We start from the raw sequence: 69,754 nt of genomic DNA, 5'->3' as shown, positions 1-69,754 counted from the left end.
TGATGTTAGATCCCGGGATCCCTACCAGAACAGAGCAGGAACCAACAGGTTCGATGGCGTAGACTTCGCTGTGGTTGTGCACCCTTCCGTTCTGACGGAGGACCGCTCGGGCCAAATGCCCAGGTGCCGGCTACCACGGTCATCCTGCCAGACAGTCAGGGATCACACAGCCTCAGCGAAGACGGTTGCCATCTCGGTGGAACCTCCAAATTGTCAAAGTCAGACAGGACTCACAGATTTGGCAGACTGCTCTGTTTATTTCAGCAAAGCTTTGCTAAAATGCATTCAGAAAATGTGAGTGCCATACAAGGTTCAAACCTCTTGATTTATACAGTCAAAAGAAAGCCAAAATTAACAGGATTAAAAGGGGGACAAAACTTCACATAATTAGTGTGAGGCTACTCAAGTACTCTTCATTTCAATATTAAGCACACAGCAATCTCCTGGCTATATCTCCCTGATTATCTGGAATTGTTTCCTGTCTAACACCTAATGTTTCTTTTCCTGTTAAACTCAGGCCCAAATTGGCTAGCACCTTGATCTGCATACCTACAATCAACATTAACATACTTTTCTTCTTCCTCTTAAAAAGACAAACAGAATTCCTTCAACTTATTCAATTATTACAGCACAATTCATCTTTTTCTTACAGTATAATTCTTTCTACTTTCACACCCAGGACAGGGCTCCTGGTGATTAGCACGAGTCATTAGGGATTGTGGTTTCCATGGAGCCAGGCAGGGGCCGTATCTCGCTGAGGGTCTCACTGGGACCCATCCTGCGATCCCAGGGACACTGATCCAGCCCCAGTCCCTGTGTCCCATCCTCACTCCAGGGAATTGGCTCAGCCCATGGTGTATAGACACCCTGTATAACTAGCCACAGATTCCGGCTTTCTCATACCCTCCCTGCCCCTGAGTGTCTTTGTTCCACAGATGCCCTCGTGGGCCAAGGGAAACTGCAAGATGTCTTTGTAAGTGCCCCCCAAAACTCCCCAGCTCTGTGCCTTGCCTCACCCCACACCAATGCACCATGCACCCCCTCACTGCATATGAATACCCCCTGCTGTCTGGGATCAGGACTGTCTGGTGTGTGGCTGTGTGTGTTTGTGTGCTGGTTTTGACTCATACACATAGTGACTCTCTTCCCTCCCTACCCCAGGAGCCCAACCCCAGCGCTGAGGGACTCACCTATGCCGAACTGGACCCCCCAGCGCTGCAGACTAAGCGGGGGGCCCTGTCCCCAAACCCATCCTGTATGCCGCAGTCAGCACCTGTCCTCTGCCCCCATAGAGGAAGTCACTAGATCAATGGGGCAGGGAGGATGGTCCCCAGAGAGTGATGCAGTGACCCCCCCCCCAGAGAACAGGCTCAGCTTATGGTCTCTCCTGAATCCCTTCCCCCGCCCGCATCTGGTACTGCCCCACCCAGTCACATGCCTCACCCTCAGTCCCATGGGTACATGTGCTGGTCTCAGATTCCCTCCCCTCTCCCTGTGGGCACACACCCTGGTCTCAGACCCACCCCCATGGGCCCACCCCCTGGTCTCAGACCCACCCCAATGGGCCCACCCCCTGGTCTCAGATCCACCCTGTCCACTCCTGTCTGTCTGCAAACCTCACTGAGGAAGACGATGGTGAGAGCAGATGCCATAATGGGCCAGTGAGGGGCACCAGCCACACCCCTTTTCCCAGCTCCACCCAGCCTCAGATAAGGAGTTCCACTGCATCCACCACCCCTTGTTTCTCATCTGCAGGCAAAATCTCATGTGGTCACAGTTACCAGAGTTCTCTGAAAACCGAGGAAACCCTGAAATCATCAGCCTAGCCAAATGTCCAGCAGCACCAGCTTGTCCATGTCTCTGTGGGGAGGGAGGGAGGGAGGTCGTCTTCTTTGGGGAGGGTACACTAGGCTGGGAGCCGGGTTGTCATAATCAGGAGTGCTGACCAGTGTCTGGTGACTAAGGGGTTAACCCTGTAGCTAGCCAAGTATCAGATGGTAAGTCAATAACAATGCAGGTAGAAAATTCAAACTGAAAAACAGGGGTTTTCTCTCTCTCTTCTGTGTTTGAGAGGTAGAGTAGTCTCTTCCAAGACTGAGGGAAATGGGAGAATGGGAAGCGACTGTCTAGGAAGGAGTATGGCAGAAAGGGATCTAGGGATTATAGTGGACCACCAGCTGAATATGAGTCAGCAGCGTGATGCTCTTGCAAAGAAAGCAAACATGATTCTGAGATGCTTTAACAGGTGTGTTGTGAGCAAGACATGACAAATCATTCTTCTGCTCTACTCTGCGCTGGTTAGGCCTCAGTTGGAGTATTGTGTCCTGTTCTGGGCACCGCATTTCAAGAAAGATGTGGTGAAATTGGAGAGGGTCCAGAGAAGAGCAACAAGACTCATTAAAGGTCTAGAGAACATGACCTATGAAGGAAGGCTGAAAGAATTGGGTTTGTTTAGTTTAGAAAAGAGAAGATTGAGAGGAGACATGATAGTCGTTTTCAGGTATCTAAAAGGGTGTCATAAGGGGGAGGGAGAAAACTTGTTCATCTTGGCCTCTGGGGATAGAACAAGAAGCAATGGGCTTAAACTGCAGCAAGGGAGGTGTAGGTTGGACATTAGGAAAAAGTTCCTAACTGTCAGGGTTGTCAAACACTGGAATAAATTGCCCAGGGAGGTTGTGGAATCCCCATCTCCGGAGATATTTAAGAGTAGGTTAGATAAATGTCTATCAGGGATGGTCTAGACAGTATTTGGTCCTGTCATAGGGGCAGGGGACTGGACTCGATGACCTCTCGAGGTCCTTCCAGCCCTAGTATTCTATGATTCTATGATTCTCTCTCCAAGAATGGATTTCTTAGAATGTGTAAGTAGGGAAAACTTTAGCTAGTCCGTCAGGATTTGTTGTTTTCCTTGTTTGGGGATTTGGAAATAATGTCTAAGCTGTTAATTATGTTTTTCTTTTTTCTTTGTAACCAAGTTTTAGCCAATGGGGTTTCCGTGAGTATCTTTATCAATTTGGTGGCTCTTTCCATCTAACCACTTTACTGTGCTTGCTACTGTAGTTTTATTTTGATAATAAAGAATTGTTGTATCTTGTAATTAACCGGGATTGGTTGATTGTTGTGTCCTTAGGACTCAGTGCCTACTTACAGGGGCAGAGTTCATTGTTGTCTGTGAATCTCCTGTTTTCCCAACATGAGCCCTGGCACCATGAGAAGAACAGGTGTGATGGGGAGAAAAGCAGGTGTAATGGGTTTGCTGCTCTTTACTGCATAGCTGAGTGGGGATGGCAACTTTGCAGCTTTACACTCTTGCGCAATGCCGTTATTCCTGAAAATAATCGGCGTAACAGCATCGCGCAAGAGGGTTTTTCTTGCACAAAAAGGGGCAGTGCAGACAGCTCCTTCTGGCACAAGAGCCTCTTCTGCAAAAATGGTGGCTCATTAGGCGATATTCCACGCTTAGCCTCATTTGCATATTTCTCAGGCAAGAAGCCGCGAGTGCAGACATAGCCTGACTCAGCCAGCCGCGAGTGCAACAGGGCCTCATTTATCCCATCAAATGCAGAGGGGCCAGATCAGATCAGCACAAATCCAGATTCTCTGGGGAATGAGGCAGTGCAAGGCTGCAGCGCCACCTGCGGCCACAGGAGGAATTGCCGGCCCTTGTCCCTGTGTGTGCTGGTTGGGAGGTTCCCATGGAAAGCAGCACAGTAGAAGGTTGGAAATAAAGGGCTCTAGTGCCCCCCCAGGAGTGTGTGGCCCCAAGGACCATACGAGAAGGGGCTGTCGCCCTGAAGCGGGTTCCCCCAGGGCCAACGGGCCAAGTGTGGATGTGACCTGTGGGCCCATGAGAAGGGGAATGATGTTGGTCTCCAAGGGAGGGGAACACCTGGCCTGGGGCAAGTCCCTTCAGCTGAGCTTGCCCAGAGATGCTCTCAGCATCTGTATCGTTCTGCAGCTGGCGGGGGGAGGAGGGGAGGGGGAGGGAAGGGGCTGTCTGTGTCCCTTTCTCCCCACAGAGATACGGACAAGCTGGAGCTGCAGGACACTGAGCCAGGCTGATCATTTCCTCGGTTTTGCAAAGACCTCTAATTAACTGTGATTGCATGAGATGTCGCCTGCCGATAAGAGGCAAGGGATACCAGAAGAGATGAAATATTGTTGACTTCCTGTAGCTGCAACCACCAGCTGAGCACCTTATTTGAGGAGGGGTAGAGCTGCGCATTAGGGGATCGGTGGTACCCTTCACTGCCCCATTATGGGATCTGCTCTCACCATCCTTTTCCTCGGTGAGTATTGCAGAGAGCCAGGGGCATGCGCCTGTGGGGAGATCTGAGACCAGGACATGTGCCCATTGGAGGGAAACTGAGGCATGTTTCCAATGGGGAGGGTATGGGTCTGAGCGGCTGGATGCGGCAGAACCAGCTGCAGGAGGGTTATGGGGAGACCATAAGCCGAGCCTATTCTCCCATGACAACTTGCTTTACTTAAGAACCTTGGGTGAGGGACCTTGTCAGAGGCTTTCTGGAAATCTAAATGCACTATCTCCACTGGATCCCCCTTGACCACATGATAGTTGACTCCCTCAAAGAACTCTGGCTATTAGTAAGGCATGATTTCCCTTTACAGACACCATGTTGACTTTCCCCAACAAATTATGTTCATCCATATGTCTGACAATTTTATAATTGTCACAGACTGGCCTGACTGCATCCAAGCACACCGAGGTGGGGCAGAGTCCCTGGTCCCATGGTGCAGTGGGGGGAAACTGAGGCACAGAACAAGGCAGGGTCACCCAAAAGGTGCAGAGTGAGCCAAGGGTGCACCCCAGATTAACATGCCCATCCCAGGACCCCGCTCCTCTACCCTCTCCTCTGCTCCCAGTGGACATGCCTAACGTACACATTGCGGCTGCAGTGCGGGCATTTTGCTCAAGAACAACTGTTCTTGTGCAAAAACTTGTGGCACGTCTACACTGCACATGAATTTTTGCGCAAGTAAATTTGCAGTGAAGCATCAGAAAAGAGGGCTTCTTGCACAAGAGTTATTCCTCTCCCCACGAGGAATAAGCCCCTTTTGTGCAAGAGCTGTTGTGCAAGAAGGCAGCGTGGACAGGCTCCAGGGGCTTCTTGAGCAAGACACTTTTATGGCTAATATGGCCATCAGAGCTTTCTTGTGCAGGAGAGCATTCAACTGCCATGGACACTCTTGTACAAAAGCACATGGCAGGGTGGAGGCGGTCTTGCACGAGACCTTTTGCTCAAGAACTCCTGCGTGAAACAGTTCTCGTTCAAGAAGCCTGCAGTGTAGGGCAGGGAGCAGCCTGTGGGGCTACTGGAGCTGCTGGCCGCAGGATGCCCAGTCAGGGAGTGGGGGGGACCCCTAGGAATGGCTCAAACTTCCCAGAGGGATGGCTAGAGGAAGGACATTTGCCTGGCAGGGTGAGGTGGGGGGGCAGTGACCTCACAGTGACTTTGGGCAGCCCTCAGCATATAAGGCAAAGGGCAGGTGGGGAGGTGGTGACCTCACAGAGGGACCCACATCTCAGGCTGATAAAGGGGGGGGGCGGGCCCAGGGGACTTTGGAGACCCCCGGTTGCTTTAGCTCTGGTGCGTCTCCTCCTCACGGTTCCTTTGTGCTCTGTGAGTTCCACATCCCGACACCTTTGTGCAGAAGGTAAGAGCCCCCAGGGGTTTGGATCCCGCCCGGGGCCGGCTGGGTTCCTCCATCCCGCCCGCATTTCTGCTCTGTTCTTACCTCTTCTGTGCCCTTTCCCTGCTGCCCTCCCACCCCCCAGCTTGTGACACAACAGACAAGCTGAGGGATGGGGTGAGATTTGCAGGAGCCCGTGGGGCGGGGGATGCAGCCCCCGTTGTGGGGACTGGTGAGGTGGGGCTGGAACAGGTCTATGCCGGTGTCTTTCAGAAGAAAGCTCCACCCCCCACAGCTTAGACTCGCCCCTGATTGGCTGAGCAGGGGCTGTTGATGGGTAGGAGATTCAGGGTATGTCTACACTACAGAGTTAGTTCGAACTAACTTAGTTCGAATTAGTTAATTCGAACTAAGCGAATTCGAACTAACGCGTCTAGAACTAAAAACTAGTTCGAATTAGCGTTTTGCTAATTCGAACTAGCATGTCCACATTGAGTCGATCCTGAACCGGGCTTAAGGATGGCCGGAAGCAGTGCCAGCAGGGCATGAGAGGAGGACTTAGAGCGTGGAGATGCTATCTCAGGCTAGCCGAGGGCTGCGCTTAAAGGGTCCCGAGCTCCACCCCGGACAGACAGTTCTCAGGGGTGCCCCGCTTGAAAACCAGTCCTGGCTTGGAGTGCCCTGAGTGCCCACACTGGGGACACCACAGCACTCGGCCATCAGCCCGGCTGCACTTGCCGCAGGCTGCCATCTGGGGAGAGGGGGCAATTGGGGGGCTGCAGGAGAGCTTCCACCCCCAGAAGCCCGCAGAGCCAGCCCAGTCCTCCCCATCGGGGCCTCGTACCCCATTCCTCCCTCACCTCCTTCCACTTACCCTTCCCTAGCCCCCCTTCCTGATGTACAAAATAAAGATAACGTTTCTTCCAACATTGACTCTGTCTTTATTGAACAAAACTGGGGGAGACTGGGAAAAGGAGGTGGGAGAGGGGAAGAGAAAGGCTGGGAGAGGGGAGGGCAACTAACATGATCAGGGGTTGGGAACAGGTCCCAGATGAAGAGAGGCTACAGAGACTGGGACTGTTCAGCTTAGAAAAGAGGAGATGGAGCAGGGACAGGATAGAGGTCTCTAAAAGCAGGGGTTGGATGGAGAGGGTGCATTCAGAAAAGTTCTTCTTGAGTTCCCATAAAGAAGGACTAGAGGACACCAGAGGAAAGGAATGGGTAGCAGGCTTCAAACTAGTAAGAGAAAGTTAAGTATCAGAGGGGTAGCCGTGTTAGTCTGAATCTGCAAAAGCAACGAGGAGTCCTGTGGCATCTTATAGACTAACTGAAGTGTAGGAGCATAAGCTTTCGTGGGCAAAGACCCACTTCGTCAGATGCATGTAGTGTAAATTTCCAGAGGCAGGAATAAATATGCAGGCCAGGATCAGGCTGGAGATGAGGAGGTGGATCCAATCAAGGAGGATGAGGCCCACTTCTAGCAGCTGATCTGGAGGTGTGAATTCCAAGAGAGCAGAAGCTGCTTTTGTAGTTAGCAAGCCATTGACAGTCTTTGTTTAATCCAGAGTTGATTGTGTGAAACTTAAAGATGAACTGTAGCTCCGCAGTTTCTCTTTGAAGTCTGGTCCTGAAGTTTTTTTGCTGCAGGATGGCTACTTTTAGATCTGCAATTGTGTGTCCAGGAAGATTGAAGTGTTCCCCTACAGGTTTTTGTATGTTGCCGTTCCTAATATCAGATTTGTGTCCATTGATTCTTTTACGTAGGGACTGTCCTGTTTGGCCGATGTATATAGCAGTGGGTCATTGTTGGCACATGATGGCCTATATTACGTTGGTGGATGTGCAGGAGAATGTACCAGTGACAGTATGACTGATCTGGTTAGGTCCTGTGATGGTGTTGCTGGTGTATATATGTGGGCAGAGTTGGCAGCGAGGTTTGTTGCAAGGATTGGTTCCTGAGTTCGAGTGATAATGGTGCGTTGTGTAGTTGCTGGTGAGAATCTGCTTCAGGTTGGCGGGTTGTGTGTGGGCAAGGGCCGGCCTATCTCCCAAGGCAAATAGTTAACCTGTGGAACTCCTTGATGCAGGAGCCTGTGAAGGCTACAACTGGAACAGAGTTTAAAGGGAAGTGAGATCAAGTCATGGAGGTTGGGTCCATGGAGTAGTCTTAGCCAGAGGGTAGGAGTGGTGTCCCTGCCCAAGGTTTGTGGAAGGCTGGAGAGGGATGGCACGAGACAAATGGCTTGGTCACTGTCTTCCGTCCATCCCCTCCAGGGTCCCTAGGGTTGGCCGCTGTCGGCAGACAGGCTACTGGGCTAGATATACTTTTGGTCTGACCCAGGACGGCCATTGTAAGCTCAGGTCTCAGGGTCGGGGGTCTCAGTGGACCCCCTTGATTTTCATGCACACCTGCTCCTGGGTGGCCAGGCTGGCAGCTCTACTGCCCTAGCCGGCCACTTTCCTGTGACCTAGTGCGGAGGTCGTGGACGAGGTCCACGATGTCCGCACTAGCCCAGGTGGGTACCCGCCTCTTGCGGTCCCGGGCAAGCTCCCGGGAGCCTCCAGTCTGGTCCCGGGAAGAGGGGGTGGGCTGGGGGACATCGGGTGGGTGGCTCTGTGCCGTGCCAGGTGCAGGGTCTGCTAGCTGGGTGCTGGCAGGCTTGCACCTGGCACGGGCACCGTAGCCAGCCCGTGCCCCTTTAAGGGGTCTGGGGCCTGGAGGGGGGCAATAGAGTTTCTCTGGTGTTGGCCAGAGTGACCACCAGGGAAACCTGGGGAGGGCTAGCCTCCCACTAGTTCGAATTAAGGGGCTACACACCCCTTAATTCGAACTAGTAAGTTCGAACTAGGCTTAATCCTCGTAAAATGAGGTTTTCCTAGTTCGAACTAAGTGCTCCGCTAGTTCGATTTAAATTCGAACTAGCGGAGCGCTAGTGTAGCGCCTAGGAATGTTAGTTCAAACTCACGTCCGTTAGTTCGAACTAACATTGTAGTGTAGACATACCCTCAGGTCCTTGCAGTGCCTGTGCAAGACCGAACCGATAATCAAGGGGCCATTTGGGGGCTGGGGGCAGTCGCTCTGGGGAGTTGGAACCCCTGGACTTCGCTCTTCAGGCTGCGCCCCCAGCTCCTCTTTGCTCCTCTCATTTGCAGAATGGCCAAGCGCTTCAGACAATTCTTCAAGAACACCCTGAAGATGGCCCCAGGGCCGGTGGGGAGCAGCTCCTCCGTCCCCATGGGCGGGGATGCTGAATCCCACCAGCTCGGGGCGACTCGCCCACCGGCCAGGCCCACCCGGACCTGGCTCCAGAGGCGGCTGGGAAGGCGGGACCCAGCCCAGCGGGGGAGCCGGGTAGGGTGGCTCTGGGGCCTCCTCCTCTGTGGAGAGAAACATCTGCCCCGGGAGCCCAGCCCCCATTACCACCAGGGGGCATCGCCCTGCCCGGCCCCCGGGGACCGGCCAGTCTCCGGGAGCCCCCAGCCCGTCACTCCCCGCACCAGCCCCTGTAGCTGTGGGTCCAGGTCCGTCAGCAGCAGCGCCTGGGCCTCCAGCTGCAGCCGGGCCACCTCCCGCAGCCGCTCAGACCCAGGTGAGGGGCCGTGAACACGCTGGGCCCAGAGGCTCACCCAGTACCCGGGGGGCGGGGGGCGGGGAGGGGCAGCCCCAGTGTCTGCCCTGCAGCCAGGGCAATGGATGGGGGCGGGGGCTGCTGCTTGGCTCGCTTGTTCCTGGCGGGGGCTCTGCCGAGGGCGTTGGCTGATGTGAGGGTGGAAGGGGGATGGGTCCCTGCGAGGGGCGTGTGGGGCCCAACCTGCCCTGGGTCCCTGACATGGGGGCGCGTGACCCCTGCTGGCCACTGGAGTCACCCTGGTCCCTTCCCTCCCGCACAGAGTCCCCCTGCGCCTCACCGGAGCGCTGCCGGGAGCGGGTGGACTCCTGGGTGGAGGACGTGTCCATTTTTGATATCGAAGAGCAGCTCCACACCCGGGACACGGTAGGAACCTTCTCCACACGGGGGGGACCCGAGTGTGTCCGGCCCCTTCCCAGCACGTCCCCCCCCCCGGGAGGGGCTTGTCCCTGGGGATCTCCCTGAGGCTCCTTCTCCTGCATGACATGGGTCCCCCAAGCTGGGGTTTCTTGTCATGCACCAGCTGGGCCCCCACAAGCCTGAGGCAGCAGTTGGGGGGGGAGTGTGGGTGCTTGGACAACCAGCAGCTCCCACCTCCACTCCTGGGAGACCTGAGCCCTGCCGCTGCCCGGGGGCGGGGGGGGGGGCAGGCCCCAGGCTCACAGACTCTCTCTGGGGTGCAGAGCCCAGCCGCCCTCCAGCGGTTCCTCCTGGCCATCTCCACCGCCTGCCTCGCCGCCCTCCAAAGGGGCGAGGGCACCCTGGCGACGCGCTGCAGCAGGGACACCGTGGTGGCCAGGATTGTGGTGAGCGAGTCGCGGTGGCCGGGAGGAGGGGATGGGATACGAGGGGTGGACAGGGGTGTGCCTGGGCAATGGGTGTGGGTGGGGGACCTGGAAATGGGATGGGTGGGGCCAGGAGAGCTGGAGGGGGTGGGTGGGTGGGTTGGTGGAGGAGGGAGGGACAGAGAAATGGGGCAGGTCTGGGGTGCTGGACAGGAAGGGGGATTCGGGACAGGGAGGGGTCTCCCCGGGCCATGGGGGGGGGGGGGCTGGAAGGCAGCAGAGCGGGCTGCTGGGGATGCGCCTGGGGAGCAGGGATGAGGAGGTTCAGAGGCTGGTCACCAGGGCAGTGAGGGGCAGGAGACGGCCTGGGGACAAGGACTGAGCTGGTCCCGGTTTGGGAGGGGGGTGCTGGGAGGGGCCCTGTGCCGGGCAGGGGGGCTACAGGGCAGCGGGAGGCAGTGGGGTTGGATCCTGCTGGGTGGGGGCGCTGGCCGTGTGAGCGTCTCTTGGGGGCCCCAGTCTCACACGCCCCTTTGTCTCCTTGGGTCTCCCAGGAGATCATGGAGGCCTCCCCCCACCTCTGGTCTTGGCCAATTGCCTCAGCGCCGCCTGCAGCCTCAGGTACCGACCCCCCCGACCCTCCCCCCCAAGAGCAGATCCCCTGACCAGGGAGTGGGAAAGTCTCCTGCTGCTGAATTAACAGTCTCTGCCCCTCTCTCCTGCCAGCACCTTGCAGCCTCCCCTGCCGTCCCAGCTCCTGAGCCCCCTGCTGAGGGCGGCCGTGGGACAGACAGTGTCTGGGGACTGGCAGCAGGAGCCCACCCACAATCAGGTACGTCCCCTTCCTCGCCCCCCCCCCCCCCCAGCCAGGAGCAGGAGCAGCCTCTGGCGGCCTGGATCCCCCAACCCCAGCCCCCCCTCTGACCCAGGGCTCCCCCTTGTCTTGCAGGAGTTCAGCCGGGGCCTTGCTGACATCCTCGATGTCCTATTGGGCAATCTCCTCGCCGAGTCCCCAGACACCGCCCGGCTCCAGCTGATTCTGGAGGTGAGCCCCTTGGGGGGGACGGGGCCATTGGCCCTGCTTCCTCGGGGGGTCGAGAGAGGAGCAGTGTCAGTGGCTGGGGGGGGCACAGTCTGAGAGGAGCCCCAGGCTCTGCCCAGAACCGGCGCCTCCCTACGGGTCCTGACCTGCCTCTTTCCCCCCCAGCACCTGAGCCCCTGGCTGGAGTCCCGCCTGCCCCAGGAGCGAGCCAGGGCCCTTGGCAGCACCACGGCCCTGCTGCGAGTCGCCACCACCCTCCCGGGGTTTGACGTAAGTGACCTCGGAGCCGGGGGGTCTGGGGCTGCAGGGCGCGGGGCTGGGACCGTCCCCGGGAGGCAGAGGCAGGGTCGGGAATGGGCCGGGAGTGATCCGCGTTCCCCTTTCCCTGGGGAGGGGCGACCCTGGGCCTTTCAGGGAGCGGCCGTTTGCGTGGGACAGGATGCTGAGGGACCCCCCCTCTTCTCTCTCCCCTCAGAACTCAGCCGACTGGCCGAGGATGGGGCACCACGTGGCCCAGCTGGGCCTTTTCATTTCGGACCCTTCCGAGGACGTCAGCCGGCTGGCCCGGGAGGGGGTGCACCGCCTCTTCCAACTAGTCCTGCACCACAGGGGTAAGTAACCCAGCTGGGAAGTGGGCCCCAGGGACACCCTGAGGGTGCCGGCGGCGGGGGGAGGGGACCCAGCCCTTTTCCCCCAGACTGGCCCAAGGGGGGATGCGTCCCTCTGTGTTCCCCTTCTGCCCCCTGTGCCCCTCCATTTGCCCAGGGATGCCTGCAGGGGCCCGTGGGAGGGGAAGGGCTCAGACCTGCCAGCAGAATGACCCTGTTGTGTCTCTTGCAGGCCTCAACATCCACCAGGCAGAGGACCTGTGGTGCAGGCACTGGTATAAGGAGAGGTGGGTCCTGGCTCACAGCAACACCGTGCGGGTGGGAGAGGTAAGGATGCGCTGCCAGGGCAGGGCAGGGCTCAGGGGTGGGCTGCCCCTTTGTGACGCTGTCCCGGCGTTTCAAAGGGGCGGCGCTTCCTAGGGGCAGTGACGCACGGAGCCTAGATCTCCCGTAGGAGGGGAACCACGGCGGGGGGGGGGGGGGCAACACTTTTTGATGGAGGCCGCTCCAAGATGTTGGCCAGTGGCCTAGGGCTGCTCTGTTGTGCGGAGGGGGGTGAGGTCTGGGAGGGTCTTGGGGGCAGGAGGAAGGGGTGACCCGGGGCAGGGGTTTGGGGTGCAGGGTGAGGAGAGCGTCTGGGTGCAGGGTCTGGAAGGGAGTTTGGGGGAGGAGGAAGCTGTTTTAGCCCCAGGAGTTGGGGCCGGGCTCTGGGCCGTCAGCTGAAACCTCCTGTGCTCTTGATTTCAGGTCTTTGGGCAGCTCTTCTCACCAGAGCAGGAGAATGCCTTTCTGGAGACTGCTCTGCACGCTGCCCGCTCCCCCCTGCGGCGCCACAGCAAGGCCGGGCTGGTCCTGGCCCACGCCCTGCAGGGGCAGGCCCATCAGCTCCTGGAATACATGGTGAGCAGCCGGAGCAAATGCAGGAGAATGGGGCAGGGGCAGGGTCTCCTTCTCTTCCCCTCAGTGAGTCCCCCTCACCCCTTTCCTCAGGCTGCCCCCCCCATGTCCTACCCGCATGGTTGGGGGAGAAACCGTGTCCTAGGAGGCGGGAGGGGGCAGAGGTGTCAGGAGCCCTGGGGGGGTCAGGAGCTCACCCTACGGGCTGCAGGCCTGACAGGCGTGACAAGAGAGCAGAACAAGTCTCAGCGCAGGGGGGAGGCGGGTGGAAATCCCGGGGGGCCCAGTACCCCTGAGTCCTTGGGGGATGAACCGCTGACGGATTCTGCTTCCCTTGCAGCAGGAAGACAGCCAGTGAGGGAGCTGAGGAGCCAGCAGCTGCGTCCCCCTCTCCCCAACCCTCCTAATTGTATAGAACTGGATTTAAACTCTGATTAAACAACATTTGAAAAAACATTTGGATCAGGCTTGGTCAATAATTTTTAACGGGGGGGGGGCATTTTGGTAACTGATCAAGGGCCACATTTCTACCGAGGGGTTTGGGGTCTGGGACGGGGTGGTTGGGTGCAGAAGGGAGTTTAGGGTAGGAGCCTGGTGCAGGGAGGGGGTGGAAGTCTGCCCTGGCTGGGGGGCAGGGCTGGAGGAGAGTTAGTTAGTTTCTGTCTGGGAGCATGGAGGAAGCAGCCTCAGCTACAGGCTGGGGGGTTTAGAAGCCGAGACCCACTTCCCTATATCAAGGGGGCTGAGGCATCCTAGACCTGCCCTGTAGCCTGATGACATCTGTGCTGTGCTGTATCCTGAAGAAGCAATAAACCACCTCTATTCTACTGGCTGGTGGAGTCTGTTCGTGCCATTACGGGGGTGCAGGAGGCGGGGGACCCCAACGCGCCGTCACAGGGTGCCAGAGAGGAGTCTGGCCTGGGGGAGGGGTGTCGGGGGGGTGCAGGGTCAGGGAGGGAGCTGTGACCTGGGAAAGGGGGACGCAGGTTTAGGTGGTCGCCTGGGACAGGCAGTGGGGGAGGGGATGTGGGTGCCGGGGCAGGCTCTGGCTGGGGGGCGCTTACCTAGGCAGCTGCATATGGGGGAGCCCAACTGTCACCTGAGGGGATGGAGGAGCCCGACTGTCACCTGAGGGGATGGGGGAGCTCAATTTTCAACTGTGGGGAATGGAGGAAACAATGTGGAGGGGAGGGAGCGAGATGGGGGGGTGAATTGTTCCCAGAGGGGAGATCTCCCTGGCTGGGGGGGGAAGGGACATTTCCAGCAAAGCCCCTCACATAAGAGGGGGACAGATGGGGAGGAGGGAGAGGATGGGGATGGGCAGAGAGCTGGGCAGGTAGAAATGGGGAGGGGAAGGAGAAGGGAAGGGGGAGGAGATGGAGGAGAACAGGGGATGGGAAAAGCGGAGGGTGGGGATGAGGAGCAGGACAGGAGTAGGGCAGTGGTGAGGATGGCTGGGCGATGAGAGCCCAGTCAGGGCCCAGGGGAGCTGCCCTTTCTGTGCCCAGGTGTCTGGGGGTCTCCCCCACACGCACATAACCCTGCTCCTCAGAGACTCTTTACAGGTTTTTTTCCAGCTCCCACTTTTGGGGGCAGGGACGTGCTGTCAGGAAGGGGCGATACCTCAAGTCACATCAGAAACACAGAGACACCCCATCCCCCCCACCACGTGACAGAGGCCAGGGCCAGCTTTAGGGAGCCCTACAGCAGAAACCTCTTCCCTCTCCCCCCAACCCAGCTTCAGAGGAGGTGACCTCCCCTCGCCAGGAGGCTGCAGGGCACATCCCAGAGCAGCGGCTCTCAAGCTTTTTGGCCCCAAACCACCTGGCTCAACATTAACTTGTTTCCGTTTCCTTTTGAACTTGGTTGATTTAATTCACACACAGAGAAAACACGCTTAGCTCCAGGCATTAAGCCATCATCACCGCTGAACTATGGCATAAGAGGCAGCAAACCCAGGTGTCCCCCATTGCGTCCTCTCCATGCATGGCACCAGGGCCCATGTCACATGGCGGCAGGTTTGCAGGCTAGGAGGGGAGGCTGCAGAATCAAACTTTCCAGCAACTGGAAATGACACAGTGACTGTCCCCCAAATGCCCTTAACTCTGCCCCCTCAGTCACGTGGCTTGTGATGCCATCCTTTGGATCATTTGTAAAAAAAGGGGTGTGTGTAATCTGCAGGAAATAGTCGTCGATTAAAGATGGAAGATGAGACTGCGGCTTCCTAGATCTCGCTCAGATGCACATTAGCCCAGGACACAGAGTATTTTGATGGTGACCAGTTTCCCCCTCCCCAAAACAAACAGGCCAGCTGCGAGCTACGTGACACTTGGCTGCAGGGTTTCCTGATTTGTGCAGGGACCTTTGCTGCTAACTGTGACTGCACTAGGTTTCACCTGAAAATCAGAGACAAGGTGTGACGGACGCAGGAAGTGACAAGACATCGACATCTTCCTGTAGCTGCAGCTAGCATCTGAGCTCCTTATATGGGACTGGGTAGAACTGGGCACCGGGGCGTTGGTGGTGGTGCTAAGGGGCCCCTCACAGCCCCATCATGGCATCTGCTATCACTGTCCTCTTCCTCGGTGAGTATCAGAGACAGCTGGTGCACGTGCCTATGGCAGGTGTGTGTGTGGAAGATCCGAGACCAGGGTGTGGGATCCAATCGCTCTGAGTTCTGGTCCCTAATGAGCTGTCTCCTCTCCAGGATGCTGGCTGGCGGAGCAATTCAGGGTGTTGGGACATGAGTATCTCTGTTTGGGACAGGTGGGGACAGAGAAGAGCTGTTGATACCTGAATGTTCACCCCAAAGCTGAGTTCCACCTCCTTGTTTTGACACTGGGGGGCTTAGATCAGAATCCGGACGGGTCCTCAGGGCAGTTGGGGGGTGACTGCGGATCGACACTGGGGGCCTTAGATCTGAACCAGGCCCTACTCCCAGGGCAGTCGGGGGATGTCTGTGCAGGGGAACCAGTGAGGAGCTGAGACCAGAGGACCAAACAACCACAGAGCAACCTTCTCACCTTTCCCAGAGGGGGCATCATGTGGACGATAAACTTGGGCAGCCAGCGTGCTGTGTGTTCTCCAGCAGAGTCCTGCACGGATGGAAGCTGCAACTGTCTGGGGTGAAGGGCTTTTAAAAAAAGGAAATAACTGAACACAAAAAGCCTCTTGCAGTGCATGACAAGGCCGTTTTATTCGTTCTAGTACACTCTTGAGCTATGCTACATATTCCTGAGAGCCATTGGTTGGTGTATTACCTATTTCCTAGAGCTGGCTGGAATTTTTCCAGCGCAATGCTTTTCCACTGGAAAATGCAGTTTCATCAAAATTGAAACACCTCAAAGAAACTTGTCAATTTTCACAAAAATCTGGGTAATGAAAAAAAACAGGTAAATGAGTTGTTGCCATCAGATTGAAAGGGAACCTCTCGATTTTCCCTTTTAAAGTGACTTTCCGTCTAATGTTTTAATGTTGCATTCCAGAATATAAAACTGCTGTCCACTGTTGGCTGCGTATGGAGAGACTGAGGGTACGTCTACACTACAGCGCTAGTTCGAACTAACTTTCTAGTGTAGACATACCCTGAGGGATTAACAATGATTGACCAAGCCTGCTCCAAAAGTTCTTTCAAATGTTGTTTAATCATAATTAAAATACAATTATATACAATTTGCAGGGTTGGAAGTGGGGACGCAGCTGCTGCCTCCTCAGCTCCTGGTGCGCTCACTGGCTGTCTTCCTGCTGCAAGGGAAGCAGAATCTGTCAGACAAAGATCCATCCCCAGGAAGTCAGGGGTACTGGGCCCCCCCCCCCCAGCATTTCCACCCTCCTGCCCCCAGTGCTGAGACTTGTTCTGCTCCCTGCTCACCCCCTGTCAGGCCAGCAGCCCGTAGGGTGAGCTCCTGACCCCCCTCCCAGGGCTCTTGACACCTCTCCCCCCTCCCATCTCCCAGGACACGGCTTGTGTGTGCAGAGCCTCCCCCAACCCCAAGGACGCTCGCAGGGGCAGGAGGGATTCTGTCAGCCTGAGGAAAGGGGCGGGGTGGACTCCCTGAGGGGATGGGAAGGAGACCCTGCCCCTCCCCACTCTCCTGCATCCGCTCTGGCTGCTCACCACGTAGCCGAGGACGTGCTGGGCCTGCCCCTGCAGGGCGTGGGCAAGGACCAGCCCGGCCTTGCTGGGGCACCGCAGAGGGGAGCGGGCAGCGAGCAGAGCCGTCTCCAAAAAGGAGTTTTCCTGCTCCTGGGAGAAGAGCTGCCCAAAGACCTGGAATCAAGAGGACACGAGGCTTCAGTTAATGGCCCAGAGCCCAGCACCAACTCCTGAGGCTAAAACAGCTTCCTCCTTCCCCAATCTCCCTTCCAGACCTTGCACCTGGACGCTCTCCTCACCCTGCACCCCAAACCTCTGCCCCGGGTCACACCTTCCTCCTGCCCCCAAGACCCTCCCAGACCTCACCCCCCTCCACAGAACAGAGCAGCCGTAGGCCACTGGCCAACATCAGAAAGTGTTACCTCCCCCCCCCCCGCCCTGGTTCCCCTTCTTCGGGAGATCCGGGATCCGTGCGGCGCTGCCCCAACGAAGCACCGCCCCCTTGAAACGCCGGGACAGTGTCACAAAGGGGCAGCCCACCCCTGAGCCCTGCCCTGCCCTGGCAGCGCGTCCTTACCTCTCCCACCCTCACGGTGTTGCTGTGAGCCAGGACCCACCTCTCCTTGTACCAGTGCCTGCACCACAGGTCCTCTGCCTGGTGGATGTTGAGGCCTGCAAGAGACAAAACAGGGTCATTCTGCTGACAGGTCTGAGCCCTTCCCTCCCACGGGTCCCTGCAGGCATCCCTGGGCAAATGGAGGGGCACAGGGGGCAGAAGGACGGGAACACAGAGGGACGCATCCCCCCTTGGGCCAGTCTGGGGGAAAAGGCCTGGGACCCCTCCCCCCGCCGCTGGCACCCTCAGGGTGTCCCTGGGGCCCAGGTCCCGGCTGGGTTCCTTACCCCTGTGGTGCAGGACTAGTTGGTAGAGGCGGTGCACCCCCTTCCGGGCCAGCCGGCTGACGTCCTCGGAAGGGTCCAAAATGAAAAGGCCCAGCTGGGCCACGTGGTGACCCATCCTCGGCCAGTCGGCGGAGTTCTGAGGGGAGAGAAGAGGGAGGGGGGGTCCCTGAGCATCCTGGGGCTGCACGTCCCATGCAAATGGCTGCCGAGGCGGTTTTATGCTAAGTAGACGGACAGAGACAGCTCCTGGGGCGGGGGCGGGGGCGGGGGCGGGGCTGGTCTTGTGAGGAGACAACCCTGAGCAATGGCCCCGACTGAAGGGTCACTCCGGAGGATGGAACAAGGGGATCCACTAACGGCCACTCCCCAGTCTGGGGCCCAGGTGCAGTCACACAAGAGCCCCCCTGAAAGGCCCAGGGTCACCCCTCCCCGGGGAAAGGAGAACGCGGCTCAGTCCCGGCCCATTCCCGGCCTGCCTCTGCCTCCTATCAAAGAAAGCTATCAGATTGATTTGACATGATTTGTTCTTTACAAATCCATGCTGGCTGTTCCCTATCACCTTGCCACCTTCCAAGTGTCTACAGATGATTTCCTTAATTACTTGCTCCACTATCTTCCATGGCACAGAAGTTAAGCTAACTGGTCTGTAGTTTCCTGGGTTGTTCTTATTTCCCTTTTTATAAATGGACACTAGATTTGCCCGTTTCCAGTCTTCTGGAATCTCTCCTGTCTCCCATGATTTTCCAAAGATGATAGCTAGAACTCAGCTCTATCAGCTCCTTGAGTATTCTAGGATGCATTTCATCAGGCCCTGGTGACTTGCAGTCAACTAACTTTTCTAGGTGATTTTTAACTTGTTCTTTTTTTATTTTATCTTCTAAATACCTTCCCACTAGCATTCACTATGTTAGGCATTCCTTCAGACTTCTCAGTGAAGACCGAAACAAAGCAGTCATTAAGCATCTCTGCCATTCCTGTTATGTTTCTCCTCACTGACCAGTGGGCCTACCCTGTCCTTAGGCTTCCTCTTCATCCTAATGTATTCATAAAAAGTCATCTTGTTTCCCTTTATTCCCATAGCTAGTTTGAGCTCATTTTGTGCCTTTGCCTTTCTAATCTTGCCCTTGCATTCCTGTGTTGTTTGCCTATATTCATCCTTTTAATTTGTCCTACTTTCCACTTTTATATGACTCCTTTTTTATTTTTAGATCATGCAAGATCTCGTGGTTAAGCCAAGGTGGTCTCATTCTACAGGGAATAACACCTTTTGTCAACAGAGTTCTGTCAATAGAAGGCGTTATTGCAGCCTGCTTTGTCAACAGAACTGTAAGTAGTCTGGACGCTCATTGTTGACAGAAGCTTTGTCCACAGTATCTGTTGGCAAAACTTCTGTCGACAAAAGCCTGTAGTCTAGACATACCCCCAGTGTCCTGTAGTTACTCTTGATCCGCTCAGTGTCACACCTCTCAGTATCATTTGTGCCCACATGGATGAGTAGCATGGGGTAGTAGTCAGAGGGCCGGATAATCCTTGACAATGCCTCCGTAAAATCTTGGATACGGCCCCCGGCAGACAGCATACCTCCTGGGATGAAATGTCAGGGCGACAGATGGGCACCTCCGTCCCCCTTAGAAGAGAGTCTCCGACCACCGCTACCCTTCATTTATATGCAGCCCAGCTGAGGAGCACAGTGCCCATAGCCGGGAATAGGTGTTGCCACTGGTGATGCATATCCACACATACCTCAGTGCACATAACAATATTTATGGCGCACACAAATGAAAATAATTAGAGGGAACATTGCTTAGAGGTGTAAAAAATCACCCCGTGCGCTCAGTGTTTTAATGCTGAATGTATAGACAAAGACTTGACTTCTATTCTTGGCTCTGTCCTGCTGGGTGACTTCAGGACACTCCCATTCCCACCTTCCCGTGCCTCAGTTTCCCCACCTGTTTCCCTGATACAGCACTTTGAGCTCTATGTATGAGTTCAGTGTAGTTCATGTTAAACCTTCCAGCGAGGCCAGGACTACATCTAACATGGTAGGTTTCGCTGAGTCCTGTAACTACACGTGTTTGATTCTCAGGCTTCCGGCGCTAAATAAAGATGTTGGTGGTGGGGGGGTATGTAGAGGACAGGAAATGAAGAACAGTGACGATCAGACACGAGGAGAGGACGGGGCAGAGCAGAAGGGCCGCGGTGTCTTTGATCCCTCACCGTACGCCCTGACGAGGATCAGAGCAGCGACAGCATCTGGGTTCCCAGCCCAGCCCTGAGGGGCTGGCAGAGACTCTGCACGGGGAGGGGGGCTTTCTGCTGTGAGCCCAGAGGGGCAGCGGGGGGCAGGTCGGAGCAGACAGCGACTGCAGATTGTCCCTTCCTGGTCTCGTCAGAAGCAGACGTCGTTTGGCCATTTCCACCCTCTCGGTTCCTGCCGCAGCCCCGATGCTCCTGTCTCTGTTCCTCTTGCTGCTCGGTGAGTGTGTGAGAGCCTGGGCTAACTCGCAGGGGGTGGGAGAAAATGGAACCAAGGAAGCCCAGGGAGTCGGCAAATCCCCTCTAGCAGCAGAGGGTCCTGCCCTGCCCCCGCTGCACTTTGCCAGCAGCCTTTGAAACGGGGCCAGAGCCGGGCTCAGGATCCAGGATCGGCCTCCCCAAGGCCTCAGGCTGGGGAAATCCCCCCCCCCCCCGGTGCCTGCTCCCTGCCCCTCGTTACACAGCCCAGGGGCCCATCGGCCCAGCTGCCCCGCGGTGCCCTGGGAGCTCATGGCCAGTTACTGTCCCCGGGGCCTAAATCCTTCCCCGGGTCCCTGCTTCCCTGCTCAGGCCCCAGGCTGCAGGGCGGCGGCGTTCCCTGTGGGGAGCTGGGACCTGGCACTCAGCTGGATCCCACCCCTGGGGTGTCACTGGGCCCAGCTCCCCACGCCAGGCCCATGGGGTCAGGCCGGGCGGGGCTCAGATGCTCCTGGGGTGTCAGCGCAGCCTGGAGGCAGAGAGCAGGGAGGCTGTTGCCACTGGAGGGGGAGGGTGGTCAACTCTGTTCCCCACTCTGGCATTCAGAGTGCAGAAGGTACAGACCTGCCAGAGACCTTAAAGACCTTGCCTTAACAGCATTCTGTTTAAAAATAAAAACCAGCTTCCTTGAGGTCACAGATCCCTTCACCTTGGGAGGTAGCTGCCTCTGCCAAGTGAATAAAACCCCACCTTTCTTCTTAGGCTTTGAGTTCTTCCAAGGGGGTATCCCCAAACTCTTTTCCGCCAAGAGAGCTTGGAAAAGAAAAACAGAAAACAAATTGTAATCTCTGCTAGATGACCTCTCAGTCTAGGCTTGCGAACACAGACCTCCTGCTGCTTTCTAGGATACAAGAATCATAGCGTCGCCTTAAAAAAGTTGTTTTTATTAACAAAACTAAAAGAGGGTATGTCTACACTACAATGTTAGTTTGAACTAACGGACGTTAGTTCGAACTAACATTCATAGCCACTACACTAGCGCTCCGCTAGTTCGAATTTGAATCGACCTAGCGGAGCGAATAGTTCGAACTAGGAAAACCTCATTTTACGAGGATTAAGCCTAGTTCGAACTTACTAGTTCTAATTAAGGGGTGTGTAGCCCCTTAATTCGAACTAGTGGGAGGCTAGCCCTCCCCAGGTTTCCCTGGTGGCCACTCTGGCCAACACCAGGGAAACTCTATGCCCCCCTCCTGGCCCCAGACACCTTAAAGGGGCACGGGCTGGCTACGGTGCCCGTGCCAGGTGCAAGCCTGCCATTACCCAGCCGGCAGACCCTGCACCTGGCACGGCACAGAGCCACCCACCCGATGTCCCCCAGCCCACCCCCTCTTCCCGGGACCAGGCTGGCGGCTCCCGGGAGCTTGCCCAGGACCGCAAGAGGCGGGCACCTTCCTGGGCTAGTGCGGACATCGTGGACCTCGTCCACGATCTCCGCACTAGGCACCGGAAAGTGGCCGTCTAGGGCAGGAGAGCTGCCAGCCTGGCCACCCAGGAGCAGGTATGCATGAAAATCAAGGGGGTCCACTGAGACCCCCCGACCCTGAGCCCTGAGCTTACAATGGCCGTCCTGGGTCAGACCAAAGGTCCATCTAGCCCAGTAGCATGTCTGCCGACAGCGGCCAACACTAGGGACCCTGGAGGGGATGGACCGAAGCCAGTGACCAAGCCATTTGTCTCGTGCCATCCCTCTCCAGCCTTCCACAAACTTTGGGCAGGGACACCACTCCTACCCCCTCGCTAAGACTACTCCATGGACCCAACCTCCATGACTTGATCTCCCTTCCCTTTAAACTCTGTTCTAGTTGTAGCCTTCACAGCCTCCTGCAGCAAGGAGTTCCACAGGTTAACTCTTTGCTTTGGCAACAACAACAACAACAACTTTCTCTTACTAGTTTCAAGCCTGCTACCCATTCCATTCCTTTGGTGTCCTCTAGTCCTTCTTTATGGGAACTCATGAAGAACTTTTAGGAATGCACCCTCTCCACCCAACACCTGCTTTTAGAGACCTCTATCCTGTCCCCCCTCCGTCTCCTCTTGTCTAAGCTGAACAGTCCCAGTCTCTGTAGCCTCTCTTCATCTGGGACCTGTTCCCAACCCCTGATCATGTTAGTTGCCCTCCCCTCTCCCAGCCTTTCTCTTCCCCTCTCCCACCTCCTTTTCCCAGTCTCCCCCACTTTTGTTCAATAAAGACAGAGTCAATGTTGGAAGAAACGTTATCTTTATTTTGTACATCAGGAAGGGGGGCTAGGGAAGGGTAAGTGGAAGGAGGTGAGTGAGGAATGGGGTACGAGCCCCCGATGGGGAGGACTGGGCTGGCTCTGCGGGCTTCTGGGGGTGGAAGCTCTCCTGCAGCCCCCCGATTGCCCCCTCTCTCCAGATGGCAGCCTGCGGCAAGTGCAGCCGGGCTGATGGCCGAGTGGTGTGATGTGCCCAGTGTGGGTACTCCGGGCAATCCAAGCCAGGACTGGTTTTCAAGCAGGGCACCCTTTAGAACTGTCTGTCCGGGGTGGGGGTCGGGACCCTTTAAGCGCAGCCCTCGGCTAGCCTGAGACAGCATCTCCACGCTCTAAGTCCTCTTCTGATGCCCTGCCGGCACTGCTTCCGGCCATCCTTAAGCCCTGTTCAGAGTCCACTCAATGTGGACTTGCTAGTTCGAATTAGCAAAACGCTAATTCGAACTAGTTTTTAGTTCTAGCCGCGTTAGTTCGAATTAGCTTAGTTCGAATTAACTAATTCGAACTAAGTTAGTTCGAACTAGCGTTGTAGTGTAGACATACCCAGATATACTAATAAAGACTACTTGATTGCTAGATGTTACAGAGCAACTGAGAAAAACAAAATATAACATAGAGAATAATAATATCTCTGGGTGCAGCTTAGATATAGCGTGTGTGTGTGTGTGTGTGTGTGTGTGTGTGTGTGTGTGTCAGGGGGAGGGGGAGGAGGGAGGCACATGGGCTTAGCACAGAGTTTAACCAAACAACAAAACAAAGAAAAATAACCTAATCGCAACTGAATATACATTTTTCAATCTACTCATGATCTGTGGTGATCCATACTTCGAAGCCCAGTCCATTTCCATGCCCAGTACTCTTTGTAGGTTCAATTCATCTTGCTTCCCCCAGCTCCTACCTTAGGGTATGTCTACACTGCAAGGCTATTTTGGGATACTGGAGAGAGCCCAAAACAGCTACCCTGTGTCTACACAAGCTGCCAGTCATTTCAAAATATTTTTTTAAATAACGGGCGCGCTATTTTGCCATCTTGGTAAACCTCATTGCACGAGGGATCAGGGATGGCTCAAAATAGCACTTCATTTAAAAAAAATTGGCACCATGTAGGTGCACCAAATTTCAAAATAAGCTATTTCAAAATAACATTGAAATAAGAAATGCATTTCTTATTTCTAGTTTAGGGTGTAGTGTAGACGCAGCCTTAAACTCACACAAAGAGAACAGCAGGCAGGTAGATCTATTCAATTCAAATTTCAACACCCTCTGTTGTTGGCTCTTCTGGCTCCCTGCTAACACCCCCATAGCTTTCACCCTTTAGTCACCAAATGCTGGCCAGAACTCCTCCTATTCACCACAGGGGGTTATCAGCATCTGGCTCCAGAGTTCCCTGTTACTGACAGGCCAGAGACACTGAGATGGGTTCGAGGCTGGGCTCCAGTTATGAGTTCACCCAGAATTCAGGGGTTCTGGGTCTTGGGGTCAGACTCATTATAGGGCTGGGCCCAAGTCACTTCAGCTCTTTTCAGGAGGGAACCTGGGGGTCAGGGCTCTGCACGGTGCCTGGCACAGCCTCATGGAACAGGCAGGGGTGCTCCTGGTGGGACAGGCAGGGCATAAAATGGAGCCTGTAATCAGTGTGGGGAACAGAGGCCCCAGAAGCTGTCCCTGGTATCTCACCGCAGGGGAGATTCCAGCCTGGCACTGACCCCACGTCCCCTTTCTGTTCCCAGCACTGAGCCGCAGCAGCCAGGAGATCTGCTCAGCTCCCGGTGAGTCCAGTCTGTCTGTCCTCAATGCACCCAGGGCCTTTACCTCTCCCCCACCGGGCACTCCAGCCACCACCCCTTTGGCTGCTCGCTGCTGAATGCGGTGCCAACAGCAATGGGTTGGGAAGAGGGGCAGGCCTGGGTGAGGGCCTGAGCAGGGTGCAGATGCCTCCCAACTGACCTCTCCCTGCCCTGCTGCCTCCCAGCTCTGACCCAAGGATTTACCTTCCCTCAGCACCAGCTCCCAGCCCTTGGCCTCACTCCCAGCCGTCCTGCCCCAGCTACATCCGTCAGTGACCTCAGCAGGGCCTGCTCTAGCACAGTGCACAGCACCAGGCATTGGCACCCAGCCCGACCAAGCCCTGAGGCCTGTACACAGCCCATTAGCCCCTGGGGTAAAGCCTCCGGTCAGGTCAGAGCCTCCATCTGAGACACGGCCCAGACCCTCTTCTACTTACCTCCTGCCCCACTAACAGCACCAGGCACCAGCAACACCCCACTGACAGCTCTGCCCCCTTCCCCTCCCCAGGTGCTCTCCCTGCCCCCACCCTCTACCTGAACCAGACATTGGCCCGGCCAGGGGACTCCGTGCAGGTCAGGTGCTTCATGTCCTCCTGGCACCTGGCCACCCGCATCGTCTTCTGCAAGGACGGGGAGGAGGTTTCAGTCCAGACGGGCTCAAAGGAGAAGGCCACCTACGACTATGAGCATGTGGTGTCCGGGGGCAGTTCTGGGAATTTCTCCTGCGGATACGAGATCAAGGACAGCGACAATCAGGTGACGAGATCCCAGCTCAGCCACACACAACACATCAGTGTAATTGGTAAGGTGTGAGCTGTGCGTCCGTGCGTGTCTGTGGGTGACATATCCTAGTGTAGCCCTGCCCAGCAGAAACTCAGCATCCTGGGAATGGGGTTAATGACAGTGTGAGAACAGCAATTAAATGACACCCCCCTCCCCATCCAAACTGACATTCATCAATTTCCAAAATCTGAAACAAAATATCTCATAAAACGTCTTTGTGCAAAGTGTGTCCCAGGCAACCCCCCCCCCCTTCCTGTGTGTTTCACCCCATCCCGTGTTTCACCCTCACCCCTTCCTGTGTGTTTCACCCTGTCCCGTATTTCACCCTCACCCCTGCTGTGTGTTTCACCCCGTCCCGTGTTTCACACAGCTCAGCTCGGCTGGCCCAGCCCTGGCACCAGGGTGACGGGATCATCATAGAAATGTCAGGCTGGAAGGGACCTTGAGATGCCGCCAAGGCCTGCAGGACAGAGTGAACCTAGACCAGCCCTGACACGGGGCTTGTGCAGCCTGTTACTAAGCTCTGACAACAGGGACTCCAGACCCTGCCCTGGAGGCCGGTTCCAGAGCTTCTCCTCCCTGCTACTGAACCGAACCCTCCCTTGCTGCAGATTAGCCCCATCGCCTCTAGCCCTGCCCTCCGTGGGCCCTTAGAACCACTGATCCCGGCCCCTGTGTAACAGCCCTGAGCAGATTTAGAGACTGTTACCATGTTCCCCGGCTTCTTCTCTCAAGACTAAACCTGCTAAGGATGTAAAATCCTGTTTAATTAGTTAACTGCTGAAACATTAAGTTTAACCAGTTAACGAAGGCCGGGCTGCAGCACCTCCCTCCCCTTTCTCTCCATGGCTGGCTTGGAGCGGCCCCCACACCATGGGCTGCTTCTGATGCTGCACTGGGCTGTCAGCTGACACCTCCCCTGTCTTACACACACTCCCATTGCTGACTCAGATCCAATTTGTGACTCACCCTGAGCCCAGCAGCCCTACCCCCAGCCAGTGGCTGCCAGTGGCTAGCTGTGCTAGAGCAGCGTAGGGGCCTGGACTGGGCCTGCTCTGATCTCTGCTGTGTTTATTGCCTAGAGGGGATGGACCCAGCGGTGGGGATGCTGGGAGATCTTCTCTCCCCCTCCCACCTCTGGTAAATGCTTCTGGAGCATTTTTCCTTCTGGGTCCTTATGTAGGGAAAGGTGGGTCCTCAGCTGATAACCCCCCAGTCTGAGTGTAATTGCCATGACAATGGCTCTTGTGTGTTTATTGCCCAGGTGATGGCTCCAGCAGAGGCAGTGACGTTGGTTCATTCCCCCCAGGTAAATGCTTCTGAAGTGTTTCTGTGTTGTGGGGTCTTTATTTAGGGCAAAGTAGGTCCTGGCCTGGGCAGCCCGAGTCTTAGTGTGATCACCATGACGATGGATGTAGGAAATACGCCACATGTAACAGGGTGACGGGATCTTCCAACACAGAACATTCTCCCTGCCCCTTTCCTAGACTTTATCCAGCATGGCTGAGCCAGGCAACATCTTCACAGGGAAGGAAAATGGCTCTTCTAGAGGGGGAATCTAAATTCATGGGATGGGCAAGTTTCCTCTGGAGTTCCCTGCCCCCTCTGCTAACCCAGCAGCCAGTGAGTTATTGCCCCTCTCTGCATTCACTGGGTGGGGGGTTGCTCTGGCAGGAGGCACCAGACGCATCATCCCACCTGGGCTCCCAGGTTCTGTCTCCGTGTCATTAGCTAGTTATGCTCTGTGCTCCATGCCTGGCCCAGAGTGTCACACCCGGCGTGTGGGCAAACCCCTCTGCCAGGAACCTCAGCCCAGCACCAGTGTCTGGTTCCCAGGGAGCAACCGAGCCCCAGGAACTGAACTGATCAGAGCCCAAACCTGGCTGTTTGCCCCAACTCCCTGCAAAGTGTCCACATCAGCAAACAAATTCTGACCTTCCTCGATTGTATTTTCATCCTGAATCAGGGGAAATAGTCAAACATTCAGATTTTTCCATGGAACAGAAATTTAGCAACACTGAAGTGACCTCGTTGAAAAGTTTTTATTTTGAAGAAACAGCGTTTTCCACAGAAAACTGCTCCGCTGGGTATGTAGCGCCGACAGGTGGAACCAAACCTGAGAGCGCTGGAGCTTAGTGCATGAGACTCTACAGCAGGGTGGGGGAACCTTTTTTGGGTTGCAGCCACTGACCCGCAGGAAAATCAGTTGGGGGCCACACACAAGTGGCAAGCAAAAAAAAAAAAAAACATTCCTCATAGATTCATAGAATTTAAGATCAGAAGGGACCATTTTGATCATCTAGTCTGACCCCTGCACAGTGCAGGCCACAGAATCTCACCCACCCACTGCTAGAATAATCCTCTCACCTATATCTCAGATATTGAAGTCCTTGAAACGATGGTTCAAAGACCCCAAAATGAAGAGAATCCTCCAGCAAGTGATCCATGCCCCATGCTACAGAGGAGGGCAAAAAACCTCCAGGGCCTCTGCCAATCTACCCCAGAGGAAAATTCCTTCCTGACCCCAAATATGGCGATCAGCTGAACCCGGAGCATGTGGGCAAGACTCACCAGCCAGACACCCAGACAAAAGTTCCTGGCCCCCAAATGAGGAGACAGACACTGCCCATTTACTCTTCATACTCCAGAGTCTGGGGGGAGGAGCAGCCTAGTAGATTTTGTGTGCTCCTAGTAGGGGCTGTGGGGTGGGTCAGTGTGGAGCCTGAGCCTTGGGGCCAGATTCAATCAAACCAGTAGCTGGATGCGGCCCCCGGGTCTGAGGTTCCCCACCCCAGCTCTACAGCTTGAGCTAAAAGTCAGTTGTGGAGCAGACTCATGGTATCTCTGTAAGTGTCTAAGTGCCACTATATGGGATAGGGACCCACACCCAGTAGGTGGCTTTCAGGTAGATCAGCCCCACACGTGTGTCTGCTGGATGCCCAGGAAGCTCTCAAGTATGAGCTCAAGTCCAGCCCTATCCAGGACAGCACTTAGGCTGTGTCCAGACTTAAGGGTTTTTTCGGGAAAAGTAGCCTTTTCCCGAAAAAACTTCCCCTGCGTCCAGACTCAAGCCGCGTTCTTTTGAAATTATTTCGAAAGAACGCGGCTTTTCTTTCGATGGCGGTAAACCTCATTTCACGAGGAAGAACGCCTTCTTTCAAAGGTTCCTCTTTCGAAAGATGGCGTTCTTCAATGTAAATAGGGCTTCCTTGAAAGAGAGCATCCAGACTCGCTGGGTGCTCTCTTTCGAAAAAGCGGATTGCTCTTTCGAAAGATCCGCCTGCAGTCTAGACGCGATCTTTCGAAAGAGGCTCTTTCGAAAGATGCTTTCGAAAGAGCCTCTTTCGAAAGAAGCCTGCAGTCTAGACATAGCCCTAGGTATGTGCTTCATTTTAAGCACCTGTGGAAAGTTATTTGTGCTGCGCTGAATTGTGATGCTTCCTGGAAGCAGGGCAGTTCCCACAGGAATGTTTCCTGCTTGAGGAACTTGCCCTGGCGGGATGGTAGAACCAGATTTATTTCTAGAAAAAATTATGAACAAAACGTGCCATGGATAATGTCACTGTTTTGATGGGGGAAAAAAATCATGAAACTGAACAAACGTTTTCCTTTGGTCTTACTTTGACTTAGCAGTTTCCTTGTTCAGAACATGACCTAAAATGTCAGCTGGATACACAGAGGGTTTGGCTTTGTTTCCTTTCCAAGCGACGTTTGTCTTCTGTTTCTGCATTTGGAAATCTAAAATGGAACAAGCCTGTTGGTTCTAAACCAAGCAAAACGGTGTCTTCCGTATCCAAATTATTGTAGGAAAGACTAAGAAGGTCCTAGCACATGAATTGCTTGGGGGAAAATTTTGTTTTCCTGTAATCGATGTTTTGATAAAAACAAACTTTGGGAAGAAAAATTGGTTGAAAATCTTCAGTGAACTTTTACTCCCAAAGAACAGCAGATAATGTTGACCTGCAGGTAACCGTGAGGTGAGCTTCCAGGTATACTCATGGAAACGTCAGGGGTCACTTACCACAGGACTCAGCCAGGTCCAGCCGGTGGGAACTGGCTGGTGGCTGCTTGGAGGGGCCATTCACAGCGAGGTTCTTTCCTAGGGCTGGATCTAAAGCTCCTGTTGGGAATTGCAGTCCCTGCTGTCCTGGTGCTGGCTGTGGCGCTTTGTTTGCTGAGGAAGAAAGGTGGGTATGAGAGTGAGGCCGAGCCGTGTTAGCAAATGTACAGTCAGACATGGCAGAGACACCCCTGAGATCCCCTGTCCCCAGTGTGCCTGGGATGGGGGGAGAGAGATGAGATAGACCCAGTGAAATGATCTTTGGTTTGGGGAGGCTGGGTGGATGCACAGATCAAAGAGACGATGAAAGAGATTGTCTTTGTGATTAGTAATTTGTGTTGCAGTAGCACCCTGGAGCCCCAATCAGGGGTGAGAGCCCCACTGTGCTAGGTGCTGTACAATATTTATTAGGTACGTTACTGTCGTGCCCGGGAGCCCCAGTCTGGAATCAGGACCCCCTGTATCCAGAGTTGCACAGATCAGCAATGAAGGGGAGAGTCTCTGCCCCATAGATGGTCACAAACTACGACTCAGCCAGGTGGATGGACTATCAACACGCAGGTCACTAAGGCTTTCCTGCATCAGACCCTAACAACTCTGTGCACAGCTCTGCCCTGCAGCCTTTCCTCACAGGGCCCCCTCGTGTCCAAACACAGGTGCCTGGCTTGGCATTTGCTGAGCTAAGGTGTCTTTATTGGCAGCCAAGCTTTTAAACAGTTCAGGTGTGGATGGGTGATCTGGAGGAGATGCTCTTGTTTCCAGGACCTGGTACACAATTCATTCTACCCCTGCTGGCTCCTCTCTTCGGGTATGTCTACACTACAGCGCTAGTTCGAACTAAGCTAATTCGAACTAACGCGTCTAGAACTAAAAACTAGTTTTGCTAATTCGAACTAGCAAGTCCACATTGAGTGGACTCTGAACAGGGCTTAAGGATGGCCGGAAGCAGTGCCAGCAGGGCATCAGAGGAGGACTTAGAGCGTGGAGATGCAGTCTCAGGCTAGCCGAGGGCTGCGCTTAAAGGGTCCCGACCCCCACCCCGGACAGACAGTTCTAAGGGGTGCCCCGCTTGAAAACCAGTCCTGGCTTGGAGTGCCCGGAGTACCCACACTGGGCACATCACACCACTCAGCCATCAGCCCGGCTGCACTTGCCGCAGGCTGCCATCCGGGGAGAGGGGGTAATCGGGGGGCTGCAGGAGAGCTTCCACCCCCAGAAGCCTGCAGAGCCAGCCCAGTCCTCCCCATCGGGGGCTCGTACCCCATTCCTCCCTCACCTCCTTCCACTTACCCTTCCCTAGCCCCCCTTCTTATTGATGTACAAAATAAAGATAACGTTTCTTCCAACATTGACTCTGTCTTTATTGAACAAAACTGGGGGAGACTGGGAAAAGGAGGTGGGAGAGGGGAAGATTAAGGCTGGGAGAGGGGAGGGCAACTAACATGATAAGGGGTTGGGAACAGGTCCCAGATGAAGAGAGGCTACAGAGACTGGGACTGTTCAGCTTAGAAAAGAGGAGACGGAGGGGGGACAGGCTAGAGGTCTCTAAAAGCAGGGGTTGGGTGGAGAGGGTGCATTCAGAAAAGTTCTTCATGAGTTCCCATAAAGAAGGACTAGAGGACACCAAAGGAAAGGACTGGGTAGCAGGCTTGAAACTAGTAAGAGAAAGTTGTTCTTCTTGACAAAGCAAATAGTTAACCGGTGGAACTCCTTGCTGCAGGAGGCTGTGAAGGCTACAACTAGAACAGAGTTTAAAGGGAAGGGAGATCAAGTCATGGAGGTTGGGTCCATGGAGTAGTCTTAGCCAGGGGGTAGGAGTGGTGTCCCTGCCCAAAGTTTGTGCAAGGCTGGAGAGGGATGGCACGAGACAAATGGCTTGGTCACTGTCTTTGGTCCATCCCCTCCACGGTCCCTAGGGTTGGCCGCTGTCGGCAGACAGGCTACTGGGCTAGATGGACCTTTGGTCTGACCCAGGACAGCCATTGTAAGCTCAGGGCTCAGGGTCGGGGGTCTCAGTGGACCCCCTTGATTTTCATGCAAACCTGCTCCTGGGTGGCCAGGCTGGCAGCTCTCCTGCCCTAGATGGCCACTTTCCTGTGCCTAGTGCGGAGATCGTGGACGAGGTCCACGATGTCCGCACTAGCCCAAGAATGTACCCGCCTCTTGCGGTCCCGGGCAAGCTTCCGGGAGCCGCCAGCCTGGTCCCGGGAAGAGGGGGTGGGCTGGGGGACATCGGGTGGGTGGCTCTGTGCCGTGCCAGGTGCAGGGTCTGCTGGCTGGGTGCTGGCAGGCTTGCACCTGGCACGGGCACCGTAGCCAGCCCGTGCCCCTTTAAGGGGTCCGGGGCCGGGAGGGGGGCATAGAGTTTCCCTGGTGTTGGCCAGAGTGGCCACCAGGGAAACTTGGGGAGGGCTAGCCTCCCACTCGTTCGAATTAAGGGGCTACACAGCCCTTAATTCGAACTAGTAAGTTCGAACTAGGCTTAAGCCTCGTAAAATGAGGTTTTCCTAGTTCGAACTAAGCGCTCCGCTAGTTCGATTCAAATTCGAACTAGCGGAGCGCTAGTGTAGCGGCTATGAATGTTAGTTCGAAGTAACGTCCATTAGTTCGAACTAACATTGTAGTGTAGACATACCCTTCCATCCTTAGCCAAAGAGGAACAAGCCAGTTAGCCCAGGGAAATAAAAGAAAGGGAGAGCGGTGACGGAAAACCCTGTGTCTGTCATTTTTTCAAATGATCTATCTTGCCTAAAAGCCTGTCAGGGATTGGGCTCTGTTGCAGGAGGTGCTGGCGAAACACTCCGTGGATTTGGGTGCTACAATTCCTGAGTGTCGTCCGCCTTCCTGCCCCCTCCCCCCACCGAAGCGCTTTGGAAGGCTCACAAAGGACAGAGACCTGCCTTTTGAAAATCCGACTCCCCACCGGTGTCTCAAGACAGGCGGCTCTCTCTCGCCAAAAACGGAGGCAGCAGCGAGGGGTGACAGGCAGCCAGGTCGCAAGGGGAGGTGCTTTTTAGACCAGTTCCCTCCTGGCACTCCGTACTGCTGCCTCTGTATCAGAGGCAGCAGCACAAGCTGGCAGCAGCCCTTGCCTGGGGGCTGGGTCTGAGCTTCTGGACCTGGTGCAAACTGGAACTGAGGGAGGCTGCCTGCCTGCCTGGCTCCTAACACACTGTAAATGCAGAGCCGCAGAGGGGGTAGGTCCCGCACCCAGCGCGAGCCAGGACTGAGACAGCTGGCCCCTGGGGACTATCGAAAAGTCAAGTAACCGATAAGAAATCATGAGGTTAATTGACTACTCAGTGAATATCTAACGTCCCTAATCCCTTTTCATAGTTCCCCTCTGGACTCTCTCTCCTAAAGCATGGCCCTGAGATCTGGACACAGTGCTCCAGCTGAGGCCTCCTCCGTGCCAAATAGCTAGGAGAGTGACCTCCCATGTCTGCCGTACGTCTCCTACCACGCCCCAGGGCTATGCCCTCTTACTGAAGGGCTTTGTGTCTGAGATCGCTTCTCTCCTAGGCTACGTCTACACAACGAGTTTTTTTGGCAACAAATATGCTAACGAGGGACTCTATGACACGCAATGTCATTTGCATATTTTCTGCCGATCCGTTTTTGTGCTCGGGGTTTGTGCGCAAAACCAAGCCGTGTGGATGTTTACTTTTTGTGCAAAAAACCCCCTTTTCCCACAAGATCCCTATTTCTGCAAAAAGGCCGACCGATCTTGTGCAAAAAGGGGCTTTTGCCTAAAAAGAAAACATCCACATGGCTTGTTTTTGCGTGTTCTTGCGAAAAAACTTGTGGCGCGTCTACACTCTACGTGTGTTCTTGCAGAAGTAAATTTGCAGTAAAGCATCAGAGAACAGGGCTCCTTGCACAGGAGTTATTCCTCTCCCGACGATGACTAAGCCCCCTTTGTGCAAGAGCTGTTGTGCAAGAAGGCAGCGTGGACGGGCACCAGGGGCTTCTTGAGCAAGACACTTTTATGGCTAAAATGACCATCAGAGCTTTCTTGCACAAGAGAGCGTTCACACTGCCATGGACGCTCTTGTGCAAAAGCCCATGGCAGGGTGGAGGCACTCTTGCACGAGACCTTTTGCGCAAGAACTCCGGCGTGAAACAGCTCTCGTGCAAGAAGCCTGCAGTGTAGGGCAGGGAGCAGCCTATGAGGGAGGGGGAGGGACCCCTAGTAATGGCTCAAACTTCCCAGGGGGGTGGCCAGAGGCAGGACATTTGCCTGGCAGGGTGGGGGGGGGGGGCGGTGACCTCACAGGGGCTTTGGGCAGCCCTCAGCATATAAGGCAAAGGGCAGGTGGGGAGGTGGTGACCTCACAGAGGGACCCACATCTCAGGCTGATAAAAGCGGGGGGCGGGCCCAGGGGACTTTGGAGACCCCCGGTTGCTTTAGCTCTGGTGCGTCTCCTCCTCACGGTTCCTTCGCGTTCTGTGAGTTCCACATCCCGACACCTTTGTGACGAAGGTAAGAGCCCCCAGGGGTTGGATCCCGCCCGGGGCCGGCTGGGTTCCAGGCAGGCCCAGCCCTCGGTCAATGGCCAGAAGGTGATTCCTCACCTGGGCTGCGTCCTTAGCGCCACTGGGGCTTTCTCCTGGTTGGTTTCCCTTTTCCTCCATCCCCCCACATTTCTGCTCTGTTCTTGCCTCCTCTGTGACCTTCCCTTGCTGCCTCCCCCAGCTTGGGACCCAACAGACTAGCTGAAGGACGGGGGGTGGTTTGCAGGAGCCGTGGGGTGGGGGATGCAGCCCCCATTGTGGGGACTGGGGAGGTGGGGCTGGAACAAATCTATGCCGGTGTCTTTGGGGAGAACGCTCCACCCCCCACACCTTAGATTCTCCCCTGATTGGCCAAGAAGGGGCTGTTGATGGGCAGGAGACTCGTGGAATGAGGAGTAACGGTAGTTTGAACTAGGAAGCCTAGTTCGAACTACCTAGTTCGTGCCCCGTGTAGCCGCGCTGCACGGGGTTCGAACGAGCGGGGTTTTAAAAATGGCGGCTCCCCGCTTATGCAAATGAAGCCCGGGAAATTCAAATCCCGGGCTTCATTTGCAAGTGCGGTATGCCTACATTACCCTCCTAGTTCGAACTAGCGGGGTAGTGTAGACATACCCTCAGGTCCTTGCAGTGCCTGTGCAAGACCGAACCGATAAGCAAGGGGCCATTTGGGGGCTGGGGGCAGTCGCTCTGGGGAGCTGGAACCCCTGGATTTCGTTCATCAGGCTGCGCCCCAAGCTCCCCTTTGCTCCCCTCATTTCCAGCATGGCCAAACGTTTTCGGCTGTGGTTCAAGAAAGCCCTGAAGATGGCCCCAGGGCCGGTGGGGAGCAGCTTCTCTGTCCCCGCGGGCGGGGAAGCTGGATCCCACCAGCTCGGGGCGACTCGCCCACCGGCCAGGCCCCCCCGGACCTGGCTCCAGAGGCGGCTGGGCAGGCGGGACCCAGCCCAGCGGGGGAGCCGGGTAGGGTGGCTCCGGGGCCTCCTCTGTGGAGAGAAACACCTGCCCCGGGAGCCCAGCCCCCATTACCACCAGGGGGCATCGCCCTGCCCGGCCCCCGGGGACCTGCCAGTCTCCGGGAGCCCCCAGCCCGTTGCTCCCCGCACCAGCCCCTGCAGCTGTGGGTCCAGGTCCGTCAGCAGCAGCGCCTGGGCCTCCAGCTGCAGCCGGGCCACCTCCCGCAGCCGCTCAGACCCAGGTGAGGGGCCGTGAACACGCTGGGCCCAGGGGCTCACCCAGTACCCGGGGGGGCGGGGAGGGGCAGCCCCAGTGTCTGCCCCGCAGCCAGGGCAATGGATGGGGGCGGGGGCTGCTTGGCTCTCTTCTTCCTGGTGGGGGCTCTGCTGAGGGCGTTGGCAGATGTGAGGGTGGCAGGGGGATGGGTCCCTGCGAGGGGCGTGTGGGGCCCAACCTGCCCTGGGTCCCTGACATGGGGGCGCGTGACCCCTGCTGGCCGCTGGAGTCACCCTGGTCCCTTCCCTCCCGCACAGAGCCCCCCTGCGCCTCGGCGGAGCTCTGCCAGGAGCGGGTGGACTCCCGGGTGGAGGAAGGGGCCATCTATGACATCGAAGAGCAGCTCCACACCCGGGACACGGTAGGAACCTTCTCCACACGGGGGGGACCCGAGATTGTCCGGCCCCTTCCCAGCACGTCCCCCCCTCCGGGAGGGGCTTGTCCCTGGGGATCCCCCTGGGGCCCCTTCTCCTGCATGACCTGGGCCCCCCAAGCTGGGGGCTCTTGTCATGCACCAGCTGGGCCCCCACAAGCCTGAGGCAGCAGTTGGGGGGGGAGTGTGGGTGCTTGGACAACCAGCAGCTCCCACCTCCACTCCTGGGAGACCTGAGCCCTGCAGCTGTCCGTGGGGGGCAGGCAGGCCCCAGGCTCACAGACTCTCTCTGGGGTGCAGAGCCCAGCCGCCCTGCAGCGGTTCCTCTTGGCCATCCCCCTCGCCTGCCTCGCCGCCCTCCAAAGGGGCGAGGACACCCTGGCGCCGCGCTGCTGCAAGGACACCATGATGGCCAGGATCGTTGTAAGCGAGTCGCGGCAGCCGGGAGGAGGGAAGGGGATACGTGGGGTGGACGGGGGTCTGCCTGGGCCATGGCGGCGGGTGGGGGTGCTGGAAACGGGATGGGTGGAGCCAGGAGGGCTGGAGGTGGACATGGGGAGGGTGCGTGGGGATGCTGGAGGAGGGAGGGACACAGAAATGGGGCAGGTCTGGGGTGCCGGACAGGAAGGGGGATTCGGGACAGGGAGGGGTCTCCCGGGCCATGGGGGGCTGGAAGGGAGCCGAGCGGGCTGCTGGGGATGCGCCTGGGGAGCAGGGATGAGGAGGTTCAGAGGCTGGTCACCAGGGCAGGGAGGGGCAGGAGACGGCCTGGGGACAAGGATTGAGCTGGTCCCGGTTTGGGAGGGGGGTGCTGGGAGGGGCCCTGTGTCGGGCAGGGGGGCTACAGGGCAGCGGGAGGCAGTGGGGTTGGATCCTGCTGGGTGGGGGCGCTGGCTGCGTGAGCGTCTCTTGGGGGCCCAGCCTCACACGCCCCTTTGTCCCCTTGGGTCTCACAGGAGATCATGGAGGACTCGCCCCCCCCGCTGGTCTTGGCCGACTGCCTCAACGCCGCCTGCAGCCTCAGGTACCGACCCCCCCCCCCCGCCGACTCCCCCCAGAGCAGATCCCCTGGCCAGGGAGTGGGAAAGTCTCTGTCTCCTGCTGCTCAATTAACAGTCTCTGCCCCTCTCTCCTGCCAGCACCTTGCAGCCTCCCCTGCGGGCCCAGCTCCTGAGCCCCCTGCTGACGGCGGCCGTGGGACAGACAGTGTCTGGGGACTGGCAGCAGGAGCCCATCCACACTCAGGTACGTCCCTCCGGGCCCTGCTCCCGGGCTTGGCTGGAGCTCCAGAGAGGAGGGGGGGGCGGTGGCAGAGGGAGGGAAGAAGCTGCAGGTTTGGATCCTTCCCTCCAGGGTTCCCGTTGCTCTCCCGGGGGGCCCGTCCCTTCCATGCCCAGCCTGGGCTCCTCCCTGCTCTGCGAGGCGGCTCAGACCCTGCTCAAGGCTGCACCCCGGAGCCAGCGGGTGGCCTGGATCCCCCAACCCCCCTCTGACCCAGGGCTCCCCCTTGTCTTGCAGCAGTTCATCCGGGCCCTTCCCTACGACCTCCAGGCCCTACTGGCGAGCCTCCTCGCCGAGTCCCCAGACACCGCCCGGCTGCAGCTCATAATGGAGGTGAGCCCCGTGGGGGGGACGGGGCCATTGTCCCTGCTTCCTCGGGGGGGGGTCGAGAGAGGAGCAGTGTCAGTGGCTGGGGGGGGCACAGTCCGAGAGGAGCCCCAGGCTCTGCCCAGAACCGGCACCTCCCTACGGGTCCTGACCTGCCTCTTTCCCCCCCAGCACCTGAGCCTGTGGCTGGAGTCCCGCCTGCCCCAGGAGCGAGCCAGGGCCCTTGGCAGCACCACGGCCCTGCTGGGAGTCGCCACCACCCTCCCGGGGTTTGACGTAAGTGACCTCGGAGCCGGGGGGTCTGGGGCTGCAGGGCGCGGGGCTGGGAGCGTCCCCGGGAGGCAGAGGCAGGGCCGGGAATGGGCCGGGAATGGGCCGCGTTCTCCTTTCCCCGGGGAGGGGCGACCCTGGGCCCTTCAGGGGGGCTCTTGAGGGACTGGGCCTGGGGACTGGGGAGTGGCCGTCAGTGGATCCCCTTGTTCCACCCCCGGAGTGACCCTTCAGTCGGGGCCATTGCTCAGGGTTGTCTCCTCGCAAGGCCGGCCCCGCCCCGCCCCGGGAGGGGTCTCTGTCCGTCCCCCGAGCTCAGACCCGCCTCGGCGGCCGTTTGCATGGGACGTGCAGCCCCAGGATGCTGAGGGACCCCCCCTCTTCTCTCCCCTCAGAACTCCGCCGACTGGCCGAGGATGGGTCACCACGTGGCCCAGCTGGGCCTTTTTATTTCGGACCCATCCGAAGACGTCAGCCGGCTGGCCCGGGAGGGGGTGCACAGCCTGTATCAACTCCTCCTGCACCACAGGGGTAAGGAACCCAGCTGGGACCTGGGCCCCAGGGACACCCTGAGGGTGCCGGCGGCGGGGGGAGGGGACCCAGCCCTTTTCCCCCAGACTGGCCCAAGGGGGGATGCGTCCCTCTGTGTTCCCCTTCTGCCCCCTGTGCCCCTCCATTTGCCCAGGGATGCCTGCAGGGACCCGTGGGAGGGGAAGGGCTCAGACCTGCCAGCAGAATGACCCTGTTGTGTCTCTTGCAGGCCTCAACATCCACCAGGCAGAGGACCTGTGGTGCAGACACTACTACAAAGAAAGATGGGTCCTGGCTCACAGCAACAGCGTGAGGGTGGGAGAGGTAAGGACGCGCTGCCAGGGCAGGGCAGGGCTCGGGGGTGGGGCTGGCTGGGGCCCTCGTGGGGGTAGGAGGGTCTTGGGGGCAGGAGGAAGCTGTGACCTGGGGCAGGGGTTGGGGTGCCGGGTGAGGAGAGCGTCTGGGTGCAGGGTCTGGAAGGGAGTTTGGGGGAGGAGGAAGCTGTTTTAGCTCCAGGAGTTGGGGCCGGGCTCTGGGCCGTCAGCTGAAACCTCCTGTGCTCTTGATTCCAGGTCTTTGGGCAGCTCTTCACAGCAGAGCAGGAGAATTGGTTTTTGGACAAGGCTCTGCTCGCTGCCCGCTCCCCCCTGCGGCGCCCCAGCCAGGCCGGGCTGGTCCTGGCCCACGCCCTGCATGGGCAGGCCCATCAGCTCCTGGAATACATGGTGAGCAGCCGGAGCAGATCAGGAGAGTGGGGCAGGGCCAGGGTCTCCTTCCCATCCCCTCAGGGAGTCCCCCGCCCCTTTCCTCAGGCTGCCCCCACCCCACGTCCCTGCTGGCAGAATCCCTCCTGCCCCTGCGAGCGTCCCTGGGGGTGGGGGAGGCTCTGAACACAGAAACTGTCCTAGGAGGCGGGAGGGGGCCGAGGTGTCAGGAGCTCTGGGGGGGGTCAGGAGCTCACCCTGCGGGCCTGACGGGGGGTGACCAGAGAGCAGGGGGAGGAGGGTGGAAATGCTGGGGGGCCAGTTCCCCTGAGTCCCCAGGGATGAATGTGACGGATTCTGCTTCCCTTGCAGCAGGAAGACACCCAGTGAGAGCAGCAAGAGCTGAGGAGCCAGCAGCTGCGTCCCCCTCCCCCCAACCCTCCCAATTGTATTGAATTGTATTTACATTCTCATTAAACAATGTTTCAAAAAACATTTGGATCAGGCTTGGTCAATAATTTGTAATGGGGGGGCCATTTTGTCAACTGATCAAGGGCCACATTTCTACCGAGGGCTTTGGGGTCTGGGACGGGGTGGTTGGGTGCAGAAGGGAGCTTACGGGAGGAGCCTGGGTGCAGGGGGGGGGGGTATGATCTGGGGCGGTGGATAGGGGTGCAGGGTCCAGGAGGGGGTATGGGCGCAGGAGAGGACTCTGGCCTGGGGGAGGGGCTCTAGAGGGGTGCAGGGTCAGGGAGGGAGCTGTGACCTGGGTGAAGGGGGAGCAGAGGGTTTGGGGGAGGGGGTGTGGGTGCCAGAGAGGAGTCTGGCCTGGGGGAGGGGTGTCGGGGGGGTGCAGGGTCAGGGAGGGAGCTGTGATCTGAGGGAATGGGGGACGCAGGTTCAGGTGGTCGCCTGGGACAGGCAGTCGGGGAGGGGACGTGGGCGCCAGGGGCAGGCTCTGGCTGCGGAGGTGCCTACCTAGGCAGCTGCATATGGGGGAGCCCGACTGTCACCTGAGGGGATGGGGGAGCTCAATTTTCAACTGTGGGGAATGGAGGAAATACTGTGGAGTGGAGGGAGCGAGATGGGGGGGGCTGAATTGTTCCCGGAGGGGAGATCTCCCTGGCTTGGGGGGGGGGGGGCGTTTCCAGCAAAGCCCTCACATAAGAGGGGGACAGACGGGGGGAGGGAGAGGACGGGGATGGGCAGGGCAGGTGGAAATGGGGAGGGGCAGGAGAAGGGAAGGGGGAGGAGATGGAGGAGAGCAGGGGATAGGAGTGGGGGCGGGGATGAGGAGCAGGACAGAGGCAGGGCAGTGGTGGTGACGGCTGGCGGCTTTGCCAGAATAGCTATGCCGGGGGGGGGGGGGGGAGGCTTTTGCCACACACCCAAGCCAAGCCAGCTGTGGCGGCAAAGCCTTGTGATGTAACCTAAGCCCTTGGCAAGGTCGGGATCAACCTGCTCTGACAATTTCTCGGACCGGCGGGTTGAGAAACAAGGATCGTGCAGGGAGATGGGGATGACTAGGAAGCGAATCCAGGTGTGGGGGGAATATCCTGGGTTGGAGGGTCAGTCAATACCCCCGCCTGCCACTGTCTGCCGGGGCTCTGCCCGCAAGATGGAACCAACAGCTGAGTTTGCTTTTCTGCCCCGTCGTGGGCACAAAAGGCCCAGAGCAGCCTCCTGCTATCTTGGAGGAAAGGGGCCAAAGTTCAGGAAGCAGGTGCCAGGCTGGGCTGGAATCCGCGAGCTCCGCTTTTGCTTTGCCCTTCCTGGAAGCTGGGCTGCAGGTGAGTGGCGGTTTCATCTCTGCTCTTGGGGTGTTTCTTGTGGGTTCCGAGTGTGGATCTGAGAGGGGCTGCGCAGGGGCAGTGTCATGAACGAGCTGTAAGCGTTACAGCCCCTTCTGCGCAGGCTGGCTCCAGCCTCCCGTCTGTCTCCAAGCCCTGGGGGAGAGGCGGGAGGCCAGCAGCATGGCCTAGTGGAGGGGGCAGGGGGTTGGGTGTAAGAACTCCCGGGTTCTAATCTAATGCCACCTAGTGACTAAGGCACAGAGTTGTGTGTTAGACCCCTTGCTCCGCAATTCTGCGCTCACTCTCGCGCTGGTGACCTTGGAGAGGCCTTTCAGGTCTCCCTTTCCCTGTCCATCAAAGGCAGGCAAGTGCGATGTAATGCCCTGGAGCAAGTGCTTTGGGACGTGTCGCACAAGTGTGCCTGGCTCACAAGCGTGTCAGCACAGCTGTGTAAAAGCGTGACGAAGGCTTTGAGATCAATGCCGAAGGCGTGTGAGGCTGTGGCTGGCCAAGTGACAGGGAAATGAAAGGTCAGAGTTTGGTCAGTTAGATTTTATGGTAATACACTGAGACGAAGCACTTTGGGCGTATATACGATAATGTCTTTCCAAGTGCGTTAGTTCAAGCCATGTCCTAGGAGCCAAGAGGTGAGACAAACATGCTTGGTCCTGTCTCGGTGCAGGGGTGGACTAGATCAATGCTTCTCGACCAGTGGTACGAGTCCCCTTAAAGGTACTCAAGAGATGTCTGGGGGACACGTCAACACAACTGAAATTTGGAGAAAACTGAATTTTAGTTTTCAGTTTGACAGCGCTTTATTCTTTTTGTACCTTTTACACCCAAAAATGCCATCGCCCGCCCGGCTACGATGCAGTTGTTTAAACAAATGTGTTGCAACGGTAGAAAAAAATTGTGTGTGTCTGAAAACTGTAGGTACTGGGGGTACTTACACATTTTTTTTTAAAGGGGGTACATTATAAAAAAAGTTTGCGAAACACTGGAGCTATCATGGTCCCTTCCACTCAGACTTTTCTATGATTCTGTGACAGGGCTGGGCGATAATTTTCAGAAGGGGGCCACTTAATGGATTTTGGTATGGGGTCATAGGCCGGCTCCACCCACAGAAGGGGCGGAGCCTGAGGCAGAAGGGGCGGTGTTGTGGACTAGCCCACCCTCAGAGTTCTCTGTGGCTGAGGCTTTCAATTAAAAGCACAGAAAAGAGCTCACAGATTTGCCACTACTGGCAGCTGTCCAGCGTGGCTACAGCTTTTTAAAGGGCTCGTGGCTCCTGCCCCTGCTGTAACCATGAGCCGTGAATCATTTAAAATTGGATCCTGCTGCCTGAGTCCCCACTTAGAATTCGGCGGCATGGGCAGCAGGATCTAAACAGAAAGCGGCCAGATCACAGTGTTTGGTAGGTTGCATCTTACCCAGCCCTGTTCTCTGAGCTGGTTTCGAAACCTCCGTGTCCTCCTTATGGTCTGACAGCTGCAGATTTACTGCCTGTCTCTCCTCTTGTGGCCCAGCCTAGCCGCAGCTAATGGACTAACTCAGGTTAGCATCACCTGCCCTGTCTTGGTGACTCTTCACAGCTGAACGGCCTATAAGGCATCGTGCTGGTCTTCTGATCTCTTGGTGACTCCTCTGCCTTCTGTTTATTTCTTTCTCCCTATCTGGGCACTTTAGAATGGCTGTAGCTATTGAAAGCAAAGGTGCACAGCTATAGGCATGGGGGTTTCCAGCTTTATTCACCTAGGTGGCTGATTCCAGGAAGCAAGGGGGTGTGTGTGGGGGGGGAGGGGGGAGTCCTGTACAGAGGGTTCCCTGGCCCCTCTGCTTCCATGGCTGTGCAACTGCCACCAGGTGGATTAGAACCTGGGACTTTTGGAGCTTAGGGCAGGAGCTGCTACAGCTTGAGTTATAAGTCAGTTGCCTCTCAGCGTAGGCTGAAGAGCTCCCTTGTAATAATTGCTTGCTGGAAGTGGTCTCAGTGCCACTCCATAGGACAGTGACCCACATCAGGTGTGTGGGTTACAGCTGCAGGCCTGCTCCCAGCATGCGGATCTGCTCTCTGGGCGGCATCTATAACTCTGTGGCTGCAGCCCTGCTCCCAGCATGCGGATCTGCTCTCTGGGCGGCGTCTATAACTCTGTGGCTGCAGCCCTGCTCCCAGGACTGGATCTGCTCTCTGCCCATTGGCGTGCGCAGCACATTTCATTAGGGTGTGCACCCAAAGAATGTTTTTAAATGTACTCTTTGACCCCCATTAGCCACACCCCCTGACTCCCATTAGCCACGCCCCCTGACCCCCATCAGCCACGCCCCCTGACCCCCATTAGCCACGCCTCTGGAGGTAACACTTTCAGGGCAATATGGACACATGACCAGAAATAAAAGGTGTCATGTGACCTCCCCACCCCCCCCCAAGGACTTTTCCCACCATCCACTTACCAATAGGGATTAGTTTGGCCCTCACCAAACCCCCCCCATGCAACGATCCTGCAATTGCATTAACCCAATGTGTGTGACATTAACTTGGGGGGTGGAGAGGCTGGGGGAAGTGTTCCCTCTAAGAGTTTCCTCCCATGAGCACAATACATTTTGTGTTGTGCACCAGTACTGAGTTTGTGGCTTGTTTGGATGTGCCAGTGTGGCACCCAAGTTATTCATAAATATCTTATGAACCACTTACCTTTCCCCTCTGCTGCCCTGTCTCCTTCCCTTCCTCCATCAGCTCCCCTGGTGCCTGCTGCCCCCCCAACCCCTCACCCACCTCTGCTGTCCTGACTCCTGCCCTTCTCACTGCCCTCGGCCTTCACGAGACCTGCCCCCTCCAGCAGCCTTTCTCTCCCCGCCGTGCCCACTCCTCCAGTAGCCCCACTCTGACCATGTGAGCTACCCCTCCTCATCCCCTCTTCTAACACCTCCCTCTACACACCTGTCCTGCCTCTCTCCTCTGCTGCTGGTCCCTCCCCTGCAGGTGTCTGCCCTTCTGCTTCCCCCCCCGGACTCCTCTGGCACCTGCACCTTCCCTTACCCCTGCACCCTCTTGGTGCCTCCCCCTTCCCTCACTGCCCCTACCCACTTTGCCCACTCCCTCACCACCCTCTGCCCCCGTTCCCCTCAGGCCCGTGTGCCCTCACATGTGCCTTGCTCCATCCCTGCCTTCCTCATGCCCACCCCTTCTTTCAAGCCTTTTCCCAGCACCTCCCCTTCTCCCCTCTAGCCCCCAAAGCCCTTCCCCTCTCCTCTCCTAGCATCATCCTGCCCCCCCCCTCACTGACACCTCCCCTCCTGCCCTTTTCCTCATTGTCTCCACTTGGCCCCTGGGCATTTGTCTGTCTCCTACACCCTGTCCCTTGGTGCCTTCCCCTTTCATCTCCTGACCTGCCCCCCTCCCCTCAGCACAAGCCCTTTCCTCTCTGACCCTTACCCCCTATTTTTCCCTCCTCTTCCAGCAGCCGCCAGCTGGTCTGTAACAGAGTTCTAGGGTCGCCCTGACTGTGTCACCCTTCTGGTGCTCCCCCTACTCTGTCTGTCTTAGGTTTCTCAGCCCCCTTTTGGGCCACAAACCCCCACCCCGCAGTCTCAGGTTCCCAAAGTTCTGGCAGTCCCCATCACTTGGTGCCTGCGCTGGGTCTGACTCGAAGGGTTGCGAGGTAGACCCTCCCCCCAAAAAACGGACACACTTGATCCTGGGCAGGGGGGAGGGAGGAAGAGGGACTGGCTGGGGGGGGGGGGGCAGGAACTGGCTGGAAGGAAGAGGGGATGGGAAGCAGCTCTGGGGGGGAGGGGCCAGATCCTGACCCTGGCCCCCCCTTCTCCCTCCCCGAGGCCAGTCATGCTGCCCCTGACCCCCCCTTCCTCCCTGAGGCCAGTCGCACTGCCCCCGATCCTGACCCCGGCCTCCCCTTCTCCCTCCCCGAGGCCAGTCATGCTGCCTCTGACCCCCTTCCTCCCTGAGGCCAGTCGCACTGCCCCCAATCCTGACCCCGGCCTCCCCTTCTCCCTCCCCGAGGCCAGTCATGCTGCCTCTGACCCCCTTCCTCCCTGAGGCCAGTCGCACTGCCCCCGATCCTGACCCCGGCCTCCCCTTCTCCCTCCCCGAGGCCAGCCCTGCTCCCCAGCTCAGTGCGGGCCCCTGCTCTCTCCTTAGCTCAGTCCCACTCTGCCGACCCTGGCTCCCTCCTGGCTCCCTGCTCTGCCAGTCAGGCTGAACTGGGACTTTAGCCTCTCCCCGTTGTTCCTGGGGACTGTCAGTCTCAGGATTTTGATCTCTCATTTCCCCTGCCTTTCACTGAGTTTCAGTAAGGAGCTAGCAGCAATAATGCCTCTACTTTTTCCCCCACTCCTGTGCGGAATACATTTTGTTATGTGCACCAAGGCATGCACGGATGTGCACTGTTACGTCACGTGGAGTTTCACAGCATGGGAAGAAATCAGTGGAAATGCAGAGAGCTTGAGTAGTTGCAAGTGTCCATTTTATTGCATAGCACGGAGCTAGCTAGAAAAAACCCAAACCAGCTGGGCTGACCCCCAGTGACCTAACGCAGTTACTATAACAACAAGATCTATGTCTACACCCAGTACACCACATGCACCACCACTAGAAACACATGCTACCGGCTAGCAAACTGGGCAGCATTTGAATGTCTCCTGGCTGGCCGCCCAAGAGCTCAGCTTGCAGGGAACACTGGCTAACCGTCCCCTTCCACCTGGAGAAGGGAGAGACAGGAAAGCAGCAACAGAGCATCTGCCTGGGGGAAGCCCGAATCCCATGCAGGAGTGGAGCCCTGTTCCTTGTTCCAGGCCCTTGCTAGAGTCCCCTCCCGTAGCTGCAGCTATGGCCGGCAGTTTTAAAAGCGGACTTACGCTGGCCCTGCAACCCGAGCGACTCTGTCAGTGGGTGCTTATCACTCCATCACCTCGAGCTGTTTAAGCAGCTTGTTTAACCAAGGAGGGAGGGAAAGGGAAACCTTTGGCCATTTGAGGGTTGCGTGCCAATGGAGGGAAAGGGGATGGATAAAAAGGGGCTGAGCACACGGTACTGCCTCTTTTTAAACCCAGGCCCAAAGATGTCCTGGAATTCTGGGCCACTGGCCTGAAGGAGATGGTCAAACTGCCTGGCAGCTGGACTTTTGGAGTCTTGTTATTCCTGGGCTCCTGGTAGCGATGGCTCCCATTCCAGGGGATTCCTGCCAGGTAGTTTACCTCAGACAGCAGCTTTTATTCCCCCGTGTCACTTCTCCCAGTATCTGAGACTTTGGTCATGGGGATCAAGCATTTAACATGATTCCAAGAGGAACCGGATGGTTCATCTAGCGAGCCAGGCTCGCCGATATTTGAGTAGTTAATAAAAATCCCTAGTTGCTGTGTGTAGGTCTAAAAAGGGAAGCTTAGTATCATTAGTCTTATTTTACAGACAGGGAATAACCTCTCCAACCTGTGGGAGAGGCAGGAATAGAACCCAGGTTTCCTGATACCACAGTCAGGGCTTTGTTACCAGGCTACATCCTGTACTAGAAAGGATGGGCCTGAAGCATGGGCCTGGTGTAAGGCCTGAGGCCTGAACCAAAGTAAGCAAGAGTTAGCTGAAGAGAAACAGGCAGGTCGTGTCAAAAGCAGACGGTTGCCTGAAAGTCTTGGGACTTAACCCTAACTGTCTTGCCTGGAAAGGTTGAAACCATAGACAAAAGGTCCGAGAAAGTCTCCAGGAATGCTAGAGAAGCAGGAAGCGAGTTGACAGGAGGCCAGGAAAGAAAATGGAAACAGAATTTGAGGTTTTGAATTGGAAGCAGTGATGTGCCTGTTGTGTGATCATGCCTGGAAGATGTGAATTAAGCCAGGAACCTGGGCAAGCAGAATCCAGCGACGTTCTTGGCTAGGGAAAGACTAAATCTTGGAACAAGAGAGATGTGAGTAGAACAGGGAATTTTTAGTCAGACGCTACTAGGTTATTTTCTTTATTTTTTTAGTTTGTTGGACTTCTTTTTGCTAAGCACATGTAACTATCCCCCTTTACCCTGGAACTCTTCAAACTGAATCCCAGGGAAGCGATTTTCTGTGTTTTAATCTTTCTTTTTTCAGTTTCTTTGTAACACCTAGCAACCAAGTAGATACGCTGGAGGGCAGTAGATATGCTGGAGGGCAGGGATAGGGTCCAGAGTGACCTAGACAGATTAGAGGATTGGGCCAAAAGAAATCTGATGAGGTTCAACAAGGACAAGTGCAGAGTCCTGCACTTGGGATGGAAGAATCCCGAGCATAGTTCAGGCTGGGGACCGACTGGCTAAGTAGCAGTTCAGCAGAAAAGGACCTGAGAAGCTGGATATGAGTCAACAGTGTGACCTTGTAGCCAAGAAACCTAATGGCATATTAGGGTGCATTAGGAGGAGCATTGCCAGCAGATCCAGAGAAGTGATTATTCCCCTTCTTTCGGCTCTGGTGAGGCCACATCTGGCGTATTGTGTCCAGTTCTGGGGCCCCCACTATAGAAAGGATGTGGACGCATTGGAGAGGGTCCAGCAGAGGGCGACCAAAATGATTAGGGGGCTGGAGCGCATGACCTATGAGGAGAGACTGAGGGATTTGGGTTTGTTTAGTCTGCAGAAGAGAAGAGCGAGGGGGGTTTGATAGCAGCCTTCAACTTCCTGAAGGGAGGTTCCAAAGAGGATGGAGAGAGGCTGTTCACAGTAGTGACGGATGGCAGAACAAGGAGAAATGGTCTCAAGTTACAATGGGGAAGGTCTAGGTTGGATATTAGGAAAAACTATTTCCCTAGGAGGGTAGGGAAACACTGAGATGGGTTCCCTAGGGAGGTGGTGGAATCTGCATCCCTAGAGGTTTTTAAGTCTTGGCTTGACAAAGCCCTGGATGGGTTGATTTAGTTGGGATAGGTCCTGCCTTGGGCAGGGGCTGGACTTGATGACTCCTGAGGTCTCTTCCAGCTCTATGGTTCTATGATTCTAAGTAATGTTTCACCAAGTGTATTTGTTTTGTTAATAGACGTCACATTTTTAAAACCATGATCTGATTCCTGCATCCTAGAGGGCGGAAGGTTCTGTATGCACGTGCCTAAGACAGCAAGCCATACTTCTAGGAGAAATTACAGGTTTTCAAGCTCTCTCTGGAGGGAGTGTCAAGGACAAGGAAGGTACCCCACAGGAGGGAATTCTGAAATGCGCCTGTCTGGTTCTCAAAGGGGTTTGTGGATTTGGATGGTGGCAGCAACACCAACACAAGCCTCCAGTGGCAGGGTATTTTAAAGTCTCTTGTGGGCCCCCACCTTCTGCACTTGGAGTGCCAGAGTGGGAAACAGCCTTGACATGACCCCTCTCCAATTTATCAACATCCATCTGGAATTCTGGTCACCAGAGCTGGGCACAGAACTCCAGCAGCAGAAGTTCAAGTGCCGAATAAAGAGGCTAAGTCGGTTCCCCACTCTGGCACTTGGAGTGCAGAAGGTGTGGGCCCAAAAGAGACCTTAAAATACCGTGTCTCTATGGGCTTCTGCTTCAAAACTCCCCAAGGTCACAGATTCCCTGAGCTTAGGAGGGTTGCTGCCTCTACCCAAGTGGAAAAAAACTTTTTCTTCTTGAACGCAGGAAGAAGTCACTTGGGAACGTATTCCAGAAGGGTACCCCAAACTCTTTTACACAAGAGCCAAAAGAAATCTGATGAGGTTCAACAAGGACAAGTGCGGAGTCCTGCACTTGGGACAGAAGAATCCCAAGCATTGTTACAGGCCTGGGACCAACCAGCTAAGTAGTAGTTCTGCAGAAAAGGACCTGGGGGTTACAGTGGATGAGAAGCTGGAGATGAGTCAACAGTGTGCCCTTGTAGCCAAGAAGGCTAATGGCATATTAGGTTGCATTAGGAGGAGCACTGCCAGCAGATCCAGAGATGTCATTATTCCCTTTTATTTAGCACTTGGAAAGAAAAAAAGAAAAATGAAAACAAACTGTAATTTCTGATAGCTGTCCTCTTAGTCTTAGGCAGGTATACACAGACCTCCTATTACTTTCCAGGATACAAAATCAGATCATAGCCTTAAAATAGGTGATTATATTAAGAAAACAAAAAGGTATTCATTTGTAAAGCTGACTTGGCTGCTAGGAGTTATAGCGCAACTGAGAAAAGAACAGATTAAAACACAGACAATTGCATCCCTGGGATTCAGTTTAAAGTTATAGTGGGGAGAGGAGGGGATATGGATTTAGCACAGAGGAGTTTAACCAAACAACAAAACAAAAAAATAACCTGATCGCATCTAAATAAACATTCTCTATCTACTCAAGTATACACACTTCCAAGGTCCAGTCCAATTCTAGGCCCAGGTATTCTTTTTTTTAGGCATGATGTCCCTGCCCAGTTCAATTCATCCCCCCCCTCATCCCCTTCCGCAGCTCCAGGATTAAACTCACAAAGAAAAACAGCAGACAGATTCCCTTTTAATGCAGATCTGAACTCTTTCTTCTCACTGGTGCTCCTGGCTCCCTGCCAACACTTTCTAGCTAGCTAGGTTTAACCCTTTAGTCACTGAATACTGGGATGTTCAGAAAAGAACAGTGGGCCTCCCATCCATCACAGAAGCGAGACAGCCTCTTTACTCCTGCTCAAGCGTTTCCTGTTTATACATCCCAGAATTACAATAGCTTTTTAAGCCCCAACGCCACAATGGGAGCTCATGTTCTGCTGATTACCCACCATGACCTCTACATCTCCGTTGACGTGAAAGCCCTTTGTCGACCTCCCCGGTAAACCTCATCCCACGAGGCATCAGGGGGAGGTCGACAAAGGGCTTTCATGTCGACGGGAGCGTCCACACTGCCCCGATCTGCCGACAAACAGCTGATCATCAGCTGGTCGGCAGAGCGCGGCAGCCATTTAAATTTAAATGAAGCCGCGATTATTTAAATCGCGGCTTCATTTCCCTCTGCCGATCAGCCTCATCTACATGGCTCCATCGATGGAGCCATGTAGTTTAGACACACCCCTAGAGGCCTCGACAGCTGGAGCCATGAAGGCAGCTGGCTCCCAGCTTAGGATGTAGAGCTCCCTTGTTCTTATCTCTGGCTGTAAGAGGTCCAATTGCCACACGAAGGGACAATGAACCACACACACTAGGCGTGTGGATTACACTGCCAGCTGAGAGGAGCACGTGGGGGAGGGCGAAGGGAAAAGCCCTGCAGCAGACAGGACACAGCGTCCCCAGAGACGAACCGGCAGAGGCATATCCTCAGACATACAAGAACACATGGCTGCTGCATTGGGGAACTCAAAAATTTGGTGCCCAAATTTTCCGGTGCCCTATGCAGCTACATATTTCCCATGGGCCTAGGGACAGCCCTGACTACGGGCCCCAGAGCTGAGAGAAAACTGTCCCACATAACTGGTGCATAACTGGAGGGAGAGGAGCGAGAACTAGTGGGGGTAGGATGTTGAGGGGAACAGGCGGTGTGGGATGGGGGCTTTCGGGGAAGGCACAGTGTGGGTTTGAGGCCTCAGGAGTAGGGGGGCACATGAGGGGGAATGGGCAGAGTGAGGATGAGGGGGAAAGGGTGATGTAGGGGGCAAGGCCACAGTCCGGGTTCTGCTAGTTCCCCCACTTTCTGCTGCTCCTGACTCTTGGTTTGCACAAAACATTTCTTCTTGGAACAACTCGGTTCCTTGGAGCTCTTTCCTCCAACCCCGAAGCCATTGGCTGGCTCTCCCCGGGTTCATCCTTTACGCTCTGAAGTGACTTGGGTCGGTTTTAAGACTGGGAGACCCGTAGCTGTCTGTTATGCACTCCAGAGAGAAGAGAGGCAAAAACATAAATACTCTTGCTGGAGGCCTGCAGCGTAATACCCCTTATCCAGAATAACACACAAGAACCCTGAGGCTATGTCTACACTGCTAGCTTTTGCCTGCAGAGAGCATGCTAATGAGTGCCAAGAAGTTTCTAACGAGTGCTTCATTAGCATACTCTCTGCCTGCAAAGGCCCGCAGTGTAGATATAGCCTTAGGTCGAGAGGCCCAACTCCACCCCCGTCAGGTCAGGCTGACTGCATGCTTCCCTCCAACCTACAAGCAGGGTCAGGAAACCTTCCCTCTTCATTTCAACACACCCCTCCAGTGGTCCCTGCATTGCTAGCTTTTGCCTGCAGAGAGCATGCTATTTCCCCTGCCGTGCCAACTTGCTCAGCGGTGCCCCTAGCAGAATCCAAGCACACGGCAGTGGGGTGTGCAGGGTACCCTACCTGGCCCCACAGCCGGCCGGCCCGCCTTGTTTGCTAGAATCTGAGCAAGCCCAGACAGGTTCCTCTCGGGAGCTATAGCGGACCCTTCCTAAAAACGTGTTTGGCGACATGTTCAGTAGATGCACGGCACTAACGGGTGCTCCCACTTCTCTTCCAGATGGACACAATCGGCTTGAAGGAGGAAAACGTCCCGCTGTACAAACAGAGGCTCAGGGACCATAATCTCAACGGGCACGCGCTGGTCTACAGTGACAACACTGAAACCAAAGAGGCCCTGCACATGAGTCTTGGCGAATGGACCCTCTTTAGCATCCATTTCCTTGGAGTGTTTCCCCCGGCGAATTTGGCCTCTTCTGTGGTGTCCCCCGTCCCGTTCCACGTCAGGCCAGAGGCTCTGAAGAACATGGTTGCCTTAAGAGAGACTGTGGCGAGAGGGAGCAAGCTCTCTCTGAACAGCTCCAGGGAAGATCTTTGGGAAAAGAGATAACTCTGAATCCTGAACACAGAGGTGAAAGTGCCCTGGTGCGCAGCTCCAGCAAGAACTGCAAAGACCTGGGCTGCAACAGGACAGTACCTGTGAGAAACTGTAAAGTTACTTTCACGGCCGCCTGTACAAAACCAGAAGCAAGATCGGGGCTTTCGCCCACAATGTACCTCCCTGCGTCTCCAGTGACATCGCACGGCTGAATCATAGAATCCTAGAGTTGGAAAAGACCTCAGGAGTCATCAAGTCCAGCCCCCTGCCCAAGGCAGGACCAATCCCAACTCAATCATCCCAGCCAGGGCTTTGTCAAACGGAGACTTAAAAACCTCTAGGGATGGAGATTCCACCACCTCCCTAGGGAACCCAGCCCAGTGCTTCCCCACCCTCCTAGGGAAATAGTTTTTCCTAATGTCCAACCTAGACCTCCCCCGCTGTAACCTGAGACCACTGTTCCGTGTTCTGCCATCCCTCACTACTGAGAACAGCCTCTCTCCATCCTCTTTGGAACCTTCCTTCAGGAAGTTGAAGGCTGCTATCAAATCCCCCCTCACTCTTTGCTTCTGCAGGCTAAACAAACCCAAATCCTCCAGTTTCTCCTCATAGGTCATGTGCTCCATACCCCGAATCATTTTGGTCAAGCTCCCCTGGAGCCCCTCCAATGCGTCCCCATCCTTCCTGTAGTTGGGGGCCCAGAACTGGACACAATACTCCAGATGTGGCCTCACCAGAGCCGAATAAAGGGGAATAATCACTTCTCTGGATCTGCAGGCAATGCTCCTCCTAATGCCCCCTAATATGCCATTAACCTTCTTGGCTACAAGGCCACCCTGTTGACTCATGTCCGGCTTCTCATCCACTGTAATCCCCAGGTCCTTTTCTGCTGAACTGCTGCTTAGCCAGTCGGTCCCCAGCCTGTAACAATGCTTGAAGCAATCAGATGACAAGAGAAGAATTAAGGATCCGGGGTGGGGAGGAGGGGGGGACTGTACTGGGTCTGAGGGATTTGGGGCACATTCATGTCAACGGGGCTGGTGACAGACGTTGTCGGGCCCTGGGTAATGTATGGGAGGGGGTCGGCTCAAGACCCCCTCAAAGGGGCAAGGCTCTAGACCCCCTCAAAGGGGCAAAGCTAAAGGTAGGAGGGGCAAGGCGAGGGCCAATCAGGCCTTAGCGCCACCCAACCTGCACCAGACAGAGCTCTAGGATTGATTTCATTTGCCCGGGTCTCTGGCAGTGGCGGCTGCCATAATAGTCGATACAGTGACCCAGAGGCCTGGACCCTTTTAAATCATCAGCTCCCGAGACAACTGCCCCCTTTGCCTCTCCCCCTCCCCATCCGTGGCCCCTGTCTGTGGGGCTTCAGACCCTGGTGGTCAAAGTATTTTGGTCTGGTTAGTACAGCAGGGGACAGGGAGTTGGGACATACGGGTCCTATTCCTAGCGCTGCCACTGGCTTGCTGTGTTTTTGAACAAGCTGCTCCTCCTTTTTGGGACTCAGTTGCCTCTGTAGTAAGTTGCGGGTTGGTAACATAAAATCAGCAGGCCCGAATAAAGGCCGGTAACATAAAAACAGCAACAGGCCTGAAATCTAGGAAGCAAGACTTTGGCTCAGTGGAACCGCAGGCAGGAAAGAGAAATAGTATAAGCCAGATCAAGCATAAAGGTCCAGGCACAGGTACCAAGCACATTTATAGAATCCTAGGGCTGGAAGAGACCTCAGGAGTCAACAAAAAATCCTCATTAAAAAAAAATTGTTTGGTGTTCCTCGGTCTTAAAAAGTTTAAGAAACACTCGTCTAGACAGTACTGGGTCCTGCCATGAGGGCAGGGGACTGGACTCGACCTCTCGAGGTCCCTTCCTGCCAGCTACATGTGGCAATGAAACGGTAACTCGAACTAAGTCCTTAGTTCGAATTAACTGTTACATCTCATTCTATAGCCGCGCGGCAGTTACTTCGGGCTAGTGGAATTTCAAAATGGCGACCGGACGGGAACATGCAAATAAAGCCTGGGCTATTTAAATCCCGGGCTTCATTTACAACTCCGGTCGCCTGCTTTGCCTACCTAGCTCAAATTAACGAGCTAATGTAGACATACCCTTATTGACTAATTGAGTAGTCGATGGAAATTCCACCAACTACTGGATTAGCTGATTAAGCGCAATTTAACATCCCTCGGTTGAGCTACCACATATGTTTCAGAAAGACATCCAATCTTTATGGCTTGTGTGTAGTTCAACGCATTAAATTCCAAGCAGGTTGCTGAAGTTTCTTTTTTTCATGATTGGCAATTTGACCAGCCTTATACAGTAATGGATCTTTACCATTCCTCTGATTTCTTTTGTTCCCGATATATTTAAACATTTCCTAATTATCCTTTATGTTACTGGTTATAGATTTTTTCCCCCAATTTTAGCTTCTCCTATCAACTGTTTGCTTTTTCATAACTCGCATCCTCCCTTTTTTCCCATTTGCTTTATATTTTTTTCTTGTGGTGTTTATGACAAAAACTAAAACATAGGACATAAACTTTGAGTCCTATTTATAGTACTTTAGGTTGGTTTAATGGAAAAATGGGTTGATACAGAGTAAATTGGAGTTCAAAATAACCCTTTCTCGGGCAATTTTTCTCTCGAAAGCCTCACCTTTTTCAGCCTCCTTCCACTAACTTCTGATTTTAAATGTCTGGATTGTTAGACATGTGCTCAGGAAACCTTACCTGTCACTAAACATAGATTTTGTTTGTGTTAATTATAGATATGAATGGCGCTAGTTAATCCCTGTTGTAAGATTCCAGTGGAGCCAAAGAAAGTAAACAAGTAACTAATTTGGGTCAATCTTTCTACTTGACAGTCCCTAGGAATCTACCGTTTCAACATTTCCTGGGAACAGAAACACAAGTTAGAACAGTGATAGAAATGTAGCCGTGTTAGTCTGGTGTAGCTGAAACGAAATACAGGACTATGTAGCACTTTAAAGACTAACAAGATGGTTTATTAGATGATGAGCTTTCGTGGGCCAGACCCACTTCCTCAGATCAAATAGTGGATCTGAGGAAGTGGGTCTGGCCCACGAAAGCTCATCATCTAATAAATCATCTTGTTAGTCTTTAAAGTGCTACACAGTCCTGTATTTTGTTACAAGTTAAAACACTCATTAATTTTGGCTTCATTCAGCTTTCCCTTGGAACAAATTAAAAACATAGTTGATAAGTGGCAAAGTTGGTGCATGGGAGTGAAGGACACGTTAGCTCATTATGCCTACACAGGGGGATGTCACACTGGTCTGACCAGTTCCAAGGACAGTTGGGCTGCCATAGAAAGGGATGCAGAGCTGCTCTTCAGGAGCTCCATGGATTAGACCTATACTGCTGTTGAAGGAATTGGGGCTCTCAAATAAAAGAAGTCCCTTGCCTTAGAATCATAGAATCCCAGGGCTGGAAGAGACCTCAGGAGTCATCGAGTGCAGCCCCCTGCCCAAAAGCAGGACCAATCCCAACTCAATCATCCCAACCAGGTCTGTGTCAAACCAGGACTTAAAAACCTCTAGGGATGGAGATTCCACCATCTCCCTAGTTAGCCCATTCCAGTGCTTCCCCATTCTCTTAGGGAAAGAGTTTTTCCTAATATCCAACCTACACCTCCCCCACTGCACCTTGAGACCATCACTCCTCGTTCTGCCATCGTCACCACTGTGAACAGCCTCTCTCCATCCTCTTTGGAACCTCCCTTCAGATAGTTAAAGGCTGCTATCAAATCCCCCGTCATTCTTCTGCAGACTAAACAAGCCCAACTCCCTCAGCCTCTCCTAAGTCATGTGCTCCAGCCTCCTAATAATTTTTGTTGCCCTCCACTGGACCCTCTCCAATGCGTCCACATCCTTCCTGTAGTGGGGGGCCCAGAACTGGACACAATACTCCAGACGTGGCCTCACCACATCCCAATAAAGGGGAATAATCACTTCCCTAGATCTGCTGGCAATGTTCCTCCTAATGCACCCTAATATGCCATTAGCCTTCTTGGCTACAAGGGCACACTGTTGACTCATATCCAGCTTCTCATCCACTGTAACCCCCAGGTCCTTTTCTGCAGAACTGCTACTTAGCCAGTCGGTCCCAGCCTATAACAATTCTTGGGATTCTTCCATTCAAGTGCAGGACTCTGCACTTGTCCTTGTTGAACCTCATCAGATTTCTTTTGGCCCAATCCTCCAATATGTCTTGGACACTCTGCACCATATACCCTACCGTCCAATGTATCTACCTTTCCCCCTAGCTTAGTGACATAGGCAAACTTGCTGAGGGTGCAATCCATCCCCTCATCCAGTCATTAATAAAGATGTTGAACAAAACCGACCGTAGAACCGGTCTTTGAGGTACTCTGCTTGAAACTGACCGCCAGTCCGACATCGAGCTGTTGATCACTACCCATTGAGCCCAACAGTCTAGCCCAATTTCTATCCATCTTACAGTCCATTAATCCAATCCATACTTCCTTAACTTGCTGGCAAGAATAAGTCCAGGTATATCACATCCACTGAATTCCCCATGTCCACAGAGCCAGTTACCTCGTCATAGAAAGCAATCAGGTTGGTCAAGCATGACTTGCCCTTGGTGAATCCATGCTGACTGCTCCTGATCCCTTTCCTTATTCTAAGTGCTTCAAAATGGATTCCTTGAGGATCCCCTCCATGATTTTTCCGGGGAGTGAGGTAAGGCTGACCGGTCTGTAGTTCTGTGGATTGTCCTAAGGAACATCTTGGTACCATTTACCTCCCACAAATAAAGTACATACCGACCTATGTTCAGGACCAGGTCAAAGTTGACAGCATAACAGATAGTAAGTTGACAGTATGAAGACTAGGAAGTAAGCCCCCTTCTGCAAGGTAAGGGACGGTAACCAGGTAACAGGGGGTAGCAACCTGATACATCAGGAATGTATAAAAGTTCACCTCAAATGGTGTTCACCAGCTGACTGTGTGGGGGCACTGGATGGTGCTCAGTGGGTGTTAGGACATTGCCACGGCTTCCATAAAGTGTAGCGGCGCAGCGCTGAGTCTGTTCGCTGGCAACTATTATTGCATGTTGTTACGCAAAAAATCTGCTTGGGCGATTTCGAATCTTATCTGGTTTGTGGTCTCTGGGGACTCTGGGCACGGAGACCACATCCAGCGATAGTGACTCGGCTCTGCAACTTTAGCGAAGAGCCAGGTGGCTTGTACCTCATGCAGTAGAGAAGGCTCCAGACTTACAAACCAGGTAACAGAACTTTTGCGTTCTCCTCCAGCAGCAGGCGCTCCGACACAGCTGGACTGAGTACAACACCTGCAAATAACCCAGTTAGTTAATGCAAGCATAAAGAGAGGCAGCCTGGCCAGATGTAACCATTCATTAACTTCCAGGCCAGAGAGGGCCATTGTGATCTTCAGTCTAGCCTGGCATCCTATGAGGTGCACACAGGCCCTTCTCTTCCACTTGTTTAAACAGAGGCACCCTGGGGCACCTTAAAGACTAACACGTGTATTTGGGCATCCGCTTCCAGGGGTAAAAAACACTTGGACCTGCTTTTCCTCCGCAACAGCTGATGCCCAAATAAATCTTCAAGGTGCCACAGGACTCCTTGTTAGTAATGACTGTTGGGGTTGCCCCTCTAAGGCTATGTCTACACTGCAGGCTTTTTGCACAAGAACAGCTGTTCTTGCGCAAAAACTTGCAGAGTGTCTACACTGCGTGCGTGTTTTTGCACAAGTATTACAGTACAGCATCAGCAAACAGGGCTTCTTCCGGAAGAGTTATTCCTCTCCCCACGAGGAATAAGCCCTCTTGCACAAGAGCTCTTCCAGAAGGCGGCAGTGTAGACAGGCAACATGAATTTCTTGCGCAAAAAACCCCTACGGCTAAAATGGCCATCAGAGCTTTCTTGTGCAAGAGAGTGTCGACACTGCCATGGATGCTCTTGTGCAAAAGCACATCTCTTCTGCAAAAGCACATGGCAGTGTGGACGCGCTCGTATGGAAGACCTTTTGCACAAGAACTCTTCTGCAAAACAGTTCTTGTGCAAGAAGCCTGCAGTGTAGACAGAGCCCACGAGTTTCAGAGGGGTAGCTGAGTGAGTCTGTAACAGGAAAAACTTAAAACACAACATATAGTCACCTTAAAGATTAACAAACTGTGTCAATGGGATCATGAGCTTTCCTGGGCATAGCCCACTTCTTCAGACGACTGGAGTGTTGTATGTCCAGAACCAAAATGAACAGGGGAGGAAAAAATGGGAGGGGCGAAAAAAGGAGGCAGGGGGTATGTAAATATCAAAGGGAAAACCCAGCTGGTATGTAACAGGCACCACTGATAAGAGTTGTTGGGAATTTCCCAGGAACCGATCGGGGTTTCTTAGGAACAAGTTTAAAAAGGGGTGAGAATCGGGGTGAACTGGGTGGATGCCTGGGTGAGGGTTGGGTCGAACAACGCAGGGAGGGAAAAGCAGGAGCGTGGGGCGTGAGGGCAGGTGAGCGCTGCGGTGAAAGCCACGTGCGCAGGCCGGGCCGGGCCCCTCTCTCCTCCAGCTGACTTGCAACTTCCACTGCCGGCCCACGTGGCCCTCGAAGGGCGGAGCTTCCCCTTTCCTGCGCCCGCCCCTGGGGCCCTCCAGCCAATGGGAAGCGAGGGCTAATGTTGCTGGTGTTTCAACATTCGGAGCCGGCTGGCACAGCTGCTGCCGCGGGCCCGGGAGCTGCGAGCAGGCAGGAGGCGGAGGTGAGGGGCGGGGGGCGGTGACTCCTGGCCCCCCAGCGCAGGGGGGTCCAGGTCCGGGTCCGTCCGGGGTTACCAGGCCGCGCACTCCCCTCGCTCTTGGAGGCGACGCTGGTGCCAGTGTCTGCTTCAATGCGACCCTACAATAACAAGCCCCAATCGGCCGAGTCGCTGCTTGTTTCACCTCGTGTCCCCCTGCGCTGCAGAAATCCTGCCTCTGCTGGGCCAGCCCCGAGACACGGGGTTGCCCCTGGATTGTAAGCAAGCTGCCCCCTTCTCCCCCATGCTCCCCATTCCCTGAATATCAGTCCTGCCCCCGCAGCCTGCACAAATCTTCATCCTTTAGGACCAAATAGGAAGGGGAGGGGGCGAGGGATTATTTTCTTTATTCCCACCCCCCCTAACGGAAGGAGCTGTTCTCTGTGTCTGTTTTTACAAACCAAGGAACGTGTTTCTCCCTGGTTTGGGTTGGGGTTTTTTTTTTGCCTGTTTCTTGACAAGATTGATTGAAATGTTGGTCTGACTAGAGTAGTCCCCAAGTTTAGCGCCCTGCCCTGAAGCAGGACGAAGTCAACCAAGACCTACGGGTTTGTCTAACCCTGTCTAATTCTTTCTTCCCACCCATGCTTCCCCAGAAGGGATCAGACAGGCTGTACACAGCGGGTGTTTAAGTCTCAGCTTGACAAAGCCCTGGCCGGGTTGATTTAGTTGGGATTGGTCCTGCCTAGAGCAGGGGGCTGGATTTGATGACCTTCTGAGGTCTCTTCCAGCTCTATGATTCTATGATTCCCTCCCCTTTCCTTCACCATCATTAATATCCTTTTGCAGTGAGTTCCAGAGGTTGATTATACACTTCAAAATACGTCCGTTTTAACTAGAGCTGGAAGGAAGTTTTCTGAGGGGATGTTTTTCCATTGGAAAATGCTGATTTTAGTGACCTTTTGTTTGGAAGGGGAAAACTCCACCATTTCAGAACATTAAAATGTAGTTTTCCATTCCTGAAATGACTCTTTGTTTGGTCTCTTTAAGGTTTATCTTCCGTAATCCACCGTACTACATTTAAAAAAAGTCAAAATCTAAACAAAACGTGAATTTATTTGCAGAACTGTGTGTGATCAGGAAAAAAAAGTCAAAATCCTGGAATTTCTAGTCCCAATTCAACCCTACTTTTAGCCACCTTGGTGCCAGGGATGTAAAATCTCATTTAATTAGCTAACCAGTTAAACAATATGTTGAACCAGTTAACCGATTAAATGGGACACGTAGGACGTGTTAAAGATGGGCTTGGAGCAGCCCACACACCTACCCCCTTGGCACACTGCTGTGACTGCTGAGCAACCCTACCCGTGGCGTGCCAGAGTGCCCTCTGCCTATGGCTGGTGGAGGGCTGCTCCAGCCCCCTCTGGTTAACCATAACCGGCTTACTGGTTAACCATTCACTTCCGAACTTGGTGTCCCCACTGCTAACATTAGGACAGTGGTCCCCAACACGGTGCCCGCATTTGTATGCGCCCGCCAAGTGCTCAGGGCTGGCCTGGCCCCGGGCACGTGGCGCATGTGCGGTGCCGGAGCTGGCCCCGGGCGCATGGTGCACGGTGAGCGCCGGCCCCGGGGGCGCCGCGGATTGGCTGCCCGCGCTATGGCCACGTAGCGCATGGGGGGAGCGCAGGCTCCGGGCGTGCGGCACTTGCAGGGTGCGCCAGCCCTGGGCGCACAGCGCTTGGAGAGCGCCGGCCCCGGGCGCGCGGTGCTTGGGGGGGGGAGAGTGCCAGCGCTAGTGCCGGCCCCGGGCACGCGGTGCTTGGGGGGAGAGCGCCGGTCCCGGGCGCGCGGCGCTTGCTGGGAGGCCCGGCCCTGGGCATGCGGAACTTGTGGGGGGGGGGCAGCCCTGGGAATGTGTCTATGGGGGGGCCCCGCCCCCGGGTGCGCAATGGGGGGCTCTGCTCCAGGGCGCCCTGCGGGCAAACAGCCACACCCCTTGGCGCCCGGCAACCTCAAATGGTTGGGTACCACTGCATTAGGAGAAGCCATTGGCTGCCTCCCCTGCCCCGCCCCATTCCTTCTTTGACATTCCCCTGCTCCCATGGGGGTCACGCTGCCCCCCTTTGAGAGCTGATGCTGAAAAGTGCTGGGAAAGCTCGGGGCGATTATCTGCCTGACCCCGGTGAATAGGAGCTGCCAAAGGCCCTGAAGTGTGACAGACCCTGGAGCTGTGACCGGCCCTTTCACCCAGCAGGATGTGCCGAATGCCCCAGAGGACCAAGGGATGGTGGGCGTGGCACTTCAAGCACACCTTGATTTTCTTCTGTCAGGGCTGGGGCATCGGACCGTCCAGGCTGGGTTCCTGTGATTTCCCGCGCGTGCTGGGCGGATGGTTTCCTGTCCAGTGCAGACTGCCGCTGGTGCGGGACCTCTGCATATAAACGCTGGGTAAGTCCTGGTGGGTTTTTAATGGGCAGTGTCATGTGGTTTGGTAACTCAGGGTGCCCCTGTATAAAACTATGGTACGCCCACATCTTGAATACTGTGTACAGCTGTGGTCTCCTCACCTCAAAACAGATATTTTGGCCTTGGAAAGGGTTCAGAAAAGGGCAACTAACATGATTAGGGGTTTGGAACGAGTCCCATATGAGGAGAGGTTAAAGCGATGGGACTTTTCAGTTTAGAAAAGAGGAGACTGAGGGGGGATATGATAGAGGTCTATAAAAACATGAGTGGTGTGGAGAGGGTGAATAAAGAAAAGTGATTTATTAGTTCCCATAATAGAAGAACTAGAGGACACCAAATGAAGTTAATGGGTAGCAGGTTTAAAACTAATAAAAGAAAGTTCTTCTTCACACAGGGTGTAGTCAACCTGTGGAACTCCTTGCCAGAGGAGACTGTGAAGGCTAGAACTATAACAGGATTTAAAGAGAAGCTAGATAATTTCACGGAGGTTAGGTCCATAAAAGGCCATTAGCCAGGAGATAGAAATAGTGTCCCTGGCCTCTGTTTGTGGAAGGCTGGAGAAGGATGGCAGGAGACAAATCGCTTGATCATTGTCTTTGGTGAACCCTCTTTGGGGCACCTGGTGCTGGCCACTGTCAGCAGACAGGCTACCCAGTACTGCCGTTCTTATGTTAGGGTTCTTGGTTGGGGCACAGGGCAGAGCCCATCGGTTCAGAGCTGCTAAGAGCAGAGTTATTTGCACTTACGTCCCAGCCAGACTCCCTCGTATCCCCTAACACAGGGCTGGGGGGATCCTTTTTTGGGTCGGGGGCCACAGAGAAATCCGTCGGGCCTTGTAGGAGTTGGGCGGCAGGAGTGGAGCTTAGTGCCTACGGGGCCAAGGGAAACAGAGAGGGCACCATGTCCACAGGGCCGGGGTGCCATTTTCCCTAGGGCCTCCGGGGGGGTGCGGGAGGGGAGTGTGTCTATGGTCTAGGAGCCAGGGCCCACCAAAGATGAATCCGACCCAGGCTCTGGTAAATCTCTGCAGCGCTGCCGGCCGGTTCCCCCACCTCTTGGTCCTCAACCCAACTAGACCCGCTTCCCAACGGCTGGTTGCCCCCCGGCCAGCCCCGCTCCCTCCAGCCCCCTCCCAGCCAGCCCTGATTCCCGGCGGCCGGTTCCCCCCCACCCCCTCTCTTCCAGCCAGTCCCGCCCCCCCCCCCCCCCCCGGCCCCTGCTGTTCGGTATTTTTTTTAAACCATCTGGTAACCCTAGCAGGTGGGGGTGAAAAGGGCACAGAACTGCCCGCACAGGCGCGTCTGGGAATGAGATGCTGCTCTAACATCTCCGCCTCTGTTCACTTCCAGCCCCTGCCTCGTGGCGCTGGCCCCCCCGTGGCCTGGGAGGGCTCCCCAGGCGCACCATGGCCCGGCATAGCAAGCTGCAGAAGCACGTCCTGAGCCTATACAGGCAGTTCCTGCGCACCGGCCGGGAGAAGCCGGGATTCCTGCCTCGCATCCAGGCCGAGTTCCGGAAGAACGCCAGCATCCCCCGGGCCGACGTGATGCACATCGAGTATCTGCTCCGCCGTGGCCAGAGGCAGCTGGCGCAGCTCCGAGACGCGAACACCAAACAGATGGGCACCTTTGTCCAAGCCAAACCGGAGGAGCAGTGACCCCTGCTGGTTGGCGCAAGCGTCTGTCTTGTACTGGGACGGTTGGGGGTGAATTCACAGATCAGCCTTCCTGGTTCTCACATCCCTGTGCACCCCTCGTGTCCAAACACAGGTGCCTGGCTTGGCATTTGCTGAGCTAAGGTGTCTTTATTGGCAGCCAAGCTTTTAAACAGTTCAGGTGTGGATGGGTGATCTGGAGGAGATGCTCTTGTTTCCAGGACCTGGTACACAATTCATTCTACCCCTGCTGGCTCCTCTCTTCGGGTATGTCTACACTACAGCGCTAGTTCGAACTAAGCTAATTCGAACTAACGCGTCTAGAACTAAAAACTAGTTTTGCTAATTCGAACTAGCAAGTCCACATTGAGTGGACTCTGAACAGGGCTTAAGGATGGCCGGAAGCAGTGCCAGCAGGGCATCAGAGGAGGACTTAGAGCGTGGAGATGCAGTCTCAGGCTAGCCGAGGGCTGCGCTTAAAGGGTCCCGACCCCCACCCCGGACAGACAGTTCTAAGGGGTGCCCCGCTTGAAAACCAGTCCTGGCTTGGAGTGCCCGGAGTACCCACACTGGGCACATCACACCACTCAGCCATCAGCCCGGCTGCACTTGCCGCAGGCTGCCATCTGGGGAGAGGGGGTAATCGGGGGGCTGCAGGAGAGCTTCCACCCCCAGAAGCCTGCAGAGCCAGCCCAGTCCTCCCCATCGGGGGCTCGTACCCCATTCCTCCCTCACCTCCTTCCACTTACCCTTCCCTAGCCCCCCTTCTTATTGATGTACAAAATAAAGATAACGTTTCTTCCAACATTGACTCTGTCTTTATTGAACAAAACTGGGGGAGACTGGGAAAAGGAGGTGGGAGAGGGGAAGATTAAGGCTGGGAGAGGGGAGGGCAACTAACATGATAAGGGGTTGGGAACAGGTCCCAGATGAAGAGAGGCTACAGAGACTGGGACTGTTCAGCTTAGAAAAGAGGAGACGGAGGGGGGACAGGCTAGAGGTCTCTAAAAGCAGGGGTTGGGTGGAGAGGGTGCATTCAGAAAAGTTCTTCATGAGTTCCCATAAAGAAGGACTAGAGGACACCAAAGGAAAGGACTGGGTAGCAGGCTTGAAACTAGTAAGAGAAAGTTGTTCTTCTTGACAAAGCAAATAGTTAACCGGTGGAACTCCTTGCTGCAGGAGGCTGTGAAGGCTACAACTAGAACAGAGTTGAAAGGGAAGTGAGATCAAGTCATGGAGGTTGGGTCCATGGAGTAGTCTTAGCCAGGGGGTAGGAGTGGTGTCCCTGCCCAAAGTTTGTGCAAGGCTGGAGAGGGATGGCACGAGACAAATGGCTTGGTCACTGTCTTTGGTCCATCCCCTCCACGGTCCCTAGGGTTGGCCGCTGTCGGCAGACAGGCTACTGGGCTAGATGGACCTTTGGTCTGACCCAGGACGGCCATTGTAAGCTCAGGGCTCAGGGTCGGGGGTCTCAGTGGACCCCCTTGATTTTCATGCAAACCTGCTCCTGGGTGGCCAGGCTGGCAGCTCTCCTGCCCTAGATGGCCACTTTCCTGTGCCTAGTGCGGAGATCGTGGACGAGGTCCACGATGTCCGCACTAGCCCAGGAATGTACCCGCCTCTTGCGGTCCCGGGCAAGCTTCCGGGAGCCGCCAGCCTGGTCCCGGGAAGAGGGGGTGGGCTGGGGGACATCGGGTGGGTGGCTCTGTGCCGTGCCAGGTGCAGGGTCTGCTGGCTGGGTGCTAGCAGGCTTGCACCTGGCACGGGCACCGTAGCCAGCCCGTGCCCCTTTAAGGGGTCCGGGGCCGGGAGGGGGGCATAGAGTTTCCCTGGTGTTGGCCAGAGTGGCCACCAGGGAAACTTGGGGAGGGCTAGCCTCCCACTCGTTCGAATTAAGGGGCTACACAGCCCTTAATTCGAACTAGTAAGTTCGAACTAGGCTTAAGCCTCGTAAAATGAGGTTTTCCTAGTTCGAACTAAGCGCTCCGCTAGTTCGATTCAAATTCGAACTAGCGGAGCGCTAGTGTAGCGGCTATGAATGTTAGTTCGAACTAACGTCCGTTAGTTCGAACTAACATTGTAGTGTAGACATACCCTTCCATCCTTAGCCAAAGAGGAACAAGCCAGTTAGCCCAGGGAAATAAAAGAAAGGGAGAGCGGTGACGGAAAACCCTGTGTCTGTCATTTTTTCAAATGATCTATCTTGCCTAAAAGCCTGTCAGGGATTGGGCTCTGTTGCAGGAGGTGCTGGCGAAACACTCCGTGGATTTGGGTGCTACAATTCCTGAGTGTCGTCCGCCTTCCTGCCCCCTCCCCCCACCGAAGCGCTTTGGAAGGCTCACAAAGGACAGAGACCTGCCTTTTGAAAATCCGACTCCCCACCGGTGTCTCAAGACAGGCGGCTCTCTCTCGCCAAAAACGGAGGCAGCAGCGTGGGATGACAGGCAGCCAGGTCGCAAGGGGAGGTGCTTTTTAGACCAGTTCCCTCCTGGCACTCCGTACTGCTGCCTCTGTATCAGAGGCAGCAGCACAAGCTGGCAGCAGCCCTTGCCTGGGGGCTGGGTCTGAGCTTCTGGACCTGGTGCAAACTGGAACTGAGCGAGGCTGCCTGCCTGCCTGGCTCCTAACACACTGTAAATGCAGAGCCGCAGAGGGGGTAGGTCCCGCACCCAGCGCGAGCCAGGACTGAGACAGCTGGCCCCTGGGGACTATCGAAAAGTCAAGTAACCGATAAGAAATCATGAGGTTAATTGACTACTCAGTGAATATCTAACGTCCCTAATCCCTTTTCATAGTTCCCCTCTGGACTCTCTCTCCTAAAGCATGGCCCTGAGATCTGGACACAGTGCTCCAGCTGAGGCCTCCTCCGTGCCAAATAGCTAGGAGAGTGACCTCCCATGTCTGCCGTACGTCTCCTACCACGCCCCAGGGCTATGCCCTCTTACTGAAGGGCTTTGTGTCTGAGATCGCTTCTCTCCTAGGCTACGTCTACACAACGAGTTTTTTTGGCAACAAATATGCTAACGAGGGACTCTATGACACGCAATGTCATTTGCATATTTTCTGCCGATCCGTTTTTGTGCTCGGGGTTTGTGCGCAAAACCAAGCCGTGTGGATGTTTACTTTTTGTGCAAAAAACCCCCTTTTCCCACAAGATCCCTATGCCTGCAAAAAGGCCGACCGATCTTGTGCAAAAAGGGGCTTTTGCCTAAAAAGAAAACATCCACATGGCTTGTTTTTGCGTGTTCTTGCGAAAAAACTTGTGGCGCGTCTACACTCTACGTGTGTTCTTGCAGAAGTAAATTTGCAGTAAAGCATCAGAGAACAGGGCTCCTTGCACAGGAGTTATTCCTCTCCCGACGATGACTAAGCCCCCTTTGTGCAAGAGCTGTTGTGCAAGAAGGCAGCGTGGACGGGCACCAGGGGCTTCTTGAGCAAGACACTTTTATGGCTAAAATGACCATCAGAGCTTTCTTGCACAAGAGAGCGTTCACACTGCCATGGACGCTCTTGTGCAAAAGCCCATGGCAGGGTGGAGGCACTCTTGCACGAGACCTTTTGCGCAAGAACTCCGGCGTGAAACAGCTCTCGTGCAAGAAGCCTGCAGTGTAGGGCAGGGAGCAGCCTATGAGGGAGGGGGAGGGACCCCTAGTAATGGCTCAAACTTCCCAGGGGGGTGGCCAGAGGCAGGACATTTGCCTGGCAGGGTGAGGGGGGGGGCGGTGACCTCACAGGGGCTTTGGGCAGCCCTCAGCATATAAGGCAAAGGGCAGGTGGGGAGGTGGTGACCTCACAGAGGGACCCACATCTCAGGCTGATAAAAGCGGGGGGCGGGCCCAGGGGACTTTGGAGACCCCCGGTTGCTTTAGCTCTGGTGCGTCTCCTCCTCACGGTTCCTTCGCGTTCTGTGAGTTCCACATCCCGACACCTTTGTGACGAAGGTAAGAGCCCCCAGGGGTTGGATCCCGCCCGGGGCCGGCTGGGTTCCAGGCAGGCCCAGCCCTCGGTCAAGGGCCAGAAGGTGATTCCTCACCTGGGCTGCGTCCTTAGCGCCACTGGGGCTTTCTCCTGGTTGGTTTCCCTTTTCCTCCATCCCCCCACATTTCTGCTCTGTTCTTGCCTCCTCTGTGACCTTCCCTTGCTGCCTCCCCCAGCTTGGGACCCAACAGACTAGCTGAAGGACGGGGGGTGGTTTGCAGGAGCCGTGGGGTGGGGGATGCAGCCCCCATTGTGGGGACTGGGGAGGTGGGGCTGGAACAAGTCTATGCCGGTGTCTTTGGGGAGAACGCTCCACCCCCCACACCTTAGATTCTCCCCTGATTGGCCAAGAAGGGGCTGTTGATGGGCAGGAGACTCGTGGAATGAGGAGTAACGGTAGTTTGAACTAGGAAGCCTAGTTCGAACTACCTAGTTCGTGCCCCGTGTAGCCGCGCTGCACGGGGTTCGAACGAGCGGGGTTTTAAAAATGGCGGCTCCCCGCTTATGCAAATGAAGCCCGGGAAATTCAAATCCCGGGCTTCATTTGCAAGTGCGGTATGCCTACATTACCCTCCTAGTTCGAACTAGCGGGGTAGTGTAGACATACCCTCAGGTCCTTGCAGTGCCTGTGCAAGACCGAACCGATAAGCAAGGGGCCATTTGGGGGCTGGGGGCAGTCGCTCTGGGGAGCTGGAACCCCTGGATTTCGTTCATCAGGCTGCGCCCCAAGCTCCCCTTTGCTCCCCTCATTTCCAGCATGGCCAAACGTTTTCGGCTGTGGTTCAAGAAAGCCCTGAAGATGGCCCCAGGGCCGGTGGGGAGCAGCTTCTCCGTCCCCGCGGGCGGGGAAGCTGGATCCCACCAGCTCGGGGCGACTCGCCCACCGGCCAGGCCCCCCCGGACCTGGCTCCAGAGGCGGCTGGGCAGGCGGGACCCAGCCCAGCGGGGGAGCCGGGTAGGGTGGCTCCGGGGCCTCCTCTGTGGAGAGAAACACCTGCCCCGGGAGCCCAGCCCCCATTACCACCAGGGGGCATCGCCCTGCCCGGCCCCCGGGGACCTGCCAGTCTCCGGGAGCCCCCAGCCCGTCGCTCCCCGCACCAGCCCCTGCAGCTGTGGGTCCAGGTCCGTCAGCAGCAGCGCCTGGGCCTCCAGCTGCAGCCGGGCCACCTCCTGCAGCCGCTCAGACCCAGGTGAGGGACCGTGAACACGCTGGGCCCAGGGGCTCACCCAGTACCCGGGGGGAGGGGCAGCCCCAGTGTCTGCCCCGCACCCTGGGCAATGGATGGGGGGGGGCTGCTTGGCTCTCTTGTTCCTGGTGGGGGCTCTGCTGAGGGCATTGGTAGATGTGAGGGTGGCAGGGGGATGGGTCCCTGCGAGGGGCGTGTGGGGCCCAACCTGCCCTGGGTCCCTGACATGGGGGCGCGTGACCCCTGCTGGCCGCTGGAGTCACCCTGGTCCCTTCCCTCCCGCACAGAGCCCCCCTGCGCCTCGGCGGAGCTCTGCCAGGAGCGGGTGGACTCCCGGGTGGAGGAAGGGGCCATCTACGACATCGAAGAGCAGCTCCACACCCGGGACACGGTAGGAACCTTCTCCACACGGGGGGGACCCGAGATTGTCCGGCCCCTTCCCAGCACGTCCCCCCCCCCTCCGGGAGGGGCTTGTCCCTGGGGATCCCCCTGGGGCCCCTTCTCCTGCATGACCTGGACCCCCCAAGCTGGGGGCTCTTGTCATGCACCAGCTGGGCCCCCACAAGCCTGAGGCAGCAGTTGGGGGGGGAGTGTGGGTGCTTGGACAACCGGCAGCTCCCACCTCCACTCCTGGGAGACCTGAGCCCTGCAGCTGTCCGTGGGGGGCAGGCAGGCCCCAGGCTCACAGACTCTCTCTGGGGTGCAGAGCCCAGCCGCCCTGCAGCGGTTCCTCTTGGCCATCCCCCTCGCCTGCCTCGCCGCCCTCCAAAGGGGCGAGGACACCCTGGCGCCGCGCTGCTGCAAGGACACCATGATGGCCAGGATCGTTGTAAGCGAGTCGCGGCAGCCGGGAGGAGGGGAGGGGATACGTGGGGTGGACGGGGGTCTGCCTGGGCCATGGCGGCGGGTGGGGGTGCTGGAAACGGGATGGGTGGAACCAGGAGGGCTGGAGGTGGACATGGGGAGGATGGGTGGGGATGCTGGAGGAGGGAGGGACACAGAAATGGGGCAGGTCTGGGGTGCCGGACAGGAAGGGGGATTCGGGACAGGGAGGGGTCTCCCCGGGCCATGGGGGGCTGGAAGGGAGCCGAGCGGGCTGCTGGGGATGCGCCTGGGGAGCAGGGATGAGGAGGTTCAGAGGCTGGTCACCAGGGCAGGGAGGGGCAGGAGACGGCCTGGGGACAAGGATTGAGCTGGTCCTGGTTTGGGAGGGGGGTGCTGGGAGGGGCCCTGTGTCGGGCAGGGGGGCTACAGGGCAGCGGGAGGCAGTGGGGTTGGATCCTGCTGGGTGGGGGCGCTGGCCGTGTGAGCGTCTCTTGGGGCCCCAGCCTCACACGCCCCTTTGTCTCCTTGGGTCTCACAGGAGATCATGGAGGACTCGCCCCCCCGCTGGTCTTGGCCGACTGCCTCAACGCCGCCTGGTACCGACCCCCCCCCCCCCCGCCGACTCCCCCCAGAGCAGATCCCCTGGCCAGGGAGTGGGAAAGTCTCTGTCTCCTGCTGCTGAATTAACAGTCTCTGCCCCTCTCTCCTGCCAGCACCTTGCAGCCTCCCCTGCGGGCCCAGCTCCTGAGCCCCCTGCTGACGGCGGCCGTAGGACAGACAGTGTCTGGGGACTGGCAGCAGGAGCCCATCCACACGCAGGTACGTCCCTCCGGGCCCTGCTCCCGGGCTGGGCTGGAGCTCCAGAGAGGAGGGGGGGGGGGGCAGAGGGAGGGAAGAAGCTGCAGGTTTGGATCCTTCCCTCCAGGGTTCCCGTTGCTCTCCCGGGGGGCCCGTCCCTTCCATGCCCAGCCTGGGCTCCTCCCTGCTCTGCGAGGCGGCTCAGACCCTGCTCAAGGCTGCACCCCGGAGCCAGCGGGTGGCCTGGATTCCCCAACCCCCCTCTGACCCAGGGCTCCCCCTTGTCTTGCAGCAGTTCATCCGGGCCCTTCCCTACGACCTCCAGGCCCTACTGGCGAGCCTCCTCGCCGAGTCCCCAGACACCGCCCGGCTGCAGCTCATAATGGAGGTGAGCCCCGTGGGGGGGACGGGGCCATTGTCCCTGCTTCCTCGGGGGGCCGAGAGAGGAGCAGTGTCAGTGGCTGGGGGGGGCACAGTCCGAGAGGAGCCCCAGGCTCTGCCCAGAACCGGCACCTCCCTACGGGTCCTGACCTGCCTCTTTCCCCCCCAGCACCTGAGCCCGTGGCTGGAGTCCCGCCTGCCCCAGGAGCGAGCCAGGGCCCTTGGCAGCACCACGGCCCTGCTGGGAGTCGCCACCACCCTCCCGGGGTTTGACGTAAGTGACCTCGGAGCCGGGGGGTCTGGGGCTGCAGGGCGCGGGGCTGGGAGCGTCCCCGGGAGGCAGAGGCAGGGCCGGGAATGGGCCGGGAATGGGCCGCGTTCTCCTTTCCCCGGGGAGGGGCGACCCTGGGCCCTTCAGGGGGGCTCTTGAGGGACTGGGCCTGGGGACTGGGGAGTGGCCGTCAGTGGATCCCCTTGTTCCACCCCCGGAGTGACCCTTCAGTCGGGGCCATTGCTCAGGGTTGTCTCCTCGCAAGGCCGGCCCCGCCCCGCCCCGGGAGGTGTCTCTGTCCGTCCCCCGAGCTCAGACCCGCCTCGGCGGCCGTTTGCATGGGACGTGCAGCCCCAGGATGCTGAGGGACCCCCCCTCTTCTCTCCCCTCAGAACTCCGCCGACTGGCCGAGGATGGGTCACCACGTGGCCCAGCTGGGCCTTTTTATTTCGGACCCATCCGAAGACGTCAGCCGGCTGGCCCGGGAGGGGGTGCACAGCCTGTATCAACTCCTCCTGCACCACAGGGGTAAGGAACCCAGCCGGGACCTGGGCCCCAGGGACACCCTGAGGGTGCCGGCGGCGGGGGGAGGGGACCCAGCCCTTTTCCCCCAGACTGGCCCAAGGGGGGATGCGTCCCTCTGTGTTCCCCTTCTGCCCCCTGTGCCCCTCCATTTGCCCAGGGATGCCTGCAGGGACCCGTGGGAGGGGAAGGGCTCAGACCTGCC

At 56.1% G+C, this 69,754-nt stretch overlaps 1 protein-coding gene across 1 annotated transcript; it reads left to right on the top strand.

Annotated features, from left to right (window-relative positions):
* The first annotated feature begins 24,732 nt into the window (after nt 1-24,732).
* On the top strand, nt 24,733-55,110 carry LOC149523258 (uncharacterized). The gene is made up of 6 exons (XM_089770413.1): nt 24,733-24,903; nt 35,409-35,531; nt 36,065-36,132; nt 36,248-36,353; nt 36,627-36,751; nt 55,098-55,110. The coding sequence occupies exons 1-6, from the start codon at nt 24,733-24,735 to the stop codon at nt 55,108-55,110; spliced, it is 606 nt and encodes a 201-aa protein (XP_089626539.1).
* Nucleotides 55,111-69,754: the final 14,644 nt, after the last annotated feature.

This window comes from Pelodiscus sinensis, chromosome 18 (assembly GCF_052426305.1).
Source record: "Pelodiscus sinensis isolate ZL-2025 chromosome 18, ASM5242630v1, whole genome shotgun sequence".
NCBI lineage: Eukaryota > Metazoa > Chordata > Testudines > Trionychidae > Pelodiscus > Pelodiscus sinensis.
The sequence above is the reverse complement of the archived record's forward strand: the minus strand, read 5'-3'. Positions and strand labels throughout refer to the sequence as shown.

Bases quoted from the DNA above. Each gene is read 5' to 3' on its own strand.
- LOC149523258 (XM_089770413.1), top strand. From the start codon at position 24,733: ATGTCCTCCTGGCACCTGGCCACCCGCATCGTCTTCTGCAAGGACGGG. The intron at 24,904-35,408 runs GTGACGAGATCC...TCTGGGGTGCAG, and splicing joins TCAAGGACAGCGACAATCAG to AGCCCAGCCGCCCTGCAGCG. The intron at 35,532-36,064 runs GTAAGCGAGTCG...TGGGTCTCACAG, and splicing joins CCATGATGGCCAGGATCGTT to GAGATCATGGAGGACTCGCC.